This window comes from Apteryx mantelli, chromosome 19 (genome assembly GCF_036417845.1).
Source record: "Apteryx mantelli isolate bAptMan1 chromosome 19, bAptMan1.hap1, whole genome shotgun sequence".
In the NCBI taxonomy this organism is placed as follows: domain Eukaryota; kingdom Metazoa; phylum Chordata; class Aves; order Apterygiformes; family Apterygidae; genus Apteryx; species Apteryx mantelli.
The window spans coordinates 7369858-7429881 of NC_089996.1; the positions used below are offsets into that span (position 1 = coordinate 7369858).

Sequence of the window (60024 nt, forward strand, 5' to 3'; positions counted from 1 at the left end):
TCAAAGCACTGTCTGCATCAATAGAGATATTCTTTCTGCTTTCAAGCCACTTGCGTATTTTCGCCCTGTGGTTTATCTCTTAAATTCTGTGCAGCAGTAAGGAGGAAGTTGTCATTTATGTTTTACAGTATTGACCAGCTTCCAGCTTGCAAGCCATCCACCTGGTATCACAAGAGGTAAGACCCTGATTTACTCCTTCCTCAGGAATAGACTGTCCACCATGGGGGCTTTACCCACCTGTACGGGCACTTCCTATATCTGTTTATATCTATGCATATTAATGCAGTGTATTCCTACCCAGACTGTGTTGTCCAAAACAGAATTTTTTTTTCATAACTGGGCTTGACCCATTTGATAACTTCTAGGAGACAGTTAACCTCTTGCCACACAAAACTATAAGCAGGAAGCTCTCTGTAAATGGACATCCAGGAAAGAGAAGATGAACTAACTGCATATGTAAAGTTAAGACTTTGTCAAATCCCTCTGGGTTCTTTTTATTGAGAAGTTGTCATATTTTGCTACAGCTTAATCTTAAAGGATCAGCTTGAACTGGAGGAGACGGAACAACTGGAGAAGCTAAAACTTCTTTTTCTAATTCAGAACGCAGAGCATAGAGCAAGAGCATAGGCAATTCACAACTCTGCTCCTGCTTAGTCCACACCTATTGCCTTATGTTGCTGCACCTCTTTAGTCAATGCAAAGTATATGATCTAAAGTATTGCAGAGAAAGAAGATGTAAAAGACCTTTCGCAGTTTTAGTAAGATGACTTCTTTTGGTATCTCTGCTACTTAATACAGAATGTTAACGTGCCAATCAAGCCAACATTTCTCTGTAGACTACTAAAAGACTACTAGACCTGAAGAACAAATCATGTAAACTGGAAATAAGGGAAAGGAAGTAAAAATAATAAAAATCAGCCCCCTCTACTATCTTTACCATCTAAATGTATTAAAGGACATCTGTGGTGAAGAGCCGGTCAGACAGAGAGGGAGACCATAAGAGCAGACAGAGCAGAACTCTAATGAGTCAGGTGTGTTGTACAAAAGCATTTCTTCCATCACTCAGCACTGTAGTATTCCTCTCCCATTCAGCCTCCTGCTGTGCTGCATTCAATAAATTGCAGCCATGTCTTCAGACTCTGAGATGGCCATCTTTGGGGAGGCAGCTCCTTATCTCCGAAAGTCTGAAAAGGAGAGAATTGAGGCACAGAACAAGCCTTTTGATGCCAAGACATCAGTCTTTGTGGTACATGCTAAGGAATCCTATGTGAAAAGCACAATTCAGAGCAAAGAAGGAGGAAAGGTCACAGTCAAGACTGAAGGTGGAGAGGTGAGTGAAAAATAAGGCTTAAGGACAGCATTTGATTGACAGCATTTGATGGACACTCTTAGCCAACACACATCAATCTCCCTTTTCTTTGAGCAGACTCTGACTGTGAAGGAAGATCAGATCTTCTCCATGAACCCTCCCAAGTATGACAAAATCGAGGACATGGCCATGATGACCCACCTCCATGAACCCGCTGTGTTGTATAACCTCAAAGAGCGTTATGCAGCCTGGATGATCTACGTAAGTACCAGCAGCAGTCCTCCTGCAACTAGCTAGGAAAAACTGCTACGCTAAGCCAAGTGGAAGCCAACTTGCTGTCTCCCTTCCTCACAGACCTACTCGGGTCTCTTCTGTGTCACTGTCAACCCCTACAAGTGGCTGCCGGTGTACAACCCAGAGGTGGTGTTGGCCTACCGAGGCAAAAAGCGCCAGGAGGCCCCTCCCCACATCTTCTCCATCTCTGACAATGCCTATCAGTTCATGTTAACTGGTGAGTTGCCCCATCTCCTTCACCCTGATTCAGAACGAAAATCCCCACAGCATTCTTATGGGGGAATGAGGCAAAGCAGTTAAGGACACTGCAGAGCTGTAGCACAGAACACTGGAGCAAATTAAATAGCAATTCATTTCAAGCCAAATTGAACCTGAAGCACGCATGGACTTAGCTCTCAGGGGAGACAGAATATTTCAATAGACCTCATCCATTTTTTTCTTTCGTAAGTTGGAAATGAAAAATGAAAGCTAATGAAAAATACTGAATATCCTTATTCAGTTTTGCACCTTTTTGCTTTAGCTGAGCTGAGAAAGACACTGTTAAAATATGAAATCCAATGCATTTCTAGGAAACCTGATTCTACCTTTCATTAAAACCTGGACATTAAAAACACTTTTCCAAAACTCTTGGCTCCCCATCCTGGGAACAAGATTTCACCTATATCTTTCATAAGCTTTTTGCATAATGTGACAGAAGGTATCATAAACAGAGGATTAATTTTATTCCATAGTAATGGCAATTATATAATATAATTATATAATATAATATATATATATTATATATTATATAATAATGAGCCTTTAAAAAAGACCTGTGTGAATTAAATGACTAGTCTTGATGGGCTTCAGCTGGGAGTGATCTTATGTATTTTGACACCTGGACATCTCTTTCAGCTGTTTAGTAACAATTCAGTGTTACTCAGGAGAACTACTAACAGTCTCCTCTCTTCTGCCTCTTTCACAGATCGTGAGAATCAGTCAATCCTGATCACGTACGTACATTGCCTGCTCAGGTTCCTGCTGGGCTGCTCTGTGCCAGGGGACCTGCTGCCTGACCATGCGTTCTCTGCTTCTCTCTCTGCCTTCACAGCGGAGAATCCGGTGCAGGGAAGACTGTGAACACAAAGCGTGTCATCCAGTACTTTGCAACAATTGCAGCTAGCGGGGATAAGAAGAAGGAGGAGCAGCCACAGCAGGCAGGCAAAATGCAGGTGAGTTCCTAGGGATAGCACCCTCCAGCTGACAGCCTCATTTATGAGCTGTATCATGACAATAAGATTTCTTTCTTAGGGGACACTTGAGGATCAAATCATCAGTGCCAACCCCCTGCTGGAAGCTTTTGGAAATGCCAAGACCGTGAGGAATGACAACTCCTCACGCTTTGTAAGTTGTTGCCTTGAACAAAATAACTTTTTTCTTACCAGTGCAATGACTGGAATGTTTTTGTAATCAGAACTGGTAAAACATATCTAGATCAACTTTTTTTCTTCTTTCAGGGTAAATTCATCAGGATCCATTTTGGTGCCACAGGGAAACTGGCTTCTGCTGACATTGAAACATGTAAGAGACCCTCCTGTCCTGATAACAGTCCTTCCTACCTTCCTCAGTTCTTATGCTAACTTTGTTCTACCTTCCTTACCAGACCTGCTGGAGAAGTCCAGAGTCACTTTCCAGCTCAAGGCTGAAAGAAGCTACCACATATTTTATCAGATCATGTCCAACAAGAAGCCAGAGCTAATTGGTAGGAAGGATCACTAACTTATCTGGAGGAAATTCACTGAGCAACATTTAATTCCATTACATGCCAATTACTTTTGATCTGTACGTGTTTTGTGCTTGTTTTCAGAGATGCTACTGATTACCACCAATCCCTATGACTATCATTATGTGAGTCAAGGTGAGATCACAGTTCCCAGCATTAATGACCAGGAAGAGCTGATGGCCACAGATGTAAGTAATGTACAGAAATTTTATTAGGTAGATTCCAACCTTTAATAGGCATGGTACTTACTTTAGTGACTTTTTTGTTAGAGCGCCATTGACATCCTGGGCTTCACTGCTGATGAAAAGACGGCCATTTACAAGCTGACAGGAGCTGTCATGCACTATGGGAACTTAAAGTTTAAGCAGAAGCAGCGTGAGGAGCAGGCAGAACCAGATGGCACAGAAGGTATTAGCATAATATACACTGGACCACTCACTAATATAAGCAATAATTCTAAGCCAGATTCATTGATCATTCTGTATTTTTTTCAAAATGCTAGTATTGCAGAATATAAGCATGTCCTAACTAGATAACTTTTCTGAAAGAAGACAACTCAGCAGAAGAGTGTAGAGGTTGTTAGTGAATCTGTTCCTATGAAATTAGAGAAGAATTTTCTATTGTATCAAAATTACTCAGCCCAGCAGGTTAATTCATACCAATGTCAATGGCCTGATAGAAAGATAGTATGCTGGAGTGAAAAAATTGTTTCTATTTCTGTCAACAGTGAGAAAGGTGGCTGACAGCTACACTGCATATGTGGCCCATTCCTAATGCTTGTGCAGAGTAGGTGTAAATTTTTGTCTTAATGATGAACAACAGAATATTTTGAACTATGAAAAGTATAAAGCAGTGGAGAATAAGGTCCAATGGACACTAAACCAAACTGGGAGATAACTCAGAGCTACTCTGCTCACTGATTTTAAGTTTATGTGCCCAGACAGCTGCTATCATTTATAATCATTTGTAGTCACTTCCTAAGGGCATTGTTTTCAGATGAATAAAGCTAGAATCCTGAAACTGTTCTACCATAAGGCCTTTATTATGGAGACAACTCATAGTGTCTAAACTGTGCTATTTTATTTCACATGGGAGGTTAAAAAGAAACATCAGTTAATACTACAATTGTGTTTCCTATATTCTCTATTTTCTGTAGAGTTTTCTCATGTTTCCATGAATTAGAAAAATAGATAAAATATAATGTCTATCAAGTTTGCTTTGCCTGGGATTTTTCAAAGGTGTATTCCTTTAAAGTTCATGGAAATTTTCTCATGAAAACAAAGTTATTTGCATATATTATAAAAAGCTGTGTACTACTGTTTTTTCCATTCTTTAGAAACATTAAGATATAAATGAAAATGAATTCAAGGAATATGATAGCAATGAATCTGATAATGAAGAACAGTAGTTGTAGGATACACTACAAATTATATGAATAATATTATTTAAGTGATGTCAGGCATGCCATTTTGCTGATCACATCCTGGAAGCATTTGGAGCATTGTACATAATAATGAATCCATGTAAATCAGTTGTGTTTGTAGAGACTCAAGTCAACATAAAACTTGGTCACTAGACCCTTCTGAGGATTACTCTGAATCTGTGAACAAATTTCTCAGTGTGGCAAAGTCATCTTTTATTTTGCTAGCTTGCTTTGCTCATAAAACTGAGAAAGAACTGTGACAGTTCATCTTTTCCATTTCCTGTCTACTCCATTTACTGTGCAATCCATCTGTTTCTTTACCTGTTTTTGAAGACATCAAGTAACACAAGCAACCTGTTCCAGTACTCCACTTAGAATGTGGCTTATGCTGAACTACAAATATATTACTTTTTTATCTTAACTAGACTTTTTATCTTGCCCAAACTTGCCTTTTCTACTTGTTTTAAAAGAACAATAATGCCTGTCTGTGCCTTAAAAATTAATTTATTTTGGCATTTAGTTGCTGACAAGGCTGCCTACCTGATGGGTCTGAATTCAGCTGACCTGCTCAAGGCTCTGTGCTACCCCCGAGTCAAGGTTGGAAATGAATTTGTGACCAAAGGTCAAACCGTGCAGCAGGTAACAATCAATGTCTGACAACCTGTGGCTTGAACTAAATCACCCAGACTTCCTCTTTTTCTCTGAATGATAACTACAAGCCTTTTGTCTTTGATTTAGGTGTACAATGCTGTAGGTGCCCTGGCAAAGGCTGTCTTTGAGAAGATGTTCTTGTGGATGGTCATTCGCATCAACCAACAGCTGGATACCAAACAGCCCAGACAGTACTTCATTGGTGTCCTGGACATTGCTGGCTTTGAGATCTTTGATGTAAGAGCAATGTTTTATTAACATAACTTTACAAGTAAATTAATGGAGTGGTAAAAGATTTAAGAAGTAATGATACCTTTTCGCAGAAATGAGTTTAATCCTTTCAGGTTACACCTAAAGCATCATGACACCCACAGGCTTTTCATTGAGAATACATTTGTGTTGCACATATGCTAATAGAAATGCTTAAAAACTGTTTTTTGACTGTTTACAGACAGCAGTCTGAGATGGCATTTGGCACCTAATGCATATTTCCATAGTCATAGTTTGCACTCAGAAGGCTTGGGATACACTTGAAATCAGAGTTTGGAAATCTTGGATACACTGATGACTGAGGTCCCTCCCATAACTGAATAGGCCCACTCTAGTAGGTATCAAAACTGATAATCCCAAAATATTAAAGAGCCTCAGGTTCTAGGGCTCAGAAACATGTTGATAAAGTTTAGCTTGCTAGTAGAGATGAACTGAAAGAAATTCTAAACGCCTGCCTGAGCAGAGAAGGAATCACAGACCCTTCCATAATTTGCCAAAAAATAAAAAAATAAAAAAAAGGCAGCATTGTTCTTTAGCTTTCTGAAATTAAATTAATAGTAATGTCTGTAATTGTGCAGTTCAACAGCCTGGAGCAGCTGTGCATCAATTTCACCAATGAGAAACTGCAACAGTTCTTCAACCACCACATGTTCGTGCTGGAGCAGGAAGAGTACAAGAAGGAAGGAATTGAATGGGAGTTCATAGACTTTGGGATGGATCTGGCTGCCTGCATTGAGCTCATTGAGAAGGTATCACTCTAATTCAAAATGTCTGATATTTTCAAGAATTCATTACTTTTATATATGCATAATGTAGGTCAAAAGCGTACATATGATATTATGAAAGTATTGTTTTAGATTCTTTTACAATTTGCTTTGCTGATCATAAATTGATTCTAGAAGAATCCTGTTTTGAAAAAGACTGAGAGCTTTTATATTGTCCCACTCAGAAAGCTTGTTCTTTGTCTGTGATTCTTTCTGCCTTTTCACCTCTCCTTCCTCCTTTCTTCTTCTCTTCTATGTGCTGCTATTTCTTCCAGCCCATGGGCATCTTTTCCATCCTGGAAGAGGAGTGCATGTTCCCCAAGGCAACTGACACCTCTTTCAAGAACAAGCTCTATGACCAGCATCTGGGCAAGTCCAATAACTTCCAGAAGCCCAAGCCTGCCAAAGGCAAGGCTGAGGCCCACTTCTCCCTGGTGCACTATGCTGGCACAGTGGACTACAACATCACTGGTTGGCTTGACAAGAACAAGGACCCACTGAATGAAACTGTTGTGGGGCTGTACCAGAAATCATCCATGAAGACACTGGCTTTACTCTTTGCCTCTGTTGGAGGAGAGGCAGGTCTGTTCTCTAAAATTCATATTTTCATCTTTTTTTTTTTTAATGACTCTTTCAGAGCCATGAATATGAGCTGGAGTAGGTGGTTTCTCAACATGTTCTTAAGAGACTGCATACTGTGAAGAGTCTCAAATAGCTTGAATTTATTAAAAAAGGAAAAGATCAAATGTATCTCAGACTTCAGTGAGCCATGATAAGCCCTAGGATTCCAGTCAGTGCATACCTTTGGACCTCTGTATCCAGAAAACAAGTTTCTCTCTTCCTTTAGAATGAATGTTGACTCTGTGTCCCACTGCATCCTAGGTTCTTCGCTTAGCATGAGTAATACGTATGAGCAAGCTTCTTACAGTCTCACAGAGAAAAAGTTTGCAACTCAAAGTTGTAATACCATCTGTTTTTGGTATTCTTCAGAGAGTGGTGGCGGTGGCAAGAAGGGGGGCAAGAAGAAAGGTTCTTCTTTCCAAACTGTCTCAGCTCTTTTCAGGGTAAGTTCATTATCCCTCTGTATCCTGTAACAAAAACATCTTTTCAGTTATTCATAAAAGGGATGACTCCAAGTCAGCTGAGGCCAATGAGACGATACCTGTTGACTTAATCTTTCCTTTTTGAAAAGAGCACTTCAGAGTCAGACTCTAGTTTCATTTACTCACAAGTACTTTGGTAGGACCAAGCTCTTGCCCAATTTCCCCCTCCCCTAGGAGGGATCTGGCTGCCTGCCTGAGGGAATATCTAGTCTGGATCTGCACATAAATTTGACATGGAAAGCTAAGCTGATATGGAAACGCCAAGGCCAGCTACCTTCCCACCGATGGACAGGGCTTAAGGCAGATGGAGAAGCATCTGTTTAGGTTCCTGTAGCATCTAGCTACTGCCTGGCATTCTGGACAGGTTTTTAAATTGCATGGAAGGGATATCTCTCTAAACAGCCTTGCCACTGCTCCAAACCAGGGCTAACCCGAGAGCGGTTAGGTCCTACCCAATAAAAGTAACTGTTAAAATCGGTGCTAGTTCCTGGGTTTGCTGTTTAAAAGCACTTCCAGCAAAGTGTGCTCTAGGGCCTACCCCTTGTGCCTTTTCTCTGAGAGCTGTGACCCCCTTTCTCACCCAGCAGTAGCTCTTTCTTGTCTTCCTCTGCTCAGCCTTTGTCATATGTATCTTCACAAGTTGCACCTAATTCTATTAAATACCTCTCTCTTGGCCCTCCCTGTAAACTTTGCATTCCTAACAAAATTAAGTATCTCGTGCAGAGTGAGAGTCTGGTGACTGAGGATAATCATCTTCCATTGAGAATTCTGTCTTTTGGTGCCTCAAATCTCTGGTGACCTTTTTCCATGAGAGTCATCTGAGTGGATAGGTCCGTCTGTCTCATGAGAACACATTACACAGTTTCTTTCATGCTCATCTGGTAGTGTAGCTACAGAGGTAACATTTGATAATAATAATAATAAAAAAAAGAAACTTTGCCTATGATCCCACAGGAGAACCTAAACAAGCTGATGACCAATCTACGGAGCACTCACCCCCATTTTGTGCGTTGCATCATCCCCAATGAAACAAAAACACCCGGTAAGAAGACAAAGTAGAGGGAGATCTTGCTGTGATGCAGTCATTATTCTTTGTGCTTTTTAGTAAAGTATCAAATAATTGTCTCATTCTTTTAGGTGCCATGGAGCATGAACTGGTGCTTCACCAGCTGCGTTGTAATGGTGTGCTAGAAGGAATCAGAATTTGCAGGAAGGGATTCCCCAGCAGAATCCTCTATGCAGACTTTAAACAGAGGTCAGAGCCCTTTCTGCTCTCCATCCTGTGTTTACTACATAAGTTACAAATCTTACCTGTTTTAACATTTGTGGCTATTTTATAATTCTGTAATTTTGTAATTAAAACTGAAAGAAGGACCAAATTGCAGGAAGGTATAACCAAAGATAGCATGTGTGGCTGACAAAGGAGAAACTGTTGAGAAATGAAGGGATACGTCAGGTGCCCTCACTAATTTTTGCTCACCACACAACTGAACCTTGCCAATGTCTCTGACTAGGGAAGCACACTGGAGCTACACAAGCCAGTGCTTCCAAGATTTAAAAAAAAAAGGGGGGAGGGGGAACCTGAGATATGGCTACAAAAAATCTCATATACAAATTACATACTCAGCTAGAGTGTTCTGTATATGCTGCTAGTGTCAGTGGAAGATCATTTCTTGCTACATGTACAGTGGCAATGTTCCTGTCTAGCAATTTTCTGTTCAAGAATGAAAGCATAGCTGAAGACAAAAAGATATCAGAATGAAATGCCTGGATATCAGTATCGTCTTTTCATCTACTATTGTTCAGCTAAACGCAGTGAAAGCTTCCTTAATTTTGTTATTAGAATTCATTTCACTATGAATGTCATCTATAAACATGGGATGGAAGTCCAAGTTCCTCAGCTTCATGCTGCTGCAAAGAATGCTGCTAATTTCACTAGCTTGTATAAGCTTATGACTTTAGACTTAGTCTCTGTTAATTCATACCTCCTTTCATTCCACAGATACAAGGTGCTTAATGCAAGTGCTATCCCAGAGGGACAGTTCATTGACAGCAAGAAGGCTTCTGAGAAGCTCCTTGGCTCCATTGATGTGGACCACACCCAGTACAAATTTGGTCACACCAAGGTACAATCACTCCTTGACTCACGTACTGTGGGTCTGTGCTTTGCACCACCTGACAGTGACATGCTGCGATATTCCCTTTCTCAAGGTGTTCTTCAAAGCTGGGCTGCTGGGACTCCTGGAGGAGATGAGAGATGAGAAGCTGGCACAGCTCATCACTCGCACACAGGCCAGGTGCAGGGGCTTCCTGATGAGAGTGGAGTACCAGAGAATGGTGGAGAGGAGGTAGACATTTCTCAAATGCAAATAATACCTGGACTTTGGAGAAAGTGTCTACACCATTCACACCCAAAATACTCAATGTACATTCTAATTATGTTTCAGGGAGTCCATCTTCTGCATCCAGTACAATGTTCGTTCATTCATGAATGTCAAGCACTGGTCCTGGATGAAGCTATTCTTCAAGATCAAGCCCTTGCTGAAGAGTGCAGAATCCGAGAAGGAGATGGCCAATATGAAGGAAGAGTTTGAGAAAACCAAGGAGGAGCTTGCGAAGTCTGAGGCAAAGAGGAAGGAGCTGGAGGAGAAAATGGTGTCCCTCCTGCAGGAGAAAAATGACCTGCAGCTCCAAGTGCAGGCTGTGAGTAGTATATTTTTTTCCTGGTGAAAATAAGTAAGATATAACTCCTGTTTCTTAAAAGAGAACTCTCAAACTGCACCCTACTCTGCCTTACAAAATTTCTAAGCTGAATCTTATGTGACTAAGGGTAAAATTCAGACCACCTGCTTTGGGCATTCAGTGTCACCATTGCAAAGTGGGGTTCCAGCTTGAGAATGACTTTTAAGTGTTAGTCTTTGTGCCTATATGTACATGTCTCTAGGTAATCTTATGGTATAAGGTCACATTATAGCCATTAGACATTTAGTGTATACAGTAAATGGAATATGGAGAGTTATTCAATTGACTATACACTCTCTCTTAGTTCATTTGCCTAAATAAATGTCGTTGGAGCCATTTCTTATGACACATGGTATCTCACCTGTCCTCCTGCAGCTTCTACTCCAAGAAGACACAGACACCCCATACGTCCTGAGACACAACTGCTAGCTGTCTGTGTGTGTCTCCAACGCCCTTTGGCATCTCAAAAGTTTATGCAACATTTAGGCAATACTCCTGTGTTTCTAGGTGTAAATTTCATTGCTTTAAAATACAATCAGATTCAAATGGAAACTACCAATTACACTCAGATTATGTACTGACATACCTGGCATAAAGAAAGATGAATTCTAATTTAGTCCTACCGAGAATAATTTTTAGAGAGACTATAAATACATACATACATATATATGTATGTATGTATCTATATATGTAAATATATATATGCCATTATATTCAGTTATTCACTTTCAGGGAAATGAATAAAAATCCTTAGTGAAAGAATTATTTTTACATATCTAGATATATTACCTATAAATGGAGGTAGACACAATATTTGATAATGAGAAGAATCTAAAAAACTGAAAAGAATAAAAACTGATTTAAAAGACACTGTGCAGTAATAACTTTCCCCAAAATAATAAAAAAATAATAATTCCATTTTTATTTCTTCAGCATTAAATAACATTTTCTATTCAGTGTCTTCCAAAGCTAGATGTTAGCGAAAAAAACTCTGTTTACTCAACAGGAAGCTGATGCTTTAGCTGATGCTGAGGAACGATGTGACCAGCTGATCAAAACCAAAATCCAGCTCGAAGCCAAAATCAAGGAAGTGACAGAAAGGGCCGAGGATGAGGAGGAAATCAATGCTGAGCTGACAGCCAAGAAGAGGAAACTGGAGGATGAATGCTCAGAGCTGAAGAAAGATATTGATGACTTGGAGTTAACACTGGCTAAGGTTGAGAAGGAAAAGCATGCCACCGAAAACAAGGTACAACAGAGAACTTGTCACTCACACTCCAGAAATCAACACTGTGCTGGTACAGCACGTTTGTAGCTACTTCCTTTAATTGCCACCTGCTCCCTTCTTCTCACAGGTCAAAAACCTCACTGAGGAGATGGCAGTCCTGGACGAGACCATTGCCAAGCTGACAAAAGAGAAGAAAGCCCTCCAAGAGGCCCACCAGCAGACACTGGATGACCTGCAGGCAGAAGAGGACAAAGTCAATATGCTAACCAAAGCTAAAACCAAGCTGGAGCAGCAAGTGGACGATGTAAGCACACGCACACAGAAGAAGGATTGGACAGTTGTGGAGGTAGACCTGGCAGGCAGAGCACTCATGATCTTGTTCTGTTTAGCTTGAAGGGTCCCTGGAGCAAGAGAAGAAACTGCGCATGGACCTTGAGAGAGCCAAGAGGAAACTCGAGGGAGACCTGAAGCTGGCCCATGAATCCACAATGGATTTGGAAAATGATAAGCAGCAGCTGGAGGAGAAACTGAAGAAGTAAGTGTGGTTGTGGGGAACCTTTGCGCTGTGCATGTTCACACTTGTTTTTCTTTGGGCTCTAACACAGTTTGCTTTGCACAAAGGAAAGACTTTGAAATCAGCCAGATCCAGAGCAAGATCGAGGATGAGCAAGCCCTGGGCATGCAATTACAGAAGAAGATCAAGGAGCTGCAGGCAAGTCTTTGTTCCGTCCCTTCTTTCATGCCGACAGAGGTCAGGTAGGAGCAGGGCGTGGGTGTGAATGGTGCCTAATGTTCCCCAGGCCCGTATTGAGGAACTGGAGGAGGAAATCGAGGCCGAGCGGACCTCTCGGGCCAAAGCAGAGAAGCATCGGGCTGACCTCTCCAGGGAGCTCGAGGAGATCAGTGAGCGCCTGGAAGAAGCAGGGGGAGCTACGGCAGCTCAGATCGATATGAACAAGAAGCGTGAGGCAGAATTTCAGAAGATGCGCCGGGACCTCGAGGAGGCCACTCTGCAGCATGAAGCCACAGCTGCCGCCCTGCGGAAGAAGCATGCGGACAGCACGGCCGAGCTTGGGGAGCAAATCGACAACCTTCAGCGCGTCAAGCAGAAGCTGGAGAAGGAGAAGAGTGAGCTGAAGATGGAGATTGACGACTTGGCCAGTAACATGGAGTCCGTCTCCAAAGCCAAGGTATAGAACACATTTTATAGGCACACTGCCCCAAAGGGTGCTTACTCTCTTGTGCATGCCATTATAGCTAGCATGTACTAAATCTCCTGGCCTTCCATTTGCTGCCACATAGGCAAGTTTGGAGAAGATGTGCCGCACACTGGAAGACCAGCTGAGTGAGATTAAGTCAAAAGAGGAGGAACATCAGCGCATGATCAATGATGTCAATGCTCAAAGAGCTCGTCTGCAGACAGAAGCAGGTAAGACATCCACATCTCTGATGTGCAAATGGAACAAGGTCAGAGGGCCAATGCAGAAATAAGTCTTCTGGGGAAATATCAGTCCAACACACTTCCTCTCTGCTGCAATGAGATGAGATCACAAGCTTCTGCAAGCTCCACTAAATATCTGTGTATATGGTCAGAAGTGGATATATTACTGTCATCAGCAGAAAAAAATCTATCTGCAAACTTTTCAGGGGAATATTCACGCCAGGTGGAGGAGAAAGATGCTCTGATTTCTCAGCTGTCAAGAGGCAAGCAGGCATTCACCCAACAGATTGAGGAACTCAAGAGGCATTTAGAGGAAGAAATAAAGGTGAGGATGCTTCCCAAAATCTGTCTTTGGGGCACTATTCCTCCTGCCTAAGTGATGCCTCAGCCACTGTAAAATGGAATTACAGAACCACCACCATGAGAGCCAGGAAAGGCCCCACTTGGGTAATTCAGTGCAAGCCTTCTCATGGTGGCTTTGCTCCCTGTTCCCGCCAGTCTATCCATTAACTCTTTTGCAAGTTCACAGCTCTTCCTTTCCCATCCAGTGGACTGTCCTCATTCCCACAGGAGAATAATCCAGTGCCTGATAACATTTCAGTCAGGGCATTTCCCAGGATACAGCTACTCATTGTCCCATTGTCCCCCCAGGCCAAGAATGCCCTGGCCCACGCCTTGCAATCTGCTCGCCATGACTGTGACTTGCTCCGGGAACAATATGAAGAGGAGCAGGAAGCCAAGGGTGAGCTGCAGCGCGCCCTGTCCAAGGCCAACAGTGAAGTGGCCCAGTGGAGAACCAAATACGAGACGGACGCCATTCAGCGCACGGAGGAACTGGAGGAGGCCAAGTACGTGGGGAAGATGGGGAAGGCTAGCAGAGGCTAACAAGGGAGTCGGAAGAGACCACTGAGATACTGTCAGGAAGAAGCCAGCACTGTGCTTTGGGGTGGGGTGGCAGGAAGAGGGAAAACACATCCCACAGACGATGTGGGCTGGCAAAAGCAACAAAGCCCATGAGACGGAGGATGGCAGAGAGAGGCCATGCAGGGTGTGCACAGGGGGCAGAGGCATTGCTAGAGCCACTTGGGATTTGGGCCTGGGAATACGATGATTGCCTGGGAGAGGTCCTGTGCTGTGTGTGAAAGGGGATCTCGCATTGCCAAGTGGCCAAGCGTGCTGCTGTGAAAAACACACCCAGCTGCACACCACAGGCTCCCCTGCGCTTCCTCACTGGGAGCTGTGCTTACCATCTCCCAGGAAGAAGCTGGCACAGCGTCTGCAGGATGCAGAGGAACACGTCGAAGCTGTGAACTCCAAATGTGCTTCCCTGGAAAAGACAAAGCAGCGGCTGCAGAATGAAGTGGAGGACCTGATGATTGATGTGGAAAGGTCGAATGCTGCCTGCGCAGCTCTGGACAAGAAGCAGAAGAATTTCGACAAGGTAACCTGGGCTCCAGCCTTGTGCTGTGGGGACAGAGCATCCCCTCATGGTTGCCACGTCCATACTCAGGCCCTCTTGCTCTTCAGATCCTGGCAGAGTGGAAGCAGAAGTATGAGGAAACGCAGGCTGAGCTGGAAGCCTCCCAGAAGGAGTCTCGCTCTCTCAGCACGGAGCTGTTTAAGATGAAGAATGCCTACGAGGAGTCCTTGGACCACCTGGAGACGCTGAAGCGGGAGAACAAGAACTTGCAGCGTAAGTCCCGGGCACTCTGCTCCTCACAGGCCTTTCTTGCAAGCTTCTCTAGCCACCCCACCAAATGGGTCTTTGCCCGCAGTGCTGCGAGGGTGCGTGTCACCTTCCTGTGGCAGGACATTTCCGCTCCTGCTCAGTGCCTGACCCTGCCATTTGTCTCTGTCCCTACAGAGGAGATTGCTGACCTGACGGAGCAGATTGCAGAGGGAGGAAAGGCCATTCATGAGCTGGAGAAAGTGAAGAAGCAGACTGAGCAGGAGAAATCTGAACTGCAAGCATCCCTGGAGGAAGCTGAGGTACATCCATCCATTCTTGCTTGTTTACTTACTGCCCAGAAACCTTAGAAATCATTTATGAAACTATGTGACTGGGAGGAGATATTCCAGACACAGAAAGCATGGGATTTCAAGCACCATTAGAGCCACTGGATACACAGGAATCCTTTTCTTTTTCTGTGGTAGACTGTCAGATCTGAAGCTATGCATTATTCTTGAAGAGATTAGTTAATGTAAGCGATTTCAGTATTTATGTCATTAACTGAATTTTGTCTGGGTTTTTTGTTTGTTTGTTTGTTTTTTTGTCTTTATTTTTTACAGGCCTCCCTAGAACATGAGGAAGGGAAGATCCTGCGCCTCCAGCTGGAGCTCAACCAGGTCAAGTCTGAGATTGACCGGAAGATAGCAGAAAAAGATGAGGAAATCGACCAGCTGAAGAGAAACCATCTGCGAGTTGTGGAGTCCTTGCAGAGCAGCCTGGATGCAGAGATCAGGAGCAGGAATGAAGCGCTGAGGCTGAAGAAGAAGATGGAGGGAGACCTGAATGAAATGGAGATCCAGCTGAGCCATGCCAACCGCGTGGCTGCAGAGGCCCAAAAGAACCTGAGGAACACACAGGCAGTGCTGAAGGTCCATTTAAAAAATGATACACGCAGAAGAATGGCTTAGCTTACATTTTCAATGCTCAGGATTGCTGTGCATCCTTTTAATCTCACTTTCCTCTCTTACAGGATACCCAGATACACCTGGACGATGCTCTCAGGACGCAGGAGGACCTGAAGGAGCAGGTGGCCATGGTGGAGCGCAGAGCAAACCTGTTGCAGGCTGAAGTTGAGGAACTACGGGCAGCCCTGGAGCAGACAGAGCGGTCCAGGAAAGTGGCTGAGCAGGAGCTGCTGGATGCAAGTGAGCGTGTACAACTACTTCATACCCAGGTCAGTGTATAAATACATATAATATTTGTATTTCTGTTCTACAGATAGAAAACAACTAAAGTCTGGTTGTACTGTAACAGCACTTTGTAATATATGCCTTGCAAATTTCACAGCAGAGATTACAAATACTAAAAGCAAGGTTTCAGCTGGAGTTATAACATGAATTTAATTAGACTACAGTAGAGATATCGAAACAGTTATAAATTCAGAGAATTATTTCAAGTTTGTACTCTATTGATTGTGTGAGAACAACACCTTTCCTACATATGAGTCTATAAATTGAAACTTTTATTGATAATTACATTTAATATTAACAAAACACGAATACACTAATACTGTCATTAACATCCTTTAACAAGGTCATTATAAGTACTCTATAGTACCATTTAAATTCTTTTACTGCCATTAGATTTAAAATCATAAGTCTTTATAAGTCTAAATTCCTTCTCTGTTTTCTCACAAACTATGGGGGGAAAGGTTTTGGAGGACATTCTTGAAATACTGAAGTGCATCACAGCTGAGATAGTAATGACCTACAATGGCAACTCCTATAGAAAAGAATACCATGTGACCTGAGGGAATTCTTTACATTAAAAAACAGAATATATTCAATGTTTTGGGATTGATATTATGAGCTAACAAACACAAACCTGTGATACTGTTTGCACAGAACACCAGTTTGATCAACACCAAGAAGAAGCTGGAAATGGACATTTCCCAAATTCAGAGTGAAATGGAGGAGACGATCCAGGAAGCCCGCAATGCTGAAGAGAAGGCCAAGAAGGCCATCACAGATGTGAGCTGGGGACTCCTTGCATTGCTAGTGGTGGATGGATTCTGCCCCAACATGTCTCCCATCCCCAAACTGGCGCTGTTCCTTTGCTCTCCAGGCAGCCATGATGGCAGAAGAGCTGAAGAAGGAGCAGGACACCAGCGCCCACCTGGAGAGGATGAAGAAGAACTTGGACCAGACAGTGAAGGACCTGCAGCTCCGCCTGGATGAGGCAGAGCAGCTGGCCCTGAAAGGAGGCAAGAAGCAAATCCAGAAGCTGGAGGCCAGGGTGCGTAGGGCTGGTGTTTGTGCATCAGGGAGCACGTGCCATGAGGCACCACTGGGGAATTCCAAGCATGACCTTCTCATTGCAGGTGCGGGAGCTGGAAGGGGAAGTTGATTCTGAGCAGAAGCGCAGCGCTGAAGCCGTGAAGGGTGTGCGCAAATACGAGAGGAGGGTGAAGGAGCTGACCTACCAGGTAAAGCAGGAATCCGCATTGCACTGACTTACCCTTGGTCCAAGAAGTCAAAATGTTTGCACTTTGCCTTCCAGTGGGATTTTTTTTCTGTCTTTCTCAATCTGTTGAGAATCCAGTTAACAGAATTATCACCTCTGTCTTACTGGACAGCAATGTTCTGTAAGGAATGTTACCCACTCTGTTTCACATAGAGTTTAAAGTGAAAGACAAAGAAGTGTTTCTATTATTGTTATTATTATTATTATTTATTATTATTATTATTAGTCTGAGGAAGACCGGAAGAATGTTCTCAGACTCCAGGATCTGGTAGATAAGCTGCAGATGAAGGTGAAATCCTACAAGAGGCAAGCTGAGGAGGCTGTAAGTATTGCTGTGTGCACAGTCAGCCTTCCTGCTGGTGGAGGTGGAATTCTTTATTGGGCTTTTCTCCTGTCCAGCTTTTTGAATCCTTGAGTGGTTTTTGTGCTTTTGCTGCTACAAGCCAATGAGAAATATGGGAGTAAGAACTGCTGTTTTTGGAAGGGGCTTCTCTTGTTGTTCTTCTCAAATCCTCACTCCCTAACTCTTTCCTTCTCCCTTCCCTAACCCGGGTTTCAGAGGCAGCTGATAGTCTGTCTTGCCTGGTCTCTGTCATGGACAAGTATGTAAAGTTGTCATGGCCTTTTTGATACCCAGTGCTCTCTTCTCATTTGACACACTTAACACCCTGAGCAGCTTCTCACCTTGTTATGTATGGAACGTGCTCTGCTTGCCCACCTGTGGAGTTTGAATTTTTTTCTGGCCAAATCTCAGCTATTACATTTCTTGATAAGTCTTAAGCATCACCCATCCACCATTGTGCTTTTCATAACTCTCTCCCCCCACAGGAGGAGCTGTCCAATGTCAACCTCTCCAAATTCCGCAAGATCCAGCATGAGCTGGAGGAAGCTGAGGAAAGAGCTGACATTGCAGAGTCGCAGGTCAACAAGCTCCGAGCCAAGAGCCGGGAGTTTCATAAAAAGGTAGAAGAGGAGGAATGAAGATCACATGAGGCTAAAAAGTGTCTTGAGAGATGCATAAAATGCAAACCTCTCTTTTCCTTTCTTCTGTAATTATTATTTATGTCTAGTTAATAAAGATAGTAGAGACCTTCATGTGCAGAATGAACAAGTGATTATCGTGTTTCACTTATTTATTCTAACATCTCATTACTGTTGGAGTACATGTACACAGGACATGTTCACAATCAAAAGTGTATTAAACAGCAATACATTTTTACCTTTACATTTTGAAAAAAATCACATCAGGAACAATAATGATTAAATGGATTTTCTATTCCATTTGCAGGGGAAAAATACGCTTTTCTTTGATAAACTAAGACTATATTCTTTCAAGTTATTTTGACTAGACCTTACCAAAAAAAAAAGGGGGGAGGGATTCCTGCAGCTAATCAATTTTTAACAAAAAATACAGAAGAACAACGGCAAGCACTGCACTCAGCTCAACTGGGGTACTGAAGGATATGGTAACAGAGGAGTGAGCTGGAAGATGAACATAGCCAATACTAGCAGATTTCTGCATTGCAACAGAAACTTTCTCAGGGACAAAAAGCTTTCTTCTCCTACCTAAGAACATTCCCTTATCCCTCTTTCCCTACATGCATCCCCTCCCACTCCATGAATGATTCACAACATGGGCCAAGTCCTGACCAACATCACAAGCTTCACCTTGCACCTATATATACACCCCAATGTGATTCCAGCCAAAGCTCAAGGAATCTCATGCAAAGGCCTAAGAAACACTTTTCTTAAGCTGTCACATCACAGTAACATCCGAGATATTAGACAGAAGCAGAGCTGGATGGTTTCCTTACCTGAGCAACTGAGTGCAGATTATGAAAACACACAGTACATATCTCACGTCATAGTGCACCTTTATCACCAATCCCACCTTCCTTTCTCCCCTCGCCCGTCCTGTCCCTTGTTGTCTCCTCTCCTCCACTCTCCAAAACCCTACAGCTCAAAGTGACTCTCACAGAGCCTGTATGTCTGAAGGAGAAGGAGGAAAAGAACCCTACCACTCCTAGGGAAAAGGCAGCTGCAAGACAACATAATGCTGGCTATTATGACCAGTTTGGTTTTAATGGGAATATATGACTAGAAGAAGTCTCTTATCGTTCCACTGTGTGTCCTGTCACAGTTATATAATCCCATCCATCCTTTCCTCCCTTCTTTCTTTCTTCCTTCCTTCCCTCCCATTCACCTTTCCACAGTTTGTCCAAATTTTGCCTTCTCTCTACTCATTTCCTCCAAGCCTTTGTTCCCAGTTTAATTCCCTCCCTCCCATTTCTATTCACAGGCTAACTCTTTTGCCTGTTCAGTGTCATTTTCAATATACTGGGCTCTTCCAGTTTCCTAAGACTAGTCTGTTAGCTCCTAAGATAATATTTCATTTTGAGCTGAACTGAACATTCAACACCTACATGTTGAATGCAAATGTAAGATAAAGTACGACATTTATTGTTTAAGGTGGGTAACTGCTGAGCACAGTTTACAGATTATTAAGTAAATTGGAAGGCTTGGGGATATATACAATGCATCTAAGGGCTTTGGTAAATTAGAACTGAAGCTGTTTTTTTTCTGTATAGGGCTCTTGTCACTGGTAGATAAATTTGTTTTTGCCAAGCCCCAGAGAAAGAGTGTGAGATTGGCTTGGCTGGTATTTGTGACAAGCTTTAACAGCTACCTCAAGCTTGCTGTTTATTTAAAGCAAGTGCTAAGCATCTTTGGCCATCCCGTTAGAATTGTCAATCCCTAACTGACCTTTGTGTGTCCTTTTTGGATATCTTTCTAGTCCTCCAGCCAAATCCTAAGTGCTGTAAAAAATGTCTTCAAATGCTCAGGGTTCTTAATAAAATATGTAAATAACATTTTGGCAGCAGAAGACAGCTGGAGGTGGGAAGGGACACTACTCAGTCCATTTAAGCAGTGGTAGTTCAGGATCAACCATAGCTCAGCACCTCTGGCTCTTTTCAGTGCTCCTTGAATCCCTTGGGTCATTGTGGCACCCTGTGTGTGAGCAACACCTGTTTTCCCTGTGACACTTGTAATGCTAAACACAACCCAAAAGGCACTGTGGAGTGTCTCCCACAGCAGGATTTGTAAGTGCACTAACTTGTGTCCTGTTATTTCAGGGGTCCATCGCAGACCTCCGCTAATACATCACACAGTATTTGGTATCAGCCACTTTTCAGAAAGGAGGGAAGGAAATGAGGAAGGTTTTCTGGTAATGCTCTTATTCATTTGACCTTACACAAGGTTTTTTGTTTGTTTGTTTGTTTGTTTTTTAAGTTTCTTCTTGTAGCTGTCTATTATTTCCATCTCCTCTACCTTGAAAGCCAGGGTGGAGGCCAGAGGGAGGCCAGCAGCCAGGGGTCCCTCACCTGAGGCTGGTGGAGAGCTGAGCACAGCAGGAGAGCAGGAAGTTGGTCCCTTCAGCGGCAGCAGTGACAGCCCCACGTGACCTTCTCCTGTGCGGAGCTGGCCATCACCCTGGGCGGCTCTCAAGGGCAGGGGCCCCTGCCAGGGGAAGCATGAAGGGAGGTCGACCAGCAAAAGAGCTGGTTTTAAACACCCTTTCTGTGGTCTGTTCAGCTCTTTGGGGGCTTTTGATAGGTCCTTTGCTCATCTCAGTAACTTCTTAGCACCTTTCACCCCTGCGCTCTGCCCTGGCCCCAATGCTTCACACCTGGAGTCTGTCCCAGCTCTTGCCTAGTTTCCAGGCACTGCCTGCTGCAATCCTCTGCAGGCTGCAGACCCCTCTGGCTGCCTCAGGGCCCAGTCTCCATCAGGCCTGGCCTCACAGCTGGGCTGCACAGTGGTGCAGAGAAAAGATATGAAAGCAGCAGTGACAAAGAAATATTAGAATAGAAATCCAGCTAACTTCTGGAGTATGCCTAAAATGGGAAATAAATTATTTTATCCTCTATATGCATTTATTCATTTCCTGGAATGTATGACAGAGAGAGTCTTTACGCCCTTTCAGTTTGCTGTACTTTGTGGAGTGAATGTTCACCAGTGATTGCCTGAAATTGCTCTCCTGACATTCCTCAGGTATTATCATTTTTCTTTGCTGACTTCTTGAAAGGCAGCCTTGTTAGTCCAAACCAAACCTGGTAGAAAGATAAAGTCTGAACTAGTTATAATACAAAGGAAAAAATTTATTTGCATAGTTTTTGCCATTATTCTTAATAAGTGAAATTTGTCCTTTATGATGGCCTGAAATATTTTCTTTTTCTGAAAGAAGCCACCATCTTTCAACAAGTTTGAGAGCTAGTGAAAGAGGCTGCTTGGGGTTCCCATTTCACTATGGTCTCTCTAGAAGGATCTGTAGGTGCTTCTGGGCTCAGGCAACTGCTGCCTTCCCTTTCTCAAGCAGAAGTGCAGCAATTCCAGCTTCAGCGACTATGACGGTGTGAATGCTCTCAGAAGGAAGGAAGGGGCCACAGAAAGTTTGGATTTTCAGCGGTGGATGGATGTGTGGTACTAGGTTTGGGTTTGTGACTTGTGAGAGTGAGATTCAATTCCAGACTCAAATTTACATTTAGGCATCTTCATGCCTAAGCAAATATGCAGACGAGTGGGCTGAGTGTCTAAACTCCCCATGCAGACAGTATTATTAGAGTGAAGCAAATGTTTTTGGAACTCCATTGCCTGGAGCTCCATCAACAACAAGGGGATCTTGGGCACCTAGCTCACAGGTAGATGCTTCACGTGTCTGTATATAGTTTGTTGTGGAGTCAAGGGCTGCTTTTGATGGAGGATTTGAACAAATGGGGAGAGCATGTATGTGCTAGGAGGGCTATACCTGTACAGGTAGTATGGAAGGAGGTTGCAGTGGATTTAGTGGAGAAGGGGAGGTCCTGGGAGAATATTATAGCTGGCAGGAAAATGCCGAACTGCCTTTTTTGAAAGGCTTTGGAAAAATCACAGTTGTTTTTGTTCTGCCTGATTAAAATGAAACTATTGTTCATTTAAAGTGAAAGATTTCCTGACATTTTGGAGGACAAAAAAAAAAAAACACCTTTTTTTTTTATTTACAAGCTGCCACAATTACAATTCTTAAACTTTGACTTTTTTTTTCCTTTTACTACCAAAGGTACCAAAATTAATCGTATACAAAATTTAATTGCCCAGACACACAAACACACACACATAGACACACATACATTTTCTTCTTGACCTCCAACTTTTATTTGCCTGGATCTTTTCTAAGTTTTTCCAACCCAGAAAGTCACAGTTTCAGTTTTTCTTTGGCTACTACCCAGTTTTCCAAAATTAAGAAAACTTTGCTCTCTTAGACTGGCAAAAAGGAAAAAGCAAAAGCAAGAGTAAATATAGACAGAAAACCAATAGTCACTTTGCATTCTGTTATACTGACTAGCAAAAAGAAATGCACACAAAAGCAAGGGAAAAAGAATAAGATCATCAAAATGTTGCAGGTTATGAAAATTTTCAATTTCAGTGTAATTTTAAAAAAATACCTTGAAAAAGTATTCCTCATATGTCATTTTGAGGTTTGAAAAGGGTAGGTATGTTTCTTTTTCTATTTGAAAAAAAAAATCTTACAAATGAACACTTTTAACAAGCTGTCAGCTTTATTCTGGTATCATAATATGCGGCTGTGAGAAAACCACGTGTGCTGAAACATGTTTTTCTTTTGGTTGTAGCCAGTTTTAATCCAGATCAAAAGTGCATGCACCAGGGAAGTGAGGCACCATTCAGAGTCAATCAACTACCTGAAATTTCACAGCAGATTCTGATTCTCAGGCAGTGTAATTGCATTAAAGGCAGGGGAGAAGTTGCGTTTCACACTCAGCTGAGGATTTGGCTGTTGGGGTTAAACCATAGGCTTCGGTCTTTTATTGTGCAGTACGGATTTACTCCAAATGTGAAGCTGACCTCTACAATTTCCTCCCCACCCCCAGGATTGTTGTGCCATCACAGAGACACAGTCAGCTGAGAGAAGAGGAGGAAGGAATTTCCTCACTTTCTTATCCGGACCTCTGAGTAGGTGACACTAAGAGGGAGTGGAGCCCAGCAGGTGGTGCTGGGGGGGACGGGGGGACGGGCAGTATGCTACGCAGGAAAGAAGCAAAATCAAGGTCTTGTCTGCATGGGCGTGAAAGCGTTTCTCAATGAATTAGAGGGTTCCACTGCCCCCCTCACCTCTCCCCTTCCTGTGCTACTGCAGAATCTGTGTGTATAATCTCTGTGGTGGACATCCCAGGGATCAGTACAACAGAAATGGCCTTCTCCACGTACCAGCACGGGGTTCACCTTCTTGTAACAACGCTTGCCTCCCTTTTCCTGGCCCGCATAGGACAAGGCTGCTGCTTTCCTCTGGAAAGTACTTTTATTCGCTCTTCCCCCTATGTCAGCACCTAGCTGACATCTACCTGTCCTGCACAAAGTAGTTCTGAACCACTTCGTTATGTTAGGGCAGAAGCTCTCTTGCAGTCAGTGGCGTATGTGTCTAACTTTAGTGCAGCAGCTCCACAGCTCTGTTCGTACTGTCCTTAAAACCCGTCAGCCCCAAACACAACAGGGGTGGCTTCCTGTGCCTTTCTTCTGGGATCTAACTCTGTGACTTCAGTCTTAAGGGCTTCTGTCTCCAACTCCGGACTTGTTTTTCTTGCTTTGCCCTTTTCTTGGTCTTTGTGTCCATGGTGACCTGCTGTTACCCCTTGGAATCACAACCCTATTTACTCCCTCCCCCTTAATCTTAGTATCATATCTTGTCAGTACCTATAGACTCACCCACCTCACTTCTCTTGATTTATCCTCAATCCTTTTTGCTGCTTGGTCATTCAAATCATCCCTTGAGTCTCATGCCTGTAATTTCTGTTCCTGTTCAGATGCTTCCTCCTGTACTGGGATTCCCTTTCTCTGATAATGACCCACTTTGTCAGTGGGACCCCTAATGCTTTTCCACACTGCAGATTCAGAGCGTTTGCAGCCACGCAGCAGCTTCCTCCTTCACCTCTCCATTCCCACATGTTCCCTGTGACAATACACTGGATTCTCCTCACTTTCTCTACTCAAGTCAGCATCCCATAGGTTACAGTGCCCATGCAGCCCCTTTCATCACCTTTAGCACAGCCTCCTGCTTCCCCCCCTTCCCATCCTCTCTTGTCAAATTATTTATAGGAGATTGATTCACAGACCTGTTATGTCTAATTATATCCATTCACTTCTAATATGAATGGGAATTCTGCTAGGAGCTGAGATGGCCAAAAATGTTTTGACCTAAGAAAGAGGAGGCGGCTGCTACGTATGCAGATCAGATCCTATAAAAGTCTTCTGGGATCAGTGTGTCTTGTCCTTCCTCAGAAAACTCTAAGGTAAGAGTGTTAGAGGCTTTAGACTGGGGAGGTGGGGGATGAAGGGCAACTGGCCCTGCATTCCACAAGTACCACTGCATTCATTCCATGAGGGACTGCCAGTGTCAGCTGGGATTTTCCATCTGCTTTCAAGGCATCTCTGTTTTCAGTCTATAATTTTTTCTGTGGAATTCTGTGCAGCAGTAATAAGGAAGTTCCCGATTCTATTTTACAGTACTGCCCAGCTTCCAGTCTGCAAGCCGTTCATCTGGTCTCACAAAAGGTAAGATCCTGATTTATTCATTCTTTAGGGACAGAGAGAGATGCTCTATGGTAGGATTGCTACACAGGTGTGCTGGCAATCCCTGTATCCCTTATATTCATGTCCACTGTATAAATACAGTACAATACTTGGGCTGGATTGCCCATAACAGGCAAGATTCTCAAAGACTCTGGTCTTAGAAGTACTGACTACTACATTTTCCCCAGGATTCTCCCACAGGGATTTCCTACATTTCCAGATATTAGGTTGTAAGCTTAGGAAGAATGGCCCTGAGAAGAAAACCCCAATTTCTAATTACTTGTCCACAGATGAAATATATTCTTGAACCAAACAATTATCCTTTTTTTCTTGTTCATATTTATTATTCATTCATATTAATTTTGTCTAATATTTGGGCAATTAAATATTGCTCTCAAAATTATAAAATGTCAACAAGCTACCATGTTTAAAGAAGATAGTCACCATGCTTTGAATAAGTGGATATGAGTTAGTGTGACACTGATTCCAGAAAAAATTATGTAAAACTGCTAAGAGAATATAGTCATCAAATCCTTAAAAATGGCAATATTGTGAATCCAAATAAGTACCATTTGGGGAAATGCAGGGGTTAGACTTCTGTGTATTCCTATAGGAATCTACTTTGCAAAAAAAAAAAAGTGAGACAGTATAGGCAATGCTAAATCTGCTGGAGAAAGATTGGGTACATTTTACAAACTTATCTAATCAGTTTGTGATATGGTCTCATTCGACTAATACATTTTAACACAACTAAGTGAAAGATCTTATAGACAGAAACAAAACCATCAGTCATGCTTATAACAGGAGATTTTACCTGGCAAGCCAGTGACTTTTAGAATGCATTTGAGTAGATAACACTAAGTGTCTGTTATGAACTCAGACTTAGACGGCTAAGAAGGCAAAGCAAGTTTTTCACATATAAATAGTGAAATAGAGTGGAACAAGTCTTATAATGTACAAAGGTACTGTGATACTGTAACAGTATTTCAGTTAGGCTGGCCAAATTTCAATAAGGAGGTCGATAAACAGGAATGGGTTCAGAAAAGAGTTTTAAAAATTTATTCAAGGTTAAAAACATCTTCTATTCAATGAAAGTGAACATGTTAGTTTCCTGAGGAAAAGTTAATAAAATATTTGAACTTCATCTAACTTTCCTCCATGGTTGAAAGTATCTGATGGAAATGGGATTTTGAATTTATTAGGAAAAGCAACTCAAAATCCAAAAGGTAGATGATGAATCTAGATAAAATTAGGATAAAATCAAAGGATAAATTTGAAACAGTATTAATTTTGGAACAATGTACCTAAATTATGGTGGCTTCACCACTGCATAAAACTTTTCAACTAAGACTTTATAGACTGGAAATAATAAATAGAGTTTCTGATTTGAAAAAGGAGTGAATGAATGCAAGACTACCCAGTCTGTGCTATGAAACAATCAAAGCAGGGAAGATCAATTACGTTTGTTAGTAGATGGATCTATAGAATAATTGAAAAATTTGACAATATGGACAATTTTATCCTGAGGGAATGTCTTCAATGAGAAGTGATAATAATATTAGCTCTCTACATATCCAATGTACTGTGCCTCATCCAGTCTTTTATTATAAACATATCTCATAGTTTGAAAGGTGCTAAACACAAAAGGCATAGGAGGGCTTTCACGATTCCAAAAACTGTAAAGTCTAGTGAAATCAGTGTTTGGAATCTTGGAAAAGATCCGTTTATCCTGTTAATTCAGTAAATGAAAAAAACATGGAAAATATTCCTCTGAAAATGCAATAGTCCAGTGGACCTAAAGACCTAAATACATAAAACAGAAATAAAGGAATGAAAATTAAAGAATAGAACTCTGAATTAGCACAACAGAAAAATGAAGGAAAGAATCAATTCAATCAGTTGACACATATACCAGAGAACAATGGAAATCTACTGTTCCGTGCGAGTGTTTCTCCATCACACACTACTATAATGTATTTTCTACCCTCACAGATACTTGCTGCATTACTCCCACTTAACTGCAGCCATGTCTACAGATGCTGAGATGGCCATCTTTGGGGAGGCAGCTCCTTACCTCCGAAAGTCTGAAAAGGAGAGAATTGAGGCCCAGAACAAGCCTTTTGATGCCAAGACATCAGTCTTCGTGGTACATGCCAAGGAATCCTATGTGAAAAGCAAAGTCCAGAGCAAAGAAGGAGGAAAGGTCACAGTCAAGACTGAAGGTGGAGAGGTGAGTAAAAAAACCCAAGTCTTGAAAATATAATTTAATCCCACTCTGGGCTTTTAGCTGACACTTTTGGATCTCCCTTTTCCTTGTCAGACTCTGACCGTGAAGGAAGATCAAGTCTTCTCCATGAACCCTCCCAAGTATGACAAAATTGAGGACATGGCCATGATGACCCACCTCCATGAACCCGCTGTGCTGTATAACCTCAAAGAGCGTTATGCAGCCTGGATGATCTACGTAAGTACCAGCAGCAGTCCTCCTGTGACTAGCTAGGAAGAACTGCTACGCTAAGCCAAGCGAAAGCCAACTTGCTGTCTCCTGTCCTTACAGACCTACTCGGGTCTCTTCTGTGTCACTGTCAACCCCTACAAGTGGCTGCCAGTGTACAACCCGGAGGTGGTGTTGGCCTACCGAGGCAAAAAGCGCCAGGAGGCCCCTCCCCACATCTTCTCCATCTCTGACAATGCCTATCAGTTCATGTTAACTGGTGAGTGGTTGGTATCCTTCACAGCAATCAAAGCAAAAAAGCCCCAGACTCTTCTTACTGGGGAGTGTGGCAAAGTAGCTAAGGACACCACAGAGTTGTATGAGCCAAAATGAACCTGAAAGACACATGGACTCAGCACTGCATATTATTTACACTTTACTGTACCAAATCCTACACTCCCCCACTGAAGGAACAGTGCTTGAATCACACAGTTAAGTACCTTTTTGCACTGATGGGACAGAGTCATAATTCCATTTAACCCTATATTTTGCAGATGAGTAGGCAGTTCAGTTAGATTTTCTGAAGAGAACTGTGTGAAGGGCAGATAGATACAAAATTGGTCTGAGGACCATGTGCATCCATAGTTCTGTGCATTCATTTCAGCTTATGTTTATTGTTGCTGGGACCTGTAAGGGTGCAACTGGATTTGGGTACTCTCTTCTGGGAGTCAGTGCTTAGAGTTTCTGAATAAGCCTCAACTTTATTTTCAGCCAGCTCAGTGTTACTCAGGACAACTTCTAACAGTATCTTTTGTTCTGTCTCTGTCACAGATCGCGAGAATCAGTCAATCCTGATCACGTACGTACATTGCCTGCTCGGGTTCCTGCTGGGTTGCTCTGTGCCAGGGGACCTGCTGCCTGACCATGCGTTCTCTGCTTCTCTCTCTGCCTTCACAGCGGAGAATCCGGTGCAGGGAAGACTGTGAACACAAAGCGTGTCATCCAGTACTTTGCAACAATTGCAGCTAGCGGGGATAAGAAGAAGGAGGAGCAGCCACAGCAGGCAGGCAAAATGCAGGTGAGTTCCTAGGGATAGCACCCTCCAGCTGACAGCTTCATTTATGAGCTGTATCATGACAATAAGATTTCTTTCTTAGGGGACACTTGAGGATCAAATCATCAGTGCCAACCCACTGCTGGAGGCCTTTGGAAATGCCAAGACCGTGAGGAATGACAACTCCTCGCGCTTTGTGAGTTTTTTTGTCAAAATAATCTTTTTTTTTTTTTTTTTTTTTACAAATGCAGAAATATTTACATTCCTGCAATGGAAGTTAACAAAATGCACCTACTGTGAACTTGGAAACCTGTTTGGAAATATCCAGAGGTGTTTCTAAAACAGAAAACTCAGCAAAATCAATTCTGGATATCATCATCATTTTTTTTCCCCCCTTAAAGGGTAAATTCATCAGAATCCATTTTGGTGCCACAGGGAAACTGGCTTCTGCTGATATTGAGACATGTAAGAGACCTTCCCTGACTGCCTGTATTCCTTCCCACAATCCTTCCCTGGTGCACTGTTGGGCCTAACTGTTCTCTCTTCCTTGCCAGATCTGCTGGAGAAGTCCAGAGTCACTTTCCAGCTCAAGGCGGAAAGAAGCTACCACATATTTTATCAAATCATGTCCAACAAGAAGCCAGAGCTGATTGGTAAGAAAAACATGTAATTCTGAATGTTGAGAAACATGTAAGGACAAATCCTTTCATATTCAGTTAAACAGAGCTCATGGGTGTCCTTTCCTTTGTTTTCAGAAATGCTTCTGATTACAACCAATCCATATGATTTCCCATATGTGAGTCAAGGTGAGATTACTGTTCCCAGCATTGATGACCAGGAGGAGCTGATGGCCACAGATGTAAGTAACATGAAGGAATTAGCAGAAAGAGTAAAACTCACAAATGATGAAAGGTAAAAATCATTATACTCATACAAGAATATTTTATCACATGACTTTACTTCATGGATTCCTTTGCCAGAGTGCCATTGACATCCTGGGTTTCACTGCTGATGAAAAAGTGGCCATTTACAAGCTGACAGGGGCTGTCATGCACTATGGAAACCTGAAATTTAAGCAGAAACAACGAGAGGAGCAGGCGGAGCCGGATGGCACTGAAGGTACTCTCAAAATATGCAGTTGAACTCACTATAGTACAAGGAAGAACTGTGGCCTGAACCCTCACTTCTGCTTAGTAGGGGCTTATGGGCTAGAGAAAAGTAATGGTAAGAGTGATCAATATTATATCAGCTGCTGTTGTATCCTACAGATCACTCTTCTGGTGAAGAAATGATGAAATGCAATAGGCACTGATCCTTCATCTCCTAGAGCTGAGCATATTCCTTCCCTATCCTAAATGAACCAGATAGTCATCCATTTTCTCCACCCATTTTTATGTTTGTATACTCTGAACTATATCATTGCATGAACACAGCCAAAGGAAAGAATTCTGGAAGAAAAGTATAGTAAATAGAATTAGTGGACAATTTAATTATTAAAAAAAAAAAACTTTAGAAAAGTGAAACAAAGCAGAAGTTCCAATTCTTTCCTAGTTTTATTCCTTGTTCTCTCTAGGTATAAATATTCATAGACACACATCTAGTAGAAGCACCTCCAAATCAGCATCTGTATATATATATCTTTTAATGAGATTTGGTCCTCTCACATAAAAGGGCTCTGTAAACAGTACTCTCCATCATCTGCTCTTCATCATCTTTGCTATAAGAAGAGACAGGTGTCAAAGTGAGTGTAATCAGTAGTCTAGCAGTTGTACTTACTCAATACTAGAGATTCAGAGATTCCCATCAGCTATTCCTACCTTTCCCTTTCCCACATTTTATAAAGTGTATTTCTGTCCTGTGCATGGCTCCTACCTCTCTGAACTTTACCCATAAGGAGAACATGGTCCTAGTGTGAAGGTGATATGAGATAGCCCGTTCATACTTTTGTTGTAATAATCTTCCTTTCTCTCCAATGACAGCACAGTTTCACTGACTTCAATCAGCACAGTGTATTTTGCTACCAACAATTTTCCTTTCCTGTTTGTTCAGGAATTGTGACTTGGCAAAGAGACGGGAAAATGGCAAATCAAACCAGAGTTTCATTTTGTCTGTTCAGCAACTTGTTTCTTTTTGAAAATTTGCATGCTAATTTTAAGGACATTTTGGAAGAATTATTACATTTACAAATCATCTCAAAATCAAATGAAAAAAATCAGTAAATCAAGAAAAAGTACGTAAAATTATTAGTATCTGACTTAAAGCATATGTGGCTTCTAGAGAAACGTTCTGAATTACCATAAGGTATTTCTACTGGGGAGCTAACACTTGATCCTGCTGTGTGTTTGCGAGCTTAGTTGCTGACAAGGCTGCCTACCTGATGGGTCTGAACTCAGCTGACCTGCTCAAGGCCCTGTGCTACCCCCGAGTCAAGGTCGGGAATGAGTATGTGACCAAAGGTCAAACTGTGCAGCAGGTAAGAAATAAGTGATGATAGAAAACACATAGCTTGAATTAAACCCTTTGTACTTCCTCTTTTGCTCTGTATGATAACTATTCCCTTTGATTTAGGTTTACAATTCAGTGGGTGCCCTGGCAAAATCAGTCTTTGAGAAGATGTTCTTGTGGATGGTTGTTCGTATCAACCAACAGCTGGATACCAAGCAGCCTAGACAGTACTTCATTGGTGTTCTGGACATTGCTGGATTTGAAATCTTTGATGTAAGAGCAGGGTCTTCATACAAGTTTCTTCAAAGTGGCACTAAGAAACTGAAATATTTATTTTTGTCATTATGGATCTTATTATTTACTGAATAATCCTGACATTTCTATAGAAATGGTACTGCTTCTTTTGGTTGTCATAGCATTTATTAAGCCACAAGGGTGGTAAATTTTACAGATTTCTGTTGGGACATGCAGAAAAGAAAATTTCATTAAAAACTGATATCAAAATGTTTAACAACTAGTGTGTAAAAAAAAATGATTTTGAGGAAATAAATAAAAATTTGTCAGCTTGAAGGAAGATTTCATTAATGCTGAGGTCAGAGTCCCTCTGAGTGTTTGGGACTAGACTGGCAGTGCAGACAAATCCAAGCAGACCAGCTGTCATGACTAACCTCTTGGACTAAGCTGTGCAGCTGTTTCAGAGTTTAAAAATATGTTGGTAAGTCTTGGTCTGAAAGTGTAGCTATATTAGAGGACGGAATACCCCAGTCACCTGGCAGTCCCATGAGTAGAAATTCAAGATTTCAATCATTGAGCCCTTAAAGAGTTGAAAGTAAAACCAACTAGAAGATGCAAAGTGTTCATGGAACAGAACTTTGCAGGTAAGTATATTTCTTTGTATTCTGCAGTTCAACAGCCTGGAGCAGCTGTGCATCAATTTCACCAATGAGAAACTGCAACAGTTTTTCAACCACCACATGTTCGTGCTGGAGCAGGAGGAGTACAAGAAGGAAGGAATTGAATGGGAGTTCATAGACTTTGGGATGGATCTGGCTGCCTGCATTGAACTCATTGAGAAGGTTCTTGGGCCCTATACACTTAATAATTCTTTAGTTTTAAAAGATTTTTTTCTATGCTCAAAATTTGACCATTCTAACGTGTGGCACTAACACCTGATGCAGCATATTGCATAATTTTTCTGGCCTCTGAGCAGTTCAAGTACATTTTCATGTGCCTCTTGTGAGGAGGTGATTAGCCCTTTGACTTATATCACTGCCTATGGGATTCTACAGAGTGCATCTGATTCACGGGGGCAAAAATTTCACTCCTAGTCCTAATAATAAATCTATGTTAAAGTTCATACTGAAATGCATGGGTTTTATTAATGGATGCTGAGTGAGTCAACGCACTGAGCAATTTCTGATTTAATGATGTTTAAAGAATTGTTCTATCTTGTTTCCAAGAAGTAGCATTTCGAACTGTAAACTGTTTCTTCCTTACATCTAAATGCTGCTGATTTCATTCATTTTACTTTCCAGCTTCAACTAGGTCATACACAGCGAATATCTACATGCTGTATCTTTATTACGTTAAAACCTTGAAACTGATGCATGAGCTTAGTTTCATATAACTGATGGCATATTCACTAACAATATGTCTTTTCTGGAAAAATAGAAGAGAGGACACATTTTGAAGAGGTTTTTTTTTGGTAGCATCTTTATTTGTCTTTCATCTCTCTCTCACATATGCATTATCTTTCCCTCTCATTCTCTCTTTTTTTTTTTTTTTTTTTTCTTCTTTCTGTGCTGCTATTTCTTCCAGCCCATGGGCATCTTCTCCATCCTGGAAGAGGAGTGCATGTTCCCCAAGGCAACTGACACCTCTTTCAAGAACAAGCTCTATGACCAGCATCTGGGCAAGTCCAATAACTTCCAGAAGCCCAAGCCTGCCAAAGGCAAGGTTGAGGCCCATTTCTCCCTGGTGCACTATGCTGGCACAGTGGACTACAACATCACTGGTTGGCTTGAGAAGAACAAGGACCCGCTGAATGAAACTGTTGTGGGGCTGTACCAGAAATCATCCATGAAGACACTTGCCTTACTCTTTGCCTCTGTCGGCGGGGCAGAAGCAGGTGATTTCTTTGAAATCAGTTCTACTATAATTTACAGCAAAAATTATTGCAGTAATATTTTAAACTTTAAGATGTATATTTTCAAAAATTAATTTTGATAGTAGTACTTTTACCACAGTGATTTAAAAATATATGGGAAACATGCTTTTTATACAGAAAAAGTTTCTCTGTGTGTAAGCCCAGAACCCTGTCTACTTTTTGAAACTCAGTCAACCACTCTAATAAACATTTCCCTTGACACCTTAATAGATGTGTAGGTTTTAAACCTGGACTACAATATTAACACAGGCTACCTGATGTCACCAAATGATTTCTACAATAGGGGCTTTCCTACTAAATACACAAGGGAAGGCTATCAAACCGAGCAACATGCTGCTAAATTTAGGCATACTCTTAGAAGTAATGATATATAAAGACTGATGTTGATGCACTGGCTTCACTCTTTAGTGAGTTATTTAATTCCTTAATTATCTTTACTGTGAAAAAGTTGTACTTTATCTCCTGTTTGCATTTTCTTAATTTCAGCTTGAAGTCATTAGATTTTGTCTGAAAAACCAAATCTCCCCTGGTAACTGTAAACGCTGCAGGCATTTACAAATTTTTATCTTATTAGTACACTTTTATTTTATAAGATGAACACACAAAGTTCTTCAAATTCTAACTGCATATTTTTGTTTTTCATTTCTTTTTTAAAAATTATTATTGTTTAGAGAGCGGTGGCAGTGGCAAGAAGGGCAGCAAGAAGAAGGGTTCTTCTTTCCAGACTGTGTCAGCTCTTTTCCGGGTATCGTAGACTAATCTTTATAAATTGTACTAAATTGGGGGGGGGGGGAGAGAAAATTCAGTTCAGATCAATCAATTCAGCTTGGTCTAGTATACAAAACTGTTATGTTCAGAAAGGGTAAGGGGTTGTGCTCCTTAATAAAGAAGGATTCCCACCGAATCTTTGGAAATATTACTTTATCTGAATTTCAGAACTGGCCAGAAGTTTGTTACTGTATCATAGTCTTATTGCAGTGGTTCTGCTCCATCTAATAATGAGATTGCAGAAGCAACATTTTTAAACACAAATCTTTGCTCTTGCTCTTACAGGAAAATTTAAACAAGCTGATGAGCAATCTGCGAAGTACACACCCCCATTTTGTGCGATGCCTCATTCCCAATGAAACAAAAACACCTGGTAAGATGTTCAAGTTCAAAGATCTCTTACTGCGATGAATCTGTTCTTCTCTGTGCAGTACAATGAAGTACCAATTCATGGTGTCATTCATTAGGGGCCATGGAGCACGAACTAGTGCTGCACCAGCTGCGGTGTAACGGTGTGCTGGAAGGGATCAGAATTTGCAGGAAAGGATTCCCCAGCAGAATCCTCTATGCAGACTTTAAACAAAGGTCAGACTCTACTTTTCCACCCTCCAGCATAACCTTGCTGAATAATTTGCATTTCCTAATGATTTTAATTATTGTGGAAGCTATGGGAAGGGTTTGTTGTACCTGTCCTTAGATATACAAAAGTCAGTTGTTCAAGTTAGTCTTCCAGTTTCTTTCTCTAGTTAACAAGGACAGGCATTTTCAGAGGGCAATAAATTATTCTTGTCCTTGATTCACCTTTTAGTATGGGATAAATCACCTTTTAATTAACTATCCTGAAATATAGTTGACTAGCTTAAAATTAGTTAACTTTTGGATAGCAAAGTTAGATGACTTGCAGCCATCAGCACCGAAATATGAATAAAGAAACTAAAAGAAACTTCAGACTAAAATGCTGGAAAACCAAACAAAATCAAAGGATCTTGTTTCCCCTTTTCAGCCAGTAGAGGAAGAAGGAAAAGTGGGAAGAGGGAATCATGTCAGGAGATTCCGTAACCCTGTGCTTATCATAGAACTCAATCAGTGGTGCTTCTGTATGTGGAATTAAAGAAGCCTAAGTCAGTCTCCTCTGCTGGGGAAGGCTGGGAGGTCCAAGCTTCTAACTTTAGTTCCCAGCACTGTGGAGAATGAATCTAGACCATAATGGAGGATTTACCATCATGAGAGGGACTAGAAAGTGGGAATCATGAAATTTGTTTATTCTCATATGCTGTATTATCAAAATCAGCTGAAAAATACCCCAGTGCTATATGCTGCCACTATTTTGGAGGAAGAATTGCTTCTCATTCGCACATTTTGTTCTTGCTCATACAGTTCTCATTTGGAGATAAGATATTAACTAACAGGGTGTGCAAAATATATCAGCTGTTATCCCTGGAGATCAGTCTCCATTCTGTGTCAAGAACTGCTGAACTAAGGAAAGTGGAAGGTTTTTCCTAAAAACATGTTTACCCATGAAAATGTCATTTCTAAACAATGGAAGAGAGTTCAGGCTATGCACCTCTTCAACTCTTGATCCTTCTGCAGAGAATGTTAACAATGGCATCAGTTGGTTGCAGGTTTGACTGAGCTTTCAGAAATCTGATCTTCATATTCTACCTCTTCCTATAGATACAAGGTGCTTAATGCAAGTGCTATCCCAGAGGGACAGTTCATTGACAGCAAGAAGGCTTCTGAGAAGCTCCTTGGCTCCATTGATGTGGACCACACCCAGTACAAATTTGGTCACACCAAGGTACAATCACTCCTTGACTCACGTACTGTGGGTCTGTGCTTTGCACCACCTGACAGTGACATGCTGTGATATTCCCTTTCTCAAGGTATTCTTCAAAGCTGGGCTGCTGGGACTCCTGGAGGAGATGAGAGATGAGAAGCTGGCACAGCTCATCACTCGCACACAAGCCATTTGCCGGGGGTACCTGATGAGAGTGGAGTTCAAGAAAATGATGGAGAGAAGGTTGATATTTACAGTATTTGGCCTGTTGAGCCAATCCTCATCACACACCAAGGACATGAACAAAAGTGAAGATGAGCTGCTTCTCACTGAACTTCCATTTCTTTCTCATTAACTCAGTTTACCAGTATATGTGTGTTTGGGAGTATAAACTGGCACTAGAAGAAGGAGTATAATACCCTGTTTTAGGAAAAAAGATGGCAATCTTCAACTTATATCTCCTTTTGTGCTACTTTGTGCTAAATTCTGTAAATGGCTAAATTCTTTATATATGTCCAAAAATCAGATACCTAGTCTTAATTATTTTAGACTCCCCTTATAGTTAAAGGGGAGAAATGCACACTTCTGAAACAGAAGTATATCCTCTTCTCTTGGATAACAGCCATGAAATGCACCAAATCACCTTCTGGAGGTGTTCCTTTTCTTCAGCCATAAAAGTGAGATAAGACCATCTCTACATCACACTAGGGAGTTTTGTTGAAAGATTTCTTAATAAGTTTTGAAATGCCATGCTCTATTGAGCTTCTCACCTTTTCTGGGAGATGAGCTTGTATTCTCAAGCATTATGCTTTACTAACACAGCTGGACCACTTTTCAGACCTGAGCTACTACATACACTTCATTCATTAGCTCTGTATCAGCTAACCTGCATTCTTTGAAGGAGCCTTCATTATACTGCCTGAACTTGCCTGATAAAGCATCTGTTTCTGCAGATGGTGTACAGACGTGGTGAAAATTTAGTGTAGGATTGAATCTCAAAGAGTTTGATATGCATACTGAGAAGGTTGAAAATATATGTTGACTTTCCTTAAGCTTTCTTAGAACCAATTAGGTTTTGACTCAATAACACTTAGTTTTTATTTAGTATTATATGAGTGAGCCTATTTCATCTCCTGGGGCTACCTGGATAATGAAATTCTGTTAGAAAATTGATAAGATTTATAGAACCTGACATTTGGACTTATCTTTGAAAAAAATCACATAACTGCATACACACATACACACACATATATACATATATGTTCAACTATGTACAACTATTATATATAGAACTGTATATATATATTCATATATATAGTTAAACATATGTTTTAATGTTTCAGGGAGTCCATCTTCTGCATCCAGTACAATGTTCGTTCATTCATGAACGTCAAGCACTGGCCGTGGATGAAGTTGTTCTTCAAAATCAAGCCCTTGCTGAAGAGTGCAGAATCTGAGAAGGAAATGGCCAACATGAAGGAAGAGTTTGAGAAAACCAAAGAAGAGCTTGCAAAGTCTGAGGCAAAGAGGAAGGAGCTGGAGGAGAAAATGGTGTCCCTCCTGCAGGAGAAAAATGATCTGCAGCTCCAAGTGCAGGCTGTAAGCATTGCTAATGTTTTTGACTCATAATGCCCTGTGTAAAATAATCCCAAGTATCCCAATAAGAGATATCTTATCGCAAAAGAATATTTATTTAAACACCATATATATAATTTATAAAATATGACAGAAAACCACACTGAAAAGCCAAGGTGAAATGTATAAATATTAACAAATTTGCAATGAGTTTTAACAGCTAATCCCTTAGGCTTTTAAATCAAGGGTGAGTAATCAATTTCCAGTTAGTAAATTGTACAGCTTACAGTATCATATTTTTAATCATACATGGCAACTTACAGTAGCAACCATGATATCTTTATACAATCTTATTTACTGTATAATTTTGATATATTATCATCTGATCAGTGGACATAGTCTGGGGGTCCTATTAACACTTTGATTTAGAGAATCACAAATAAATTCATGCGGAGTAAGAGGGGCTGAGAGTGGGTGCCAGTTCTCTAGCATTTCTTGGGAAGAACAGTGATGAAAGTGGAGGCATCTTCTTTTTCCCTGGAGATAAAATGGGGGCAACAAGGATCCCCTTAGGACTATCCTCACCAGTAAGGATTAGGATTTATCTGACTTGCTTTTGATGCCTGTAATACAAATACCTCCATCTGAGTTAGTAGCCTTAGGTTCTTTTCATATTCAGCAAAAAGAAATGTGACCTTTGAGAATATGATAGAGCTCTTCCAAAAATCTGTTCTTTGCTAAAACCATGTGGAAAGGAACTAGCAGTACGTGGAGAATAATGGTTAGTTCTCCAATTTCAAAGTTTGCATCTTAGGATGTCTGTAAATTCAGTCAATTGATACTGCACTGGTAATACACCAGCCTTCTTTCCAAACTGTTTTTATTCACCAGAAAAGCTATATACCTGTCTGGTCAATGGCTGCCTTTGAAACAGGATCTTAGGGCAACAAACTAGGGTATAAACTAAAGACTTTTATTAAAGATGAGTTCATGCTCAGTAAATCATCCTGTGACAGTTGCAATAAGCATCTCTCAGCAGAATATTGGAATATTTAGCTCTCAGGATTTAGACTTTGGCTGTTAAAAAATCTGCTTACATGGACTTCCAATAACTTCTATGCCAGTCTACAGTCCAGTGAAATCCAACATTAATAAAAAGATGAAAAAATACAAGGCATTGTCTATTTTCAGGCACTGTCTTCAAAGCAAAGTTATTTTTGAGTTGCATGAACAGTGAAAAAGCTTTAAAAAAAAACTGCTCAGAGTCTACATTTACAGTGTGATGCTTAAAAATATATATACCTTTAACTTCAGGCAAGAGGCATTCCAAGACAAGTAGATACTCCTATGATAAAGAGCTTTAACTAAAAGTGTCATTGCAAAGCTACCTTGAAAATAATAGTTCCTTCTTTGAAAATCAGGAGGAAAAATAATTATGAGGCAGACATAAGAAGAACAGAATTATGTAAAGCATTCTATTAAATGTATCTTGTGTAGGAAGCTGATGGTTTGGCTGATGCTGAGGAACGATGTGACCAGCTGATCAAAACCAAAATCCAGCTCGAAGCCAAAATCAAAGAGCTGACAGAGAGAGCAGAAGATGAAGAAGAGATGAACGCCGAGCTGACAGCCAAGAAGAGGAAACTGGAGGATGAATGCTCAGAGCTGAAGAAAGATATTGATGACTTGGAGTTAACACTGGCTAAGGTTGAGAAGGAAAAGCATGCCACCGAAAACAAGGTACAACAGAGAACTTGTCACTCACACTCCAGAAATCAACGCTGTGCTGGTACAGCATGTTTGTAGCTACTTCCTTTAATTGCCACCTGCTCCCTTCTTCTCACAGGTCAAAAACCTCACTGAGGAGATGGCGGCCCTGGACGAGAACATTGCCAAGCTGACAAAAGAGAAGAAAGCCCTCCAAGAGGCCCACCAGCAGACACTGGATGACCTGCAGGTAGAAGAGGACAAAGTCAATACGCTGACCAAAGCTAAAACCAAGCTGGAGCAGCAAGTGGACGATGTAAGCACACACACACACACACACTCAACAAGAACAGGACAGTTGTTTAGGTAGACCTGGCAGGCAGAGCATTCATGATCTTGTTCTGTTTAGCTTGAAGGGTCCCTGGAGCAAGAGAAGAAACTGCGCATGGACCTTGAGAGAGCCAAGAGGAAACTCGAGGGAGACCTGAAGCTGGCCCATGAATCCACAATGGATTTGGAAAATGATAAGCAGCAGCTGGATGAGAAACTGAAGAAGTAAGTGTGGTTGCGGGGAACCTTTGCGCTGTTCAGGTGCACGTACCTTTTTTGTTGGGCTCTAACACAGTTTACTTTGCACAAAGGAAAGACTTTGAAATCAGCCAGATCCAGAGCAAGATCGAGGATGAGCAAGCCCTGGGCATGCAATTACAGAAGAAGATCAAGGAGCTGCAGGCGAGTCTTTGTTCTGTCCCTTCCCTCATTCTGAAAGAGGTCGGGTAGGAGCAGGGCGTGGGTGTGAATGGTGCCTAATGTTCCCCAGGCCCGTATTGAGGAACTGGAGGAGGAAATCGAGGCAGAACGTGCCTCTCGGGCCAAAGCAGAAAAGCAGAGATCTGACCTCTCCAGGGAGCTCGAGGAGATCAGTGAGCGCCTGGAAGAAGCAGGGGGAGCTACGGCAGCTCAGATCGATATGAACAAGAAGCGTGAGGCAGAATTTCAGAAGATGCGCCGGGACCTCGAGGAGGCCACTCTGCAGCATGAAGCCACAGCTGCCGCCCTGCGGAAGAAGCATGCGGACAGCACAGCCGAGCTTGGGGAGCAAATCGACAACCTTCAGCGCATTAAGCAGAAGCTGGAGAAGGAGAAGAGTGAGCTGAAGATGGAGATTGACGATTTGGCCAGTAACATGGAGTCCGTCTCCAAAGCCAAGGTACTGCAATATTTCTTCAGAGCAATTTGAACATAATGAAGTATTCATATTTTAATATATTTAAATTAATCACATTTTAAAATAAAAGAGTTACACTTTACAACATTTTACCTATTTCAGGATTAGTACAATACTATGCGGTTGTGTTTGGTGAGAGCTATATCTGAAGCACCTAGCCTAAGGAACTAAAGGGCTTGCATTGTTTGGTTCAGAATAGTATATTGAAAGATACTGAAGTTATCAGTTTTTTGGTTTATTCTAAAATAGAAATTACTTCAATTATACCCTTTCCTTTTTCCTTCCTATTGTTCTTTTCCTCCTTTAAACACTTTAATGACATAGTCAGTAAGTCCCAAACAGAAATTTTAAAAAATTCCCCATGATACAGCATGTCAGCATCCATGTTCTCTATTTCAAAAACTAGGTATGAACATTAATTAATTATGCAAATATTAAAATTAGGGACTGAAATTTTATAGTAAGACACATCAGTCTTCTGAGACATTTGACTTATATATTCCTAAATCATTGCCTTTTTATTTTCTTCTCATTCTCAGTAACTCCGTGTATTGAAAAAACAATCATTTAGTATTTTTCATTCTGTTCTTCATGCACACAGGCCAATCTGGAGAAGATGTGTCGCACTCTGGAAGATCAGCTAAGTGAGATTAAGACAAAGGAGGAGGAGCACCAGTGCACAATTAATGACATGAGTGCTCAGAGAGCGCGGCTACAAACAGAGGCTGGTAAGATATTTATGTTTTTTAAGAGAACAATGTAAATGACATGGGACTAAAAAAGACCTGTGATCAAAAAGGGGTCACAAAGACTTGGGGGTCCTGGAGTACAAGTTGAACATGAGCCAGCAGTGTGCCCTTGCAGCGAAAAAAGCCAACAGCATCCTGGACTGCATTAGGAAGAGTGTTGCCAGCAGGCTGAGGGAGGTTATCCTTCCCCTCTACTTGCTGCTGGTGAGACCACAGCTGGAGTGCTGTGTCCAATTCTGAGCATCCCAGTACAAAAGAGACAAAGATCTACTGGAGTGAGCACAGCACAGGGACACAAAGATGATTAAGGGGTTGGAGCATCTATCCTAATCCCAGCTGAGAGACCTGGGATTGTTTAGGCTAGAGAAAAGAAGACCCAGGAGGGCACCTTAATCAGTGTGTATAAATACATGATGGGAGGGAGTAAAGAAGATAGATAGAGCCAAACTCTTCTCAGTAGTATCCACTGACAGGACAAGAGGCAATGGGCACAAACTGAAATACAGGAAATTCCATTTAAACATAAGAAAAATAAAATTACTGCAAGGGTGGTCAAACACTGGAACAGGTAGCCCACAGAGGTTGTAGAGTCCCTATCCTTGGTGATATTCAAAACACAACTGGGCACAGTCCCAGGCAACCTTCTCTAGATGATCTCCAGAGGTGACTTTCAACCTCAATAGTTCTGTGATTCTATGAAATGCAATACCTGGGGACATGCACCATGTGGTACTCATGCTGTAAGCTTGATGTTTCAGGAAACCACTGGACTTAGTGCAAATATACAGTATGATTGCTCAGATATCAAAGAAGGGGCATGATATTTGTCATTCCCTGCCTCTAAGATGAAATTCTCCACAGTACTTAGAGGATCTCAATGGGTATCACTGACTAAGATTCAATAAAGGAAAGAAAACCTCAAAATACTTTTCATGTGCATTTCGTTATTAAGGTTATCACTTTAAATCGGTCTCATAAAGGTTCTCTTACTTATTTGGACCTTTTCAGGGGAATATTCACGCCAGGTGGAGGAGAAAGATGCTCTGATTTCTCAGCTGTCAAGAGGCAAGCAGGCATTCACCCAACAGATTGAGGAACTCAAGAGGCATTTAGAGGAAGAAATAAAGGTGAGGATGCTTCCCAAAATCTGTCTTTGGGGCACTATTCCTCCTGCCTAAGTGATGCCTCAGCCACTGTAAAATGGAATTACAGAACCACCACCATGAGAGCCAGGAAAGGCCCCACTTAGGTAATTCAGTGCAAGCCTTCTCATGGTGGCTTTGCTCCCTGTTCCCGCCAGTCTATCCATTAACTCTTTTGCAAGTTCACAGCTCTTCCTTTCCCATCCAGTGGACTGTCCTCATTCCCACAGGAGAATAATCCAGTGCCTGATAACATTTCAGTCAGGGCATTTCCCAGGATACAGCTACTCCTTGTCCCAATCCCATTGTCCCCCCAGGCCAAGAATGCCCTGGCCCACGCCTTGCAATCTGCTCGCCATGACTGTGACTTGCTCCGGGAACAATATGAAGAGGAGCAGGAAGCCAAGGGTGAGCTGCAGCGCGCCCTGTCCAAGGCCAACAGTGAAGTGGCCCAGTGGAGAACCAAATACGAGACGGACGCCATTCAGCGCACGGAGGAACTGGAGGAGGCCAAGTACGTGGGGAAGATGGGGAAGGCTAGCAGAGGCTAACAAGGGAGTCGGAAGAGACCACTGAGATACTGTCAGGAAGAAGCCAGCACTGTGCTTTGGGGTGGGGTGGCAGGAAGAGGGAAAACACATCCCACAGACGATGTGGGCTGGCAAAAGCAACAAAGCCCATGAGACGGAGGATGGCAGAGAGAGGCCATGCAGGGTGTGCACAGGGGGCAGAGGCATTGCTAGAGCCACTTGGGATTTGGGCCTGGGAATACGATGATTGCCTGGGAGAGGTCCTGTGCTGTGTGTGAAAGGGGATCTCGCATTGCCAAGTGGCCAAGCGTGCTGCTGTGAAAAACACACCCAGCTGCACACCACAGGCTCCCCTGCGCTTCCTCACTGGGAGCTGTGCTTACCATCTCCCAGGAAGAAGCTGGCACAGCGTCTGCAGGATGCAGAGGAACACGTCGAAGCTGTGAACTCCAAATGTGCTTCCCTGGAAAAGACAAAGCAGCGGCTGCAGAATGAAGTGGAGGACCTGATGATTGATGTGGAAAGATCAAACGCTGCCTGCGCAGCTCTGGACAAGAAGCAGAAGAATTTTGACAAGGTAACCTGGGCTCCAGCCTTGTGCTGTGGGGACAGAGCATCCCCTCATGGTTGCCACATCCGTACTCAGGCCCTCTTGCTCTTCAGATCCTGGCAGAGTGGAAGCAGAAGTATGAGGAAACGCAGGCTGAGCTGGAAGCCTCCCAGAAGGAGTCTCGCTCTCTCAGCACGGAGCTGTTTAAGATGAAGAATGCCTACGAGGAGTCCTTGGACCACCTGGAGACGCTGAAGCGGGAGAACAAGAACTTGCAGCGTAAGTCCCGGCCGCTCTGCTCCTCACAGGCCTTTCTTGCAAGCTTCTCTAGCCACCCCACCAAATGGCTCCATGCCCGCAGTGCTGCGAGGGTGCGTGTCACCTTCCTGTGGCAGGGCCTTTCTGCTCCTGCTCAGTGCCTGACCCTGCCATTTGTCTCTGTCCCTACAGAGGAGATTGCTGACCTGACGGAGCAGATTGCAGAGGGAGGAAAGGCCATTCATGAGCTGGAGAAAGTGAAGAAGCAGATTGAGCAGGAGAAATCTGAAATCCAGGCTGCTCTGGAGGAAGCTGAGGTACACAGCATTATTTATTGATCTCTTAAAAGTCTTGGACCTGTATCTCATTATAAACACTGTGAAATTATTCCCACAGACAAAAGGAAAAGAGATTGTGTAGGAAAGTGTAAAGATATTATCTGAAACACACCACTTCTCTCTACTTGCTGTAATGAAGACTACTCTCTCAGTTGCTATGGTATTTAATGTTCAACATCTGTCATGTAACAAATACTGAGTTCTCATTTATTCTTGTTCAGGCCTCCCTGGAACATGAGGAGGGGAAGATTGTTCGCATTCAACTTGAGTTGAACCAGGTGAAGTCTGAAGTTGACAGGAAGATAGCAGAAAAAGATGAGGAAATCGACCAGCTGAAGAGAAACCATCTCCGAGTTGTGGAGTCCATGCAGAGCACCCTGGATGCTGAGATCAGGAGCAGGAATGATGCCCTGAGACTGAAGAAAAAGATGGAGGGAGACCTGAATGAAATAGAGATCCAGCTGAGCCATGCGAATCGCCAGGCAGCAGAGGCACAAAAGAACCTGAGGAACACACAGGCAGTGCTGAAGGTCCATTGAACAAAAGATGCACATGGAGAAATGTCTTAGCTGACATTTTCATTGCAAAAGGGTTCTGAGACAGCTTATAATTTCTCTCACTTGCTCTACAGGATACCCAGATACACTTGGATGATGCTCTCAGGGCACAGGAGGACCTGAAGGAGCAGGTGGCCATGGTGGAGCGCAGAGCAAACATTATGCAGACTGAAATTGAGGAGCTACGGGCAGCCCTGGAACAGACAGAGAGGGGAAGAAAGGTGGCTGAGCAGGAGCTGATGGATGCAAGTGAGCGTGTGCAGCTCCTGCATACCCAGGTGAGGTGACTTGGTGAGAAACGTCAGTACTGGTTAGCAGGAGAACATTTTATATGATTTACTCTAGTCAGTGCTGGAGGCTCAGCTTGTAAGACAAGATTAACCTTTTCTGAAGTAACCATTATGATACTAAAAGAGATGTTTATTGAAAATGTTGGTATCCTGATTCTGTGCTGAATTTGAGCAGTATGATGATGATGAAAGTTGATGACCATCCAAACTAGCAAACACAGGACTGCTTTTGAACTCCCAGGTCTGGGTGTGTGCACTGCCTATGTTCCCAGGTTGTACTGGATGCAACTCAGGCTTCTATCATCTTTGCATCCTACCTTAATCTCCAGCGACAACACACTTAGTCGCAGGACCAGATTTGATTAGTGGCATCCCCCAAATAGTCTGGAATCTGAGCAGTCAGGGACTAAAACTCTGAAAGTACAGCAGCATTCATTCCTTTGTCATTCGAGATGTAACATCAGGGAAGCCTCATATTCCTTTAAAAATGTGCTTCCTTTAAAAATGTGCTCAAGAGAGTGGGGATGAATTTCTGGATCTATGGTAGCTACATGTCATAACTAACAATCAAGTGCCTACATCTATGGAAAGTGTCTGGTTTTACATAATAAAAACATGCTGGAAGCAAACCATCCCATCTACATTACAAACTTTTTTCAGTGTAATAAGAGTGAATTAGTGCTTCCTTTTTTATGCTAAAGAGAAAGCATTTCTCTAATTTCCCTCACTATTTTTATTCCTTTACTTATCCAGTCTGGGTTGATGAGATTTGTTACAGCTTAAGGGAAAAGTACTCCCTCTCAGATTAATGGCATTAATTGTTCGAGAAATAAAGCATTGCTCCCCAATGATAATAAACTTTACAAAAAAATCTGTGGTATCAATTTTTCACAGAAATATATCTGAAATAACTCAAATTCATGTAATATTCTTAATTTGATGAGCTAACAAACACAAATGTGTGATGCTGTTTGCACAGAACACCAGTTTGATCAACACCAAGAAAAAGCTGGAAATGGACATTTCCCAAATTCAGAGTGAAATGGAAGAGACAATCCAGGAAGCCCGCAATGCTGAAGAGAAGGCCAAGAAGGCCATCACAGATGTGAGTTGCGGGCTCCTTGCATTGCTAGTGGTGGATGGCTGCTACCCCAGCATGTCTCCCATCCCCAAACTGGCGCTGTTCCTTTGCTCTCCAGGCAGCCATGATGGCAGAAGAGCTGAAGAAGGAGCAGGACACCAGTGCCCACCTGGAGAGGATGAAGAAGAACTTGGAGCAGACGGTGAAGGACCTGCAGCACCGTCTGGATGAGGCTGAGCAGCTGGCCCTGAAAGGAGGCAAGAAGCAAATCCAGAAGCTGGAGGCCAGGGTGCGTAGGGCTGGTATTTGTGCATCAGGGAGCATGTCTCATGGGAAGCCATAGAAAAGCTCCAAGCATGGCCTTCTCATTGCAGGTGCGGGAGCTGGAAGGGGAAGTTGATTCTGAGCAGAAGCGCAGCGCTGAAGCTGTGAAGGGTGTGCGCAAATACGAGAGAAGAGTGAAGGAGCTGACCTACCAGGTAAGGCAGGAATCCGCATCGTACTGATGCCCTTCACAGAGAAAGCCAAAATGTAGCCCTGTGCTTAGGGATTTTTTTCTGTCCTTCTCAATCAGTTACACAGTTAGCAAGTTGACAGTGAGGAATCACGGAACATAAGAAACTGCTTTTCCTGTCATGTTAGGAGGATCCAACTTATCACCTCTGTTCTACTGGGCAGCAATACCCTACAAGGAATTTTACTCTCTATTTCATGTAGAGGGTATTTAAAGAGGAAGGGCACAGAATTGTTTCTCTTGCTTGTCGTTCTCTTTAGTCTGAGGAAGACAGGAAGAATGTTCTCAGGCTCCAGGACCTGGTGGACAAGCTGCAAATGAAAGTGAAGTCCTACAAGAGACAAGCTGAGGAGGCTGTAAGTATCCCTGTGAGCCAGGTCAGCCTTCTTCTGGCAGAGGTGGAATTCTGTGTTGGTGTTTTCCTCTGTCCAGCTCTGTTTGAACCCTCGACTTTTTTGTCATCTTCTGGCTGTGCTTTATGGACCAGCTCAGCAATGTGGAGAATACATTTTCTCTGACCATTGTTGAATCACTGGGAAAAGTAAGGAAGGCTCAGAACAACACCTGTGGGAGCAGGTCTCTTCTTCCTTTCTTTCACTTCCTTTATTTCATATCTATTTTACTCTTAGAGAAAGAACATTGCCTTCAAATATTGTAAAACAATTTTATGACAGTAAATCACTGGGAAGTGATTTAATGGAAATAACTGTAATTAGATATAATTATTGAATATTTTTAAAGAGCTTTAGCACTTTATACTCAGGGGAAGATTCCTGTCAAGTATTGTTAAACGTCTAAACACTTGGCATCTATTTAAGCTATTTGTTTGGATTCCCTCTAGAAGTGCTGGAGAGGAGAACCTGCTAACCTGCACTCTGATTTCTTTTTTTCACTATGCAAAGACAAAATACCACAGCATGTCCAGTGAAGCACAAATTATTCAAAAACATTCAGGGGGGTTGGACTAGATGATCTCCAGAGGTCCCTTCCAACCTCAGTGATTCTGTGATTCAAAAACCTATTTGAAATTAGTTTTAATGAGCCTTCTAAAGTAGAAACCAGCAAGGATTTGATCATCTTCGTTTAGTTTCCAGATACACTGAGCATGATAAGTGTCATTCTGCATCTTCACATTCTATTATTAAATCTCATGTACATCAACCTAGTGTAGGATAATTGGTTTTTGGTTTTCATGAATCTCTTCCTATCCCCAGGAGGAGCTGTCCAATGTCAATCTCACAAAGTTTCGCAAGATCCAACACGAGTTGGAGGAAGCTGAGGAGCGGGCTGACATTGCAGAGTCGCAGGTCAACAAGCTCCGAGCAAAAAGCCGGGAAATTGGCAAGAAGACAGAAAGTGAAGAGTAAACGCCTCCAGTAGTGGAAAGTGAATGAGAAATTGCACAAAATGTGAAATTCTATCACTTTGATTTGTAATTACTGTTTAGTCCTTCATCAATCTCTAGATAATTAATGTCTAAATAATAAAAATTGTAGAGATCTTTCCATAGAAATAATGAGAAGTAACTGCTGTATTTTTATCATTATCCTGAATTCTTATTAACATTTACATTTTTTTCCTCCTTATTTAGATTAGTTAAATTAAAAATCTTTCCTCAGATATTTTTAGCATTTGGACCAATGTTTAAGTGGTCTAATCATGCCTCCTGTTTCTTTGGATTCTATCTTTGGGATATCTTTGGGAATCTATGGGATTTCACCTGGGAGTTTCTCAAGGGAGAAAATTGTTATTTCTTTGCAACTGAATGTAATCAACCCTCATAACTTGTGCTTTATGAAGACACTAGATTTTTAACTCAAAAGTTCCAGCTAAAGAATAAGAATTTATTACATTTTTCTAGTAATCCATTCTAAATATTCATTATTCTACTAAATTATGTATCTCATTTGCAATTGGTCTTTTTTCAGGTTAAATGTCTTCAATCCTGTATGCCTTTTTGAAATGGAATTTAGAGGACATTTAACTCTGAAATGAGATCTGCTGCTACTTTTTGTTCAGGAAAGTGACGGGGAAACCAACATTCCAAGTACAGCAAAACCAGTTGTCTCATGTAGTCCTTCATAGCCTATATTCTGTTCCTGAAAGCCCCCTGGATTTTCTAAAATGGGTAGGCAGGCATCTGGCTCCAAGGTAATCCAAAGAATTTTGCCTAGCTTGGCATCACTCAAAATGTGGGTTTTCATCCAGTGCAGACTACAGCACATATCATAGATTCCATGGTAACCTTTCTGAAAAACAAGAACAAAGGAGGTGGAAGTACCCGCCTTCTGTGTTATAATCTAATACTTAGAGCACTTGTCTCTCCACAGTCTGAAGAGATTTGAACACCGAGATATTCTCAGCAGAATGTCATATCCACCTGGCAATAGGATAGTTGGAGGAGCCAAATCATCCACCATTCCTGTTGAAGATGCACTGCTATGCCTTCAGGAATTAAATACAAAAATAAATAAATATCTACAAAGAAAGATGATAATAGAGAGAATACTCATCTGGGAGAAGGATGACTGCACTTGATAGACCCCTAAGCACTACTGAATACTGAGCTGGCACTTCACTAGTGTCACCACAGGCCTATCCAAGTCCTTTTTCCTAGTTGTTAGGAACCTGATGGTTTGTCAGTGTTCCAAAGCACCCAAGAAATTCAATTATGATCATTTTGAGCTGGGCCATACTCTAAACCATTCTTCCTCATCTCTCCCACTTTCTCAGGTCTACTGTCATCTTCTTCCTTTCATATTCTAATGCTAATTGAAGAAAGAGGCTGTGGTGTTATCTGCTGTGTGTTCTGATGGAGTCCAGAGCGGAAGGCTATGATAAACAACACAGTGTAGACACTTTCCTCACAAAAGGGTTCTGTTTGTAGGTTCTTCATTTGGTTTCTTCTGAGAACATTCATCTTGCCCACAATGTATCTGCCACCTGCCACTGAGACACCACTCACTCAGACCAATTTTATAGCCATTGTACTTCTTAGTGAACACAGGTTAGACTAAACAATGCTTCATGTCTCAGAATATATCATCATTTATTTTATCCTGAATGGTTTGTCAGTCACTCATAATCCTCCCATTTCCTCTTATAATAAAATAAAGTTTCTTATGGTTAGGAAAACTAAAGCTTTATGGTTAAGAAAAGCCAGAATCACAGCTGGTCTTCAGTCCAACGCAGCCACTTGTTTTCCACAGGTCTGATGCTTGCACATGCAAGTGCTGATGTCATGCACATCAAAGAGAGTGTTCAGTGACTGAGAGCTAGCCAGCACTTTTCCCCTCATTTTTCTTTTTACTAAACATCATTCAGACCAAACTTGAGGATGGAAATACTAAATTCTTCATAAGCTTTCCAAGGTCATTAGATACATGCATGTATGTGTGTGTGTGCACACCTATGAAACATCCTTTATACATATTTATAAAAAAGTACATAGTGTATGCAATTTACATATACCTATATATGTATGTAGCCCCCCCCCCCCCACACACACACCTATAGATATGTATAAAGCTTCTGAAACCTTTTTTTCAACAGCAACCTGGTAAGATGAAGATGTATGATTATCACCATTTCGTTACTGGTATGTAATAAAGGTCAAAAGTCAATTAAGGCCACTATTTTTAGCGCTCAACTTGAATGTTTTGATAAGGATTTTACAGTTTTAAAGGACAACTTCCACTGACTGCAGTCCTAGCTGAGTGCTCAGCACAGCTCCAGTCCAATCCCAGACTCACATGCCCAACAGCTCAGAAATTAAGCCTGTGTGATTAATCTTGTGGAAAGTACTACTGCCTCTACCTTAAGGAGAAGTTAGTCTATAGCCAAGGTCTTTTTGGAGGAAGGAAAATGATGTGACAAACCAGTATGCAGTCTTGATAGTATGTGGACAGTTCTGTTTCCACATAATCAGCAGAAACAAAAGCAGCAGAAAGTGTCCCTGCTCTGAAATCTGCCAAATGACTGTCCATGATTTTGGGGGGTCCAAAGCTCTTTTGCCTTCCTACCTGCTCACTTTCTATGCAACTTCATGATATGTTTACTCTTCTGAACTTGTCTACACTCTTGGGGAGTGGAAAAACATGGGCAGAGCAGAAATAAGTGGTAATGGCCTCAGAAGGATGACAGAGTAGTATTGTATTTATCTTTAGATAGGTCCAAGCCATGCTTCTAGATACAGTTATTAAAGAAACTGAAGTTTCCTCCAGCTGACCTGCTATATGCAGGAAGCAATGCTCTGGAGGTGTGGTCAGGGTCTCCCTGCCCAGCCTTCCTGAAGAGGTTCAGTCCTGCCTCCTCTCCCTCTAACTCCATCCGTTGACAATTCCAGCAAGGATAGCAAGTTCCTGCATAGTTGTAGTGCTTGGGAAGGCAGTCTTCTCAATAGACTCAGAGACCAGGATGTAGACCAGGATGGGCAAGCAGAGAACTCCCAAAGGGCCTGTAGGTCCTGCTCCAGTCTCCTGGCCTTCTACTCTGGCATTTTCCCATGGAACTAACCAAGAGTCCGTGCACTTCTGCTTGGTTTCCCCAGTCTGGTCAAGAATGCCTTATTCTCCTCATTTCATGAATGATAACACACACAAGCTTTGAACCTAGGAAAGATCCTGTCCTTCAGGTGAAGCAGGCAGGGACAGACAGAGTCTGGACAGACAGAAGGTCCAACAGGCAGAATCAGTGGGTCCCAACAATGGTTCCAGAAAGGCAAAGCCTATCTAGAATGGACTGACATCATCCAAAGTGCCTGGAATTTGGCCCAATTCCTACCTTGGTACTTATTCAATAGGCATGGGTGTCTACACATCCCACACAGAGCATATGACCACCCCAAGAGACCAAGAAACAGAGGCTATGCCCTGCATGCACAGGCAACCTCTCTGAAGTACTCATTGCAACAACACTCTGCTGTCTGCTGCACGTCACTCTGCTGTTCTCGCCAGTCCAGATGATGCTACTCTTGTCTCCATGCCACACTGCTATATGAATGCCTTCCTTATCTTTTCTTCAGGGTAGGACCAGGCAAGCTCTTATTATTGGTAGCATCAAGCTGAATGTACGGTAGACTTGATCCACAAGCTCTGGGATCTGTGTCAGCTCATTACAGAAACCCGGACTGACAGTTCAGGCCCATTGTATCAACCTAACAGGGTAGCTCAGCCGTTAGGGAGAGTTTATAAGCTGACTGAAAGTAGCTGTCTGTGAGACAGACACCACCTCATTGCCCACGGACATCAGCTGGTGTGGTCCATGTTGTGCTACATCATGGCAGGTATGGTGAACCTCCTCCAACTGTAGAGTACCACAGGTCATATGTACACTTCAACTTGGCCTATCTGTATGACTGTGAGTAGGCAAACCCTAAAGAACAGGCTGAGTGACAGTTTCCCCCTCTGTTTGCCTGTCACACCAGTACAAGGACAATGGTGAGCTAAGCCAACCAGAGTAGTTGCAATAGATCTGGTCAATTCAGATTCTGTAAGGTATTGGGCCACCCAGTGACACCACTGGCACCAGACAAATAGTGAAAGGTGTCACCTAGTTTATCTGGCATTCACAAATGGCACAGCAACAGTCCAGTGAGGCCTCAGGCGCTATGCTAAAAGCACCCAAAAATATGCCACGTTTGACTCTTCCTTGACCCCCTCCAAGCGCATGTGTAACTCACCCTCTCCCTTCCTCTGCTCTCTCAAAACCATGTGATCTTTACCATAGCAGTGTGTGATCTGCTCTAGCTCCATCCCTTTTTCAGTGCTCACTCACAAAGTGTGTCCACAGGGAAACGCTGCCAATGATAGTTGAGCTCCTACACCCACATCAGACCAGTTCTGCCCTCCTTGTATCAGGGAGATCCTCAAGGCCCACAGACCCAGTCGCCACTATGGGGCCCCACACAAGCCAATACTGGGGTCTGCCCACACCCTCACATCAGGCCCTGATGTGAGTATCCCCAGGAGGATACTGTCTAATACCCCATGAAAAGACCATGCAATGTCCTACCATGCCTGTTACTTGGCCTTGGCCTTGCTGTAGCCAAGTCTTAAAACACAATGACAATAATGAAAAACATCTCCAGTGCGGGCAAGTATTTCCAACATCAAACGTTAAACAAGCTGTGTTCCAGTTAGAACTGTTCCCTTACAATTGTCATATCTCAGCTAAGTCTGAAAGAAATCAAAAGCAGTAACTGGAAAATGCTCAGCACTACACATACTTTTAAGAAAAAAGAGAAAATAAGGCTTCAGTCTGGCTCAGCCATGACAATGTCTCTGCCTGGCTGACTTCTGTTGAAACTCTTCAGACGCCAGGCTGCGGCTAAGGTTCTCACCCAGGTGGTACCATGGTACCATGGACTGTAGAGACAGGGATTGACTGAGAGGCTGATCACATCTCTGGAATAGCTGACACCAACAAAATCTTGGAGCAGGACAATCACAGGAATGAAGCCAAAAATGTCCTGTTTGCGCCTCTCCAGCTCCCATTGTGCTGCCCTGTTTGGCAGATGCTAAGCTGTTTGCCCAGAGCAAGACCAGCCTGTTTATAGCCACCATCTGAGTGGACTAGGTTTGCTGAATTGCTGTCACAAGAGCATCCAGGGCACTCTGTCTTCCCGAACTTCTTCAAATGTCCTTGGCTGGGAAGAAGGAGAAGAAAGCTAAAAAGAGTTGGTGCAGGATGTTCCTTGTCAGATATGGGGGAAAAGGGACTACAGAGAGGTTATTTTTTCCTTTTTAAAATCTAGAGAAATACCACACAGTTGCCAAATATATCATCGTTTTTTATACCCATCCTCCCAGATATTTTTCTATCAAGGAGAGCAAGCAACATTTGAGGTAGCTGGATTCAACCTGTGAGCCAAAAGGATGCCTTGGAGAGTAGCTTTAGACTAGATGACTGGCCAGGGAGTGGTGAATAACTACCAAAAGAGCAGAGTCCTGTGGTTGGGCCAGGCGATATGTGCACTTCTGCAGTTGGCTGCTGTCAAAACCACAGGAGAAAGGTTTAGGCAGCTGTGGGCATGAGGAAGGCAATCATCTGTGTGGGTTGTTGGAAGGTCACTTCTCCATTCAGTCTTTGCTGCTTACTTTGAATGGGAGACAGCACAGCACAATATTGATGTCCAGATGTAGTGTGGAGGAAAAAGGATGAGCAGGGAGGCACTGCGGGGCGGAACATGGGAAGGTCGTAACGGGCGGAGCACTGCTGCCGGAAAAGAAGGCGGGGCTTTACAGCATTATAATAGAGCAGGACGCGCTTCATTAAACGCCATTTTGCCACTCCTCATATTGGTGTCTGTGTGGTGATGGTCCGGGGTCTGGGGAGAAGGCCCCGTGCCTCCTCGGTAAGAACGAGAACGGTAACAAGTGGTGACCCCAACGTGATACCGAGGAGGCGGCTCGGCCGGCGCAGGCGCCGGGAGCGTGAGGAAGGGATCCGGATCCGGAACCATGGAGGCCATATGTAAGGTAGTGATGGCCTGCGCCAAGGAATGGCGGGCGCCGCTGAAGGCGGGCGCGATACGAGCGTGTGTAGAGAGGCTCGTAAAGGAGGGAGTGATTACTTCTCCTATGGAGATTCTGTGGGAGGAACTGTGGCTGCAATGCACAGCAGCGCTGGCGGAGTCCCCGATGAACGGGGGATCCGCGAGGGAGTTAAAGGTGTGGGGGCTGATAAGAATGCTCCTGCGGAGCGCGAGGGAGGCCCCGGCGAAAGAACGGGAGAGTGGGGGCGGGGAGGCCCCGGCGAAAGAACGGGAGAGCGGAGGCGGGGAGGTTCCAGTGATCCTACCAGTGGAATCCCAGGAGCCGCCTCCGGTGTATCCCTGGCAAGATCTCGCACAAGACAGAGAGGGATGGGGGGTCGACGGGACCGAACCCGAGGATTGCGTGCCTGGCGCAGTTTTGAGGAAGACGCTTAGTGAGGAAGATAGGACCCTGCTGCCGTGGGCCCCGGCAGAGGAGGGTGCTGTAGATGGGGAGAGTCAGGCAGTGCAGCGAGGGAGGAAGGGTAACGGCCAATCAGAGCGGAGAGACCAGAGTTCGACCTTGAAAGGAGGGAGGAAGGTTCGGGTGAGATTGCCGGTTGAGGAGGAGAGCGGAGAAGATAGCAGCGACGAGGAAGGCGGGGGCTTGCGAGAAGTTACGCGCAGGCTGCGGGGGTGTGCAATAGGAGAGACACAGCCGAAAGGGAAGCCGAAGGGCGGAGAAGAAGCAACAACATCCCCGGTCGACACCCTATTGCGTGCATTAGAGGAAATAAGGCGGGAGGTCATGGCCACAACAGAGGCTTCGCGGGCCGTGTATGAAGAACTCGGGAAGCTAGTAAAGGTAGAGCCACCCTGGACAAAGATAAAACAGACACACGCAGAGAGCTTCACTGAATTCTGTGACAGGCTCCAGCGGGCCATTGCAGAGTCAGACTTGCCCCCTGAGGCCCAGGGTCCGGTCATGATGGAGTGCCTCTGGCAGCAGAGTGACGCCATGACGCAGGACATCCTGAAAACGATCCCTAAAGGAACACCACTTTCGGTTGTCATCCGCACGGTACTGCAAAAACAGAATCAGGGAACAGCAGCAGCGCAGGCTCTTGTCACGGCGGTGGACCAGATGAGAAAGGGACCACAGCGTTGCTTCTCTTGTGGATATCACAGGGAAGAGGGTATGCTGCGGTAAAACGGGAGGAGCAGATAAGATGGGTTCCAATGAAATGCATAAAACCTGACCTAAATGCACGTACGGGAGGGTCTGGGGTGTAACTAATCATTCTTGGTGAGATTCCATCCTGAACAGGGCGACGCCAGACGGGATGCTGCTGCATGGCTGCATTGATGTTTATCGCCGGCTTCATGATTCCGGGGACCGCAGAGTCATACTGGAGGAGATGAGCACAGGCGCACAGAGCAGCTCACTACTGCATCCCGTTCAACCCCGAGGCGGGGCCGACAGAGACTTTCCTGACGGGGAACAAGTCAACACAGGGGCGTGGATCTTGTCATGGTATGATTAGAAATGGCTTATAACACTAGGCTTGATAGCACTCACAGTAGTAATAGCGATATGCTGCGGCTTGCTAATTCTGAATTATTGCTTACGGCATGTACGGCTTAACTGCTTGATAGACATGAGCATAGAGTATATCAATTAATAGTACAGGAAAAAGAGGTTCTAGACAAGATATTTGCATGAGAAGCGGTAGACTAGGCGTAGCGGAAGATCACGCGGTGTGACGCGCAGCCTAGGGGTGGAAACGAAGTGCACCTGTATGTAAGCTTGCACGCAGCCCACAATAAACGCCATTAGACGAATGGCTAACTAACCTGTTTGGCAATCTACCACAGTGGCTAATAGGACTGCTCGCTGAAGGCTTGCGCATTGTGCTAATCCTCATAATTATAGGCTTATGCTTGTGTGTAATACTGAGCTGCGTTAAGAAAGCCTTGCTGAAAGTAGCGGGCCAAGTCTGGATTGCTCGACAACAAGAAGGAGAAATTCTGGAGGAATGGCTGGGCTTTGGGGGGGGGCTATAGTCTGTTGGAACTGAGCAATCCCGCCTATGGCCGCTGAACCGACGAAGACAAGGACACCGCCTGTGTTAAGCAGCGGAAGAAGGGGAGGCAGCACACAGCTCCGCTCACAAAGCTACTAATGCAAGGAACCACCCGACGGCGGTCCCGTCGAGACACGCCGCACTTCCGCGTGTTTTGTTGCGTCCCGCTCGATATAACGAAACAACGTTGATGGGAGAGGGGGAGATGTGGAGGAAAAAGGATGAGCAGGGAGGCACTGCGGGGCGGAACATGGGAAGGTCGTAACGGGCGGAGCACTGCTGCCGGAAAAGAAGGCGGGGCTTTACAGCATTATAATAGAGTAGGACGCGCTTCATTAAACGCCATTTTGCCACTCCTCATATTGGTGTCTGTGTGGTGATGGTCCGGGGTCTGGGGAGAAGGCCCCGTGCCTCCTCGGTAAGAACGAGAACGGTAACAATGTAGAACACATTTTACAAGAAGCAGTGGAGTTCCTAGTACTAGGCAAGATCCCTCTGACACTGTGATATCATTCCTCAGTGCATAACTGTCTTTAATGATAGCTGTTTCATAGCCTGCTAGCATTTTTTTTTTAATAGAGAATGATGGCAAGCGTGCATGGGGCATGACCTAGGGAGTGGTATGAAGGTATATCAGGAGTGCGAAGCCACAAGGCTTGTTGACGTGGTATTGGAGGGCTGTGCTGGACTCTAATGCAATCTCATCCATACAGCCTATAAACAGAAGCCGATGGAGTGATCTTTCCCCCAAGATGCTCCTGAGATTTGTTTCAGATTAAGCCAGTTCAACCACTCAGAGATCATTCCCAGAGACACTCATGTTTGCTGTGATGATTAATCTGGCTATCCCCTTCCTGGATCACTTCCAAGAACCATGAAGAAAACACCAGCTGGTTCTCCCCGTCCACATATTTTTTAACAATTCAGACAATTTTGCTATGTTTGTGGGATATGACTTCCATTTACAAAAGCTGTTTTCCTCAGCATGTTATATTTACCTGTGTGTCCTTAAATTCTATTCATTATTATGATTTCTCCTATTTTTCCCAGTATAGACACTAAGTTTATTCGTCCACAGTTCCTTGAAACAGTTTTTAAAAAACTGGCACTCTATTGGCCAACTTCCAGACCTCCAGTAGTAAGGAAGTTTTAGTAAGACCTCCACCATCAGTACTTCAGCTGTTTCATCCCTGCACCCTTTTGGAAATCTTGAGTAAATCCCATCTGGTCCTGGCCACCTGTTACTGTTCATTTTGTCTATCGGGCAACAGACAGGACTTAAAACCATCATAATTTTATTAGCTGAGCAATTCTGGCATGGAAATCAAGCCAGTTTGTCCCAACACCATTTTGTTTGTCTGCTGCTGCTAGATAATACCCCAAGTGAACAATATAATTTGCTCACATACAAGGAGACAGTGAGGCCAGCTGTAAGCATGAGCAAGCAAGGATCTCTGTTGTTTCAATTGCTTCTACTTCTGCTTCTGCTTTTGCTGCCAGAGTTGCCCGGGAAAAAAGGCTAAAGGAGTTTGTTACCTTCATAACACCAAGGTACAAATGATGGCCAGGCGATGAGGGAAGTAGAAGACTGGAAGTAGAAGACAGGGCATTCTAGGCGAAGTAGCCCCACAGTGCACAGGGTGGTAAGTAGTTCTTGTCAGTAACTTTAACAGAAGATGGATTAGTGTCAACCTTGTGACTGTTGAAACAGCCTGAAGATATGATTATATCACAGCTTTACACTGGAAAAAGGCAGAGTGGTAAATTTAGGTTAGATATCATATTTCCCCCAAGATGTGGAAAATATATCATCAACCATTTTACGGTGCTCAGCAGTTACCTGAAAGACATCTTTAATGCCCATGCTCCACTATTCCAGCACCAGCTCTTCTAGGCTTAAGATAGTTATGACAGCTGTGAAAAAAGCTTGCAAGTATATTTTTAGAAAGGAATCCCTCAAAGATTATCATTAATTCCATTTGGCCTTGATACAGCATTGAACTCATGCCCAGCAATACAGAAATTCAGCATGAGCTGTCATACACTTTTGACAGGTTTAGATAAACTTTCTTTTCCCTTTGCATAACTTACCTTTATGTTTCATTAAAAAAGAGTTCTATTTAAAGTCAGATTGACAAAGTGAATTGTTAGCACCGTATTTTCAAAGCTCAGTACATTTGCTTCTGTTAAATGCAGGAACCCTTGCTGTGTTCAAAAAACATAACGTGCAGATACATCTTTCCAGGAATTTGCATCTATTCTGCCATCACTGATCATCTGAGCCTAAAAATAATTCTGTCTAATATGTGAAAAGCCTGAGAAGAGCTATAGAGGAATTCTCATTCTTTTGCCCATGGACTGGAAGACTGTGTGAAAAAGCCTACAATAAACAGGACATTACCAAATGAAACTGTGGGGTTACCATGGCATTAAAATTACAGTGAGAGTCATGTCACGGTTCTGCATCCTGGGGATGGTGTTCCTTTTGCTCTTCTTCCCCAGAACTAGTCCCACAGAACTTCACAACACATTATTTACAGCACCAAGGACAAGGTTTACCCCATAATGAACAATAATAATGTATATTATGAAGCATCTTCCCTGTGGCTTTCAGAGCCCTGCATAAACAATTACACATACGATCAAAATTTATATAATTACTAGTGCAGATGAATTATTTTAAAGGCCAGGCAAGTTTGCATCACTGAAGATGTAATGGAAGAATCCTACATGAAGGTTGAAGTCATGGGAAAAATATATATTCAGAAGCTGTTTAAATTGTTGGAACACAATGACTAGTTAGTTGCCTCTCCTCTGCTTGCATTCTTTTGGGTGTACTGCAATAACAGCAATACAACAACCTGTTAATATGCAGTGATAAAACATCTGAAATGTGGTTAGCATGAGAAGCAAATATGTATCAGCATAAAAATTCAAGAAAAGGGAGTTGAAAAGGAAATGTAAGAATAGCTACACTGGGTCAGACCAAAATGTCCATCTCCCCCACTGGTATCAGACAACTGAAGATATATATCCACCCATTAATCAGTGTTTTGGGACTTAGTATAGGCAGGCTTACTACACAGAGTGACTTGTGGTAGGACAATTATCTTCATAAGCATTCAGTGGAAAAGTTACTGGGTAGCTCATACAATCAAAGCTATTTAGTGCTATGAACAGGTGCACCCTGCACTAGTTACAAGGAACTGAGGAGACCTGCTGGAAGCAAAGGGAAGAAGAAAACAAACAATTACTCTTTTATCCAGAAAGAGCGATAAATTCCTAAGATAATCAAATGCACAAATGGTACAGGTACTGTCTGTTGCACAATATCTAACCTGTCAGCTACCAAGACAGCCTTGCATTTACATTTTACTTATTGCTTGACAAAGAAAGAATTATGTGAACTCATAATGATGTTGTCTGCATGGTGATGCCTTGATTGATCAATCTATGTAAATAAAAAAACCATGCAGTTGAATCAGCTGGTAAAAGAAAAGTTCAGGAACTGATGCAATAACTGTGTGCGGCACTTTTCTTGACAGAGAAGTTGCTGTAAAAGACTCCAGCCCTACTTATGCTTTTAATGACTTCCGGCATATATCACATGTGAACATAAATACTATGAACCACAACCCACTGCTCAAGATGAACAATAGATTCATCATATCAGTATCTTTTTCCTTATGGTGCTGCAACTGCTTATGTAACTTGCTGCATAACTATACTTAGAGAACCTACCTGGTATGTTTACTTGATTTGAATTAAAATGTGCTTTCAAGAAGTCCCTCAAAGACCTGAAAGGTGCAGATCCCATAGCAGGTAGATTTTGCTGAGAGAGCTCACTCTTGTGTGGACTGTTTCAGTATTGTGCTGCTTTGGAAGGACATATCTGAGTTGCTGATAATTTCCACCCCTTTATCTTTTTTAGCATGACAGCTCATCAGGCAGCCTATGAAGTAGCGGCAGTTTAAAAGACTTCTTTAAGTTGCTAGCCTGTATGTTAGCTTGCCCAGGGAAGATCATTTTGTTTACATTACTTTCTGCACATGTTATTTCCAGATGCTCTTGAATTATCCACGTGGGTCCTTCTCCTTGTACCAACCCAATATCATCTATTTGACTTGGGCTTCTTTTACTAGATCAGTGCTGAAAACATAAAATAAAACTGAGCATAAAGCCTTTCTCCAAAATATTTCTACTAGGCAAATCCCTAACTGAATGTCTGGTACTTACCAGTACATATTAATTGTCTTTTAATGATTCATAACCAGTTTTACTCTATATAATATGGCCATGCTAAAAGGCACTTTGTAAGTGAAATTCTTTGAAACATCCTATCAAGTACTTATCTAGCTAATATTATGCTATTAATTATTTTCTTTATTATACTTTATATTCCTTTATTAGCTAATTTTGTCACTGACCTCAAAAATGCTTTTATATTAGGTTCATATGACACACAGGTTTGACTCAGAATTGTCACTAATTCTATATGGA

The 60024-nt window shown here is 42.7% G+C and overlaps 3 protein-coding genes across 4 annotated transcripts; all 3 read left to right on the forward strand.

Moving 5' to 3' along the window:
* The first annotated feature begins 1126 nt into the window (after positions 1-1126).
* Positions 1127-18240, forward strand: LOC106496860 (myosin-1B-like). The gene is made up of 38 exons (XM_067308338.1): positions 1127-1330; positions 1427-1570; positions 1664-1820; positions 2568-2595; positions 2694-2814; positions 2894-2986; positions 3100-3163; positions 3246-3344; positions 3450-3553; positions 3635-3773; positions 5309-5427; positions 5527-5676; positions 6288-6458; positions 6749-7055; positions 7464-7537; positions 8531-8618; positions 8714-8831; positions 9579-9702; positions 9788-9924; positions 10024-10279; positions 11325-11567; positions 11674-11850; positions 11936-12081; positions 12168-12258; positions 12347-12736; positions 12849-12975; positions 13194-13312; positions 13639-13835; positions 14245-14428; positions 14515-14680; positions 14852-14976; positions 15277-15585; positions 15687-15890; positions 16561-16686; positions 16781-16951; positions 17037-17141; positions 17406-17501; positions 18008-18240. Exons 1-38 carry the CDS (start codon positions 1127-1129, stop codon positions 18158-18160), a joined length of 5826 nt encoding a protein of 1941 aa, XP_067164439.1. The 3' UTR covers positions 18161-18240.
* An 8588-nt stretch (positions 18241-26828) lies between these two features.
* LOC106490801 (myosin-1B) lies at positions 26829-47361 on the forward strand. The gene is made up of 38 exons (XM_067308653.1): positions 26829-27032; positions 27123-27266; positions 27360-27516; positions 28068-28095; positions 28194-28314; positions 28394-28486; positions 28692-28755; positions 28845-28943; positions 29046-29149; positions 29271-29409; positions 30645-30763; positions 30859-31008; positions 31641-31811; positions 32554-32863; positions 33574-33647; positions 33956-34043; positions 34138-34255; positions 35345-35468; positions 35554-35690; positions 36791-37046; positions 38520-38762; positions 38869-39045; positions 39139-39284; positions 39371-39461; positions 39550-39939; positions 40559-40685; positions 41715-41833; positions 42166-42362; positions 42772-42955; positions 43042-43207; positions 43379-43503; positions 43746-44054; positions 44156-44359; positions 45351-45476; positions 45571-45741; positions 45827-45931; positions 46227-46322; positions 47181-47361. The coding sequence occupies exons 1-38, from the start codon at positions 26829-26831 to the stop codon at positions 47331-47333; spliced, it is 5829 nt and encodes a 1942-aa protein (XP_067164754.1). The 3' UTR covers positions 47334-47361.
* Positions 47362-53286: 5925 nt separating this feature from the next.
* Positions 53287-55859, forward strand: LOC136993669 (uncharacterized). 2 transcript variants are annotated; one of them, XR_010886066.1, is made up of 2 exons: positions 53287-53444; positions 54768-55859. XR_010886066.1 is itself a non-coding variant. In XM_067308274.1 (2 exons), the coding sequence occupies exons 1-2, from the start codon at positions 53655-53657 to the stop codon at positions 54860-54862; spliced, it is 1077 nt and encodes a 358-aa protein (XP_067164375.1). In that variant the 5' UTR covers positions 53643-53654; the 3' UTR covers positions 54863-55843. The 2 variants fall into 2 exon arrangements, 1 of the variants encoding a protein (XP_067164375.1); XM_067308274.1 differs by lacking the exon at positions 53287-53444 and adding an exon at positions 53643-54636 and having other exon boundaries at positions 54768-55843.
* The last annotated feature ends 4165 nt before the right edge of the window (positions 55860-60024 follow it).

Excerpts from the sequence above, each read along its gene's own strand:
- LOC136993669 (XM_067308274.1), top strand. The coding sequence starts at position 53,655 with ATGCTCCTGCGGAGCGCGAGGGAGGCCCCGGCGAAAGAACGGGAGAGT. Across the intron at positions 54,637-54,767 it reads TGGATATCACAGGGAAGAGG|GGCGACGCCAGACGGGATGC; the intron begins GTATGCTGCGGT and ends CATCCTGAACAG.
- LOC106496860 (XM_067308338.1), top strand. The coding sequence starts at position 1,127 with ATGTCTTCAGACTCTGAGATGGCCATCTTTGGGGAGGCAGCTCCTTAT. Across the intron at positions 1,821-2,567 it reads CTATCAGTTCATGTTAACTG|ATCGTGAGAATCAGTCAATC; the intron begins GTGAGTTGCCCC and ends CCTCTTTCACAG. Across the intron at positions 17,502-18,007 it reads AGAGGCAAGCTGAGGAGGCT|GAGGAGCTGTCCAATGTCAA; the intron begins GTAAGTATTGCT and ends CTCCCCCCACAG.
- LOC106490801 (XM_067308653.1), top strand. The coding sequence starts at position 26,829 with ATGTCTACAGATGCTGAGATGGCCATCTTTGGGGAGGCAGCTCCTTAC. Across the intron at positions 39,462-39,549 it reads AGAAGATCAAGGAGCTGCAG|GCCCGTATTGAGGAACTGGA; the intron begins GCGAGTCTTTGT and ends AATGTTCCCCAG. Across the intron at positions 43,208-43,378 it reads GGAGAACAAGAACTTGCAGC|AGGAGATTGCTGACCTGACG; the intron begins GTAAGTCCCGGC and ends CTGTCCCTACAG.